At 36.3% G+C, this 72,089-nt stretch overlaps 3 protein-coding genes and 1 non-coding gene across 6 annotated transcripts; 1 reads left to right on the top strand and 3 right to left on the bottom strand.

Moving 5' to 3' along the window:
- The first annotated feature begins 13,335 nt into the window (after positions 1-13,335).
- Positions 13,336-22,655, top strand: LOC104107691 (uncharacterized). Its single transcript, XM_009616560.4, has 6 exons — positions 13,336-13,699; positions 14,793-15,092; positions 18,294-18,434; positions 19,770-20,098; positions 20,730-21,240; positions 21,828-22,655. The coding sequence occupies exons 1-6, from the start codon at positions 13,546-13,548 to the stop codon at positions 22,286-22,288; spliced, it is 1,896 nt and encodes a 631-aa protein (XP_009614855.1). The 5' UTR covers positions 13,336-13,545; the 3' UTR covers positions 22,289-22,655.
- Positions 22,656-23,175: 520 nt separating this feature from the next.
- TRNAG-UCC (transfer RNA glycine (anticodon UCC)) lies at positions 23,176-23,247 on the bottom strand. The gene has a single exon. It is a non-coding gene; the product is annotated as a tRNA-Gly (tRNA).
- A 2,304-nt stretch (positions 23,248-25,551) lies between these two features.
- Positions 25,552-30,204, bottom strand: LOC104107692 (cation/H(+) antiporter 18-like). Of its 3 annotated transcripts, none has more exons than XM_009616561.4 (4): positions 29,908-30,204; positions 28,612-28,824; positions 27,061-28,062; positions 25,552-26,977 (listed from the first exon to the last, which is right to left on the bottom strand). In XM_009616561.4, exons 2-4 carry the CDS (start codon positions 28,804-28,806, stop codon positions 25,811-25,813), a joined length of 2,364 nt encoding a protein of 787 aa, XP_009614856.1. In that variant the 5' UTR covers positions 28,807-28,824; positions 29,908-30,204; the 3' UTR covers positions 25,552-25,810. The 3 variants fall into 3 exon arrangements, with proteins under 3 accessions (XP_009614856.1, XP_009614857.1, XP_009614858.1); XM_009616562.4 differs by having other exon boundaries at positions 28,612-28,838; XM_009616563.3 differs by having other exon boundaries at positions 30,153-30,191.
- A 13,846-nt stretch (positions 30,205-44,050) lies between these two features.
- Positions 44,051-45,700, bottom strand: LOC104108116 (uncharacterized). Its single transcript, XM_009617100.2, has one exon. The coding sequence runs from the start codon at positions 45,698-45,700 to the stop codon at positions 44,051-44,053; it is 1,650 nt and encodes a 549-aa protein (XP_009615395.2).
- Between the last annotated feature and the right edge of the window lie 26,389 nt (positions 45,701-72,089).

Raw genomic sequence — 72,089 nt, forward strand, 5'->3', positions numbered from 1 at the left:
CGTCTCTTTATAAGGAGAAGATGAAGTACCTTAATGACAAGTACATCCACAACAAGGAATTTAAAGAGGGTGATCTTGTACTATTGTTCAATTCCTGGTTACGGATGTTTCTGGGAAGTTGAAGTCAAAATGGAGTTGTTTTTCTTCTTTGTTAGATAGCTTTATTTTGTGCTAACTAGTTTTGAAGTGTATGCAGGAATGGGTGTGCATTGCAGGGTCTGTGCAAGAAAAATTGGCTAAGTGTCACAGGAGTGCGGACCGCACAATCACTCTACGGCCGCACAATTCTGTGTGCGGTCGCACAACTGAAAGATCAAAAATGCATGGTCTCTGAAGTTTGGCCTGTCAAATTTCCTTAATAAATTATGGTCCGCACAAATTTTGCGGCTGCACTCATTCTTGTGCGGACCGCAAAAAGTCTTCCTAGTTACAGGTAAGGAGTGCGGACCGTACTCAAAATTGTGCGGCCGCACTCAGGTAAGTCCTGGGCCCGACGGGTCAACCTATAAATAGGACTTTTCAATACTTTTCACACTTTACACTCTTTGAAAGCTCAAGCCCTAAGCAAGCACAGCGCATACCCCATTAGCTCTAAATCTTCCCTCATTTCATCAAGTTAGATTCTCACCTGCATCATTCACTACTAGTATGTTCAATCCATGTTAAATTTTTGTTCTTTCTTCTTAATTTGTGTTCTTATTTTCTTTGATAAGTTTAGTTATTTTTAGGCCTATAAATGTCAAATGTGCTTAATATATGCTTCAAAATCGTATGGGTAGCCTTGTATGTGTTAATTAGGGACTGGGTAGACCACTAAGCTTGCCAATTTTTTCAAACCATGTCTAAATTGTGAAAATATTGCATCACCCTAGTTTACTACCCGTGAAAATTTAAATTGTGCGGCTGCACACATTTTTGTGCGGTCTGCAGTCCTTTAACTAGGGGATTCTGTGTGCTTGAATTGTGTGGACCGCACTCAAAAATATGCGGTCCGCAGCAAAATTATGAGGTCCGCAGTAAAATTGTGCGGTCCGCACTGATGAATGATCAGAGAGCCCAGTATTCCAAACCTGGGGCTGTGTGGCCGCACTCAAAATTGTGCGGTATGCACTTTTGGCTGTGCGGCCGCACTCAAAATTGTGCGGTCCGCACTTTTGGTTGTGCGGCCGCACTCACTTTTGTGCGGTTCACACTACCTCTTCTGTTTTTCCACAACTGGCCTGCAACTGTCATGCATATATCTGTGTCCTATGAACCTGAAATCTAACTGATTCTTATTGTTATGAATTGCAGACGATGGTTAGATCACGTGGTGGAGGAGATACATCAAAAGGGAGGGCAGAACCCTCCTGAGGCCGAGGCCGCGGCAAGAGTAACCTACCACTTGCCATTCAGAGGACCATAGGCAAGAAACAAACCACCAACAGAGTTCCTGAACCCTTCGAGACCAGTAAAGATCTCCCATCTGGGGAAGATTCTGAGGGTAACTCCGTGCAAGCACAACCGTAAGCCCAATCACAACAAGTCCCGGGTAGATTCCACTTGGTAGATGAGTCATCTTCCACTGCTAGTTCTTCTGAAGGTTCAGAAGAGGGTAGCCCAGATTCGGATCCCTCTTCCTCACATTCCCCGACTATACCAATCAATGTTGATAATGATGATGATGTTCCGGATGATGGTAGAGGGGGTGATGCTACAGTGGGTGGTTTAGAGAGGTCGAGGAAAAGGGAGATGTGGGAAGACAGATTTGTCAGCTTGACTGCCTTTAACAGATTTAGAGAGTGGTGGCCCTAGAGATTGCTCACTCTTGAGCAACAATTCTTGATGAAGGATTTGGACAAGCACAACTAAATGTCCTCAGACCATTCCAGGAGAGAAAAGGATGGAAATGGTTCACCCAAAGCGCCCTCGATGCAAATGATCAGTTAAAGAATTTTATGCCAATGTGGCTCACATTAAGAAGGGTACCAATGTGACAAAAGTGCGAAATCTGAAAATCTGATTCGACTCCTGTGCTTTGAACTCTTATATGAGATTTGAAGAAGTGGAGGCAGCCCAATACTTGGAAAAGCTGGCTATGAGTGATGCAGCTCGCCCGTGGCTAGCTGAGATTTTGGCTATTCGAGGATCAACACCTTTGTGGCTTACAGCAAGGGTTCCCATAGTTCGTGCCACCCTAAATTTCGAAGCAAAATAGTGGAAAACATTTGTGTGCAGCCGCATTGATCCGTGCCTAAATGAGAACAACCTCTCACTTACCCGTGCAGTCCTGGTGGCTTTGATTATGGCTGGGTATCCAATTAATGTTGGTGCCATCATGTCTACCAACATCACATTAGCTGTCTAGAAAGATGAGAGATCATACTCGTACCCGAACTTCCTCACAGAATACTTCAAAGATTAAAAGGTGGAGCCGAGGCAATATGATACAGAAGTAAAGGCCAAGAAGCCTTTCTCATGGTACCACCTACAGGGTTCTGACAACCCGAAGTTCAAGGGTAAGGCAACTACCTCTACTACACAGTCTGAGGAGCCAGCAGTAGTAGTTACTGATTCAGCTGCTGAGCCTTCCACAGCAGTCGGTCCTTCTACCGGGACAGCAACCATGCCACCACTGTCGTCTTCTAGACCACCAGCTTCATTATCAGTGCCAGCTTCATCTACTAATCCACAGACTGTGCTGCGAGTCTCCCAGACATTGGCGAGTCTCAACAACTGGATGCAGGCAGCTACTTCAAAGCTGTCTGACATATCCAGTGCTGTTGCAGCACAGTCAGCAGCCCCAGCAGCACCACAGGTACCTTCGTCAGTGGAGGAAACATTGAAAAAGATTCTGGACAAGCAGAAGACCATTATAGACGCTCTAGTGATGCATGAGGAGGTCATTGAGGAGTTGGGAAAGCAAACAAAGAAGATACGGAAGTCTCAGGCATCGAAAAGGTCAGTGGACAAGTTGAGGAAAGTGGTTGCCAAAATTGCGTATGCCGGAGATTTACCACTGGACTTACTTATGGAGGGAGAACCTTCAGCACCAGCAGTACCAGAGGCATCACATATAGCAGTCGGCTAGTCTGAGGAGCCGGTTGCGACTGCCCACACCGCTGATGAGATGATCCAGATGCTCAGCAACCATGTTGTCCCTCAGCCAGGTGATGATGAGATACAGCCATAGGAGACAGAGGGTGTTGCGGATCCCATGCAGACTGAGATCACATAGGGAGTTATCTTAACTCTCTACCCTTCCATGTTCTTATTTTTGTTAAGCATTGGGGACAATGCTTATTTTTATTCCGGGGGTGGTCTATTTTGATTGATTGACATTGACATATGGCCTGTAATAACTCTCATACTATTTTTCCTTTATCTTTATTTTCTCTTTGGTATGTATATATTCTCTCATTCGTTTGATGTATATATTCAGTCTCCCTTATGTACATATTCATTTTACTTCGGTTTGTATATTCATTTATCTTGCTTTTCGTAGTTTATTTCGTAGCTTCTTTACTTTGTCTTTCTTAGTAGTATAACTTCTTATTTACTTTAGTAGTTTCTTTTTGATTTGTTAGCTTCTTTTTATGTTTGAGTGATCAATAAGCCTTTGGTTTTCTTAATGCCATGGTTCTTTCCAAAGGTGGATTTTGTGTGAACCGGGTGGCTCTTCCCAATGATGGATGGCGTGACAACCTTCTTAAGGGATAGAGTCTGTTTTCTTTTATGTTTAGGCAAATATAGTAGGAATGAATAAAAGGGTCTCAAGCATGTTTCACTTGGTACCAACACATTTACCTCCAACCTTAGGGTTAAAAACAAAGTTGTTGGCATAAAATAGCTCTAGTTGTGACCTTTTGACTCTTGTGTTGACTTAAACAGTCATCGAGTGGTTCAGTCGAGCCATTTGTTATTCTCAATCTAAACTAGGGTTGTTGTGGGCCCTCGACTCCGGTCTCTTTTGCAATTCAGCAGCGTGAAAGGGGAGGTATTGAATTGCAAGTCGAAATTCTCATGCTAATAGTCTAGAACTTGCCCCGAATATTTTTTTAGACGAAATTCTAAGTTTTGCTTGACTTGAGAAATGATTGTAGGATCTCCTTGATCCGATTTGAAGTTTGAAATCTTCCATAGACTACCAATGTGATATCCCTAGTCAACCCATTTGAGTCTAAGCCTTCTTTCTTTCAATAACCACGTTACAAGCCTTTATCCGTTTTGTAATGGCCCTCTCTTGGCACCCAATCTTTCCTTAGTATTCTTGAGAAACAATTGGCAAAAACATAAGTTTGGGGGAGAGACGAGGAGTTTGAAAGTGAAAAAAGGTACAAAGAAGAGAAAGAAAGGAAGAAAAGGGAAGGCAAAGAAAAGAAAGAAAGAAAGAAAAAATAAAAAGAAAAATGCCAAAAAGAAAGTGAATAAGGTAGAAAGTTGAAGGGATTCAAAGAAAACAATGATGAAGGGCATGGAGTAAATAGAAAGGAGAAAAATGAATGCCATGACCAAGAAAGAGTGACGTTGCGTCTCTCTAGTTCCCCCGAGGAAAAAGGAATTGACTCAAAGAGTCGAAAAAGTATGAGCCAAAGAGAAAATGGAGTGCTTAAGGAAAGATGAAACCATTCTATTCCAACAAGTCCTACCTTAGTCCAAAATCCTTCATTACATCCCGCAAAATCCCTACATGATTTCAAGTAGAATGAGCTTACATTAGTGGTGATTTACATAAGGGGCAAGCTTATGGTACTTAGAGGCGGACTTGTGGCATTCTTTTGAGAGAGATGAACGAGCTTTTCACAATCCTTACATCGAGTGTTACATTCTAAAGTGAGATATGCTAATGAAGAGTAGAGGGGGAGGAGTTTGGGGTCCACAATGACCTACATGAAAGAGCGAGCTTCCTTGATGGATAAAGTCAACTCTTGATGCTTTAGTGTCACATTAGAACTATTGTACTCAAAAAGTCAAATCATTGCATTGTTGATAATTCATATGTGTTGTGGGTAATTATTGGTCCCAATTGAAGTGTGATTGATTCACCTTAGGCCAGCTGAAATATCCCTTTTTCTAGTGGAGGTGAGAATTGCCTTAATTGCTTGAGGACAAGCAAAAACTTAAGTTGGGGGAGTTGATAAGTAGGGATTTTGACCGCTAATTTGCTATCTTTTACTTGTGTTTTAGTTCAAAAATGCATAAAGATATTCCCGAGAACTAATAAAATATGCTTTCATGCAGTAATATTGGGAGACGAGCCAAAGAAGTGAAAATAAATTCAAAAGGAGTCAAAATTGGACAAAGACCAAAACAAGGCAAAAATGCTTACAGTGTGGACCGCACAATACTGTGTGCGGCCGCAAACAATGAAGAAGCCCTGTCAGATTAGCTTCAGAGTATGCGAACCGCATAATTTTGTTGCGGCCGCAAAAGAGAGATTTAGAGAGTTGAAATTTTGGGCAAACTGAAGAAATGCGGGCTGCACCATTATTGTGCGGGCGCATGATGCCAAGTGCGGTTGCACTTACTATTATACAGCCTGCAAACGACCAAAATAAGAGAGCCTTGATTGAAGCTGTGCGGACCGCACTATTATTGTGCGGCCGCGGGATTCAAAGGTGCGGCCGCATTCATAATTATGCGATCCGCAGAAGAATGTCCAAGTCCCAGCCCAAGTCAAGTGTGCGGCCGCACTCAGAAATATGCGGACCGCACAATTAGATGTAGTGCGGCCGCATCCCACTTTTATGCGACCGTAGAAGGACCAGATGACCAGTCAAGCTTAGAGTGCGGAGCGCACTCAGAATTATGCGGCCGCACAACCTCCGCAAGGGTATTTTTGTCAGATATTTTTAGCTTAGTATAAATAGAACTTTTTTGTCATTTTTAGGGTAAGTTTTATTTTGGGAGAGCACCTGAGCCATTTTTCTTTACTGTTTTGAGTAATATTGGACGAGATTAGCTTCTAAACATTAGATTTTCTTTCCCTAATCAATTATTATGCATTCTATCTTAATTTCTTCTTGTATTTCTTTATTTTTCATGAGTAGCTAGGGTTGTGGCCCAACCCTAGTGTGGGTACTTAATCGGTGTTTGATTTAGGATTTGTTTGTGATTGAGTTAGTGATATTTAGCCTAGTTCTTGCTTGATTTCAAGAATTAATGGTTGCAAACATTGATTCACGCCTAATTGACTTAGTCTCTACTTGAGAAAGAGAGACTAAGTCTAGGAAAACTTGGCTAACAAGAAATTGGGGCGAACTCAAGAAATTGATAGCCCCAATTAAAAGGCTGAATCTAGAGATAGTAAGACCCGACTTGAGCATTTATCACTTGTTTTGTGCAATACCCATTTGGACTTGAGAAAGCTAAATTGGGCAAAATCACTCAAACTACCGAGAGGTATAAAGTGGGTAATTGCGTGTGATTGCTATATTACAACCCCGATCAATCAAACTTGCCCTAGAGTTTACAACCCATTAGGTAACCACCTAGGTGAAAGTTACGACCCTAGATCTTTTATCATTTGGAAAACAACCAAAAATAAAATTATTGTTTTCTAGTTTTATAATTGCAATCAATAGTATAAAGTATAAGTAGAAAGAACAAACAAGAATGTGGAAGTGTAATCTAAGGCATATCGTACAATTACACTAAGCATATACCTAATCCCAATTCTAACTCCCTGAGGATTCGACCCCGACTTGCGTTGGGTATTATTATTGCTTCGACCGCCTCATTACCTATATTTGTGGTGTGAGTTTAGGTGACATCACTCCCCAGAAGCACAAGCAGAAGCAGTTTTGACTTTTCTTCCTACCAAAAATACCCTTTGCAAAATATTATATACACCAAAATAACCTTATTTAGTTTAAACTATTAAATAACATAAAATGACTTTTGGGATGAACTTTCATATTTATTGGATGATTTTTGATATATTTAAATTATCTTGAAAGAGCAAAGTACTTTTCAATTTTATTTTTATATTTTACTTAAATAAAATAAAAAAAACTTAATTATTATATTCAATAATAAAAATTTATAATTATTTATCTACTTATATAATATTAACTATTAAGCAAATCTCTTCATGTCTTTATTTGTAATTTGACACATAAAAGCACCTTTTGAAAAGCTTGTCCAAATACAAATTATTGTTCAAAAGTGCTTTTCAAATTGATTAGCCAAACACAAACTGCTTTTCTCCAAAAGTACTTTTTTGAAAAATACTTTTGAAAAAAATACTTCTCAAAATAAGTTAGATTTTTTCGGCTTGACCAAACATGCTATTAGTCTATCCAAAGTTTACTTTGAGCTTGATCAAGATGGACTAAACAAAAAATGCCTCCAATTTGAGTACTCAATTTTTTCTTTCATTTTATGGAGATCGATAGACATTTTCAGCCAACTCTTAAGACTCTTAACCAAAATATCAATATTATACACAAATCATAGAGATCTCTTAGATATAGGGGTGTACAAACCGAACCGAAACATCGCACCAAACCGAAAAGTCAAACCAAACCGATTTAAAAACCTGACTAGGTTTGGTTTGATTTGGTTTGGTATTGAGTAAAAAACCCTGAACTAAACCGACATATAAATATATAATTTTTATATATACTTTTAAGATTTTATATAAAATTTTCTTTAAAAAATGTCTAGAAATATTTGGGATTATCTTGCGGGATATAATATTTAATAGTATATGAAGTGCTCCATATTTATTAACCTTAAATAATGGGTTGTATGATCACTTTCTCATCAAGTGTTAATGAAATCCGTCAATCTCTTTGTTCTTCCATATTCATATCATATATGTTAAGATCTATTAAATTCTTATATCTTTTTCGAATGTGAAGTGATTGTTATTATTTAGGTATCATATTGATTTTTACGTTTAATTACTAAATTCGGTTCACCTTGAAAGTATACATCAACGAAAAATTATTGTCAGACGACTAAAAAAAATAACTATTTTGTGTTACTAAGAAAATTCTCCCATAAGAATATTTTAATAGATCATATATTTGTCAATTTTTTATATTTTTATTAAACATATATTTACTTATCAAAAATTTGACAAAGTAAGATTGAAATAATATTTAAGTAACAAAAAACCCGAAAAATCCGACAAAATCGAACCAATCCAAACCGATATAATTGGTTTGGTTTGGTTTGGTTTTGATAAAAATCGAACTAACCCGGTCCACGTACACCCATACTTAGATATAACGGTAAAGGGCCAAATATACCCCTCTACTTTCGAAAATGGTCTAAGAATACCCCTCGTTATACTATTGGGTTATTTATACCCCTGCCGTCATATTTTGGAACAAAAATACCCTTATTTTGGATGGAGTGCCACATGGTAACACCAGATGAAAATGACCCATTTCTTTTTTTTACCCGATCCATTTTAAAAAATCTACCACCCGACCCAATTTTCACCCAAGGCTAAACTTAGCATCTTTTGTTCTAAAGCAATTTCTTTTGTAAAAAATGGAAAAAAAAAGATTCAACAAAATATTTTATTTTTTTAAAACTAATGCACCTGTAGTTCACTGCTTTAGGAAAGTCTTTTTTTTTCACTTTTTACAAAAAACTATTTTTTTTCAGTTTTTACAAAAATAAATGCTTTAAAAAAACTAAAAAATATTTTTTTGTAAAAACTGAAAAAAAAAGACTTTCCTAAAGTAGTGGACTACGGGTGCATTAGTTTTAAAAAAAATAAAAATATTTTACAAAATCTTTTTTCTTCAGTTTTTACAAAAAAAATGCTTTAAAAAAATTGAAAAAACTGAAAAATATTTTTTTAAAGCATCTTTTTAAAATGAAAAATATTAATTAAAAAGATCAATACCCATAACCATACCCATTATCTATACCCGAAACGTAATTTTCTAAAGCAATATTTTTGTAAAAACTGAAAAAAAAGATTCAACAAAATATTTTCGTTTTGTAAAAACTGAAAAAAAATATTTTTTGTAAAAACTGGAAAAAAAAAAAAGAATTTCCTAAAGCAGTGGACTACAGGTGCATTAGTTTTAAAAAAAATAAAAATATTTTGCAAAATCTTTTTTTTAAGTTTTTACAAAAAAATGCTTTAAAAAATCTAAAAAAAATATTTTTTTGTAAAAACTGGAAAAAAAAACTTTCCTAAAGCAGTGAACTATAGGTGCATTAGTTTTAAAAAAAACGAAAATATTTTGTTGAATCTTTTTTTTTCAGTTTTTACAAAAAAATTATTTTAGAACAAAAGATGCTAAGTTTAGCTTTGGGTGAAAATTGGGTCGGGTGGTAGGTTTTTTAAAACGGATCGGGTAAAAAAAAATGGATCGTTTTCATCTGGTGCTGCCACATGGCACTCCATCCAAAATAAGGGTATTTTTGTTCCAAAGTATGACGATAGGGGTATAAATAACCCAATAGTATAACGAGGGGTATTTTTAGACCATTTTCGAAAGTACAGGGGTATATTTGGCCATTTGCCCTGGATATAATACTGAATCTTACGTGATAGATCAGTTCCCTTGTGAGAATTTCCTTTCAATTTCTGGTAACTTAAAGTGAGAAATGATGTTTAAATAAAATAATTACCATACATGCATGAAATATAGAATCATAAAAGAAAAATCCTTTTCGAAATACATAATAAAGATACAGAAGCATATTAACTAAAGATATATTGCGAATTATTGGTAATTTATACCAAAAACCGAAAGAGGGAAGTGACTAATTTCATCATCTTAGGATTGTTCAAAGATTGCTTGGAGATGAAATTGAGTTAGTAAATTTAGCAAACTTTAAACTATGTTAACGTTTTTCTTCTCTTCCCTAATTAATTATTACTATAGTAACTATGATGTGCAAACATCATAATATGAACATATATGGAGTTTGAGATATAAACTTAAACGTTAAACGTACATGCTAAAACATCTAATAACTAGTTTAATTTACCAAAGACAAATGCCATAAAACTTTTGAAAAAACATTCTACCAGCAAAAAATTCACGAAAATATGACAGATAAAACGTCAAAAGTAGTTTGAACAACTAGCAATAATACGAGTCAATATAATGTGCTTAAAAGAGTCGTGAATATTTGGAACACTGGAACTAGATTTGAGAAAGAAATCACAAAAAGAAATGGGCTAATCAAAATTTTGCGGTACTCTCCCTCAAAAGAAATTCAAAGATTGTGGAAATATGAAGCTGAAAAGAAGAACGCCAAACAAAATAAAAATGAAGGTCTAATACTGTCACAATTTTTAGAAGGTTTAAGATCACGTGTCACAAAGGGTTAGTTCGGATTTTTTAATTACCAAACCAAATTAATTGTATCGGGTTATTAAATCTAAATATTAAACCAAACCAATTAAAGTCGAATTTTTTAATCTCGGATTTTTCGAGTTTTTGGGTTTTTTCGTTTTTTTTTCATAAAGTCTCCATAGTACAAAACGTAAAATTTGTGCTCCAAATATTTCTTTAATCCTAATAAGACAGAACTATATAACGTGTTTTTCAATAAAATAACATAAATATGAGATGAGTCATGTCATTATACTAAAATATTCAACAATAAAGATAATAAAATCGCATAAAAGAAATATTATTAATAAGCCATAATGAAAACAAACATAATTTAAAATTATGACTAACGAGTACTATTATTTACAGGACTAACCACTAAAAGAAAAATAAGTTATACATTTTATCTAAACCATGGAAAAACTAAAAAATAGATATCCAACACTATTTTCATGCATAGTACAATTGAATTGAATGTCTTTTATTAGCATTAGTATTGATTTGATTTTTGCTTAGGATTTATTTGAGTTACTAATATTTATGAACTATAAAACTTATTGGAACATCCAAAAATTATAAGCCCAAGCTTGAAATAATACGTTAAAAGATAAAATTATGAAAAAGTTTATGAAATATTTATAAACTATACTACCATAAATATTTTTATGTATTAAATATATTTAAAACTTCTATAGATATAATGTCGGGTTGGTTTGGTTTCGGTTTGACTTTTTTCAGTTAAAACCAAACCAAACCAAATACGGCCGGGTTTTTTTTTCCAACACCAAACCAAATCAAACCAAACCATAGTCAATTTTTTTTTCTCGATTTGACTCGAATTATCGGATTGTTACGATTTATCGGTTTCATTTGTACACCCCTACTCTTTGTCATAAAGTGAGCTCTGAATTAGGAACATAACAGTAGAGAAAAATTGCAACAGTTTCGACATCTTCATACATCATTTTCTGGGCATCTTCAAGGTCAGTATTGGGTATTAAACAAGTTTATTTGAGCTGTTTTTTCTTGGGAAATGATATTGTATAGTCGCTCTCAAAATAATTAACGATATATATATATATATATATATATATATATATATATTCTATATGTTATATATAAAATTATACAAATTTTATATATTTTTTCGATTACCGAATGTAAATAGTTTCTAGCATGGGTTAAACGTGAAAGAAAAAACGTTTTTCCAATGGATTACTTTGAGCCTAGGCAAAATTAGCCTGTCAAGAAAAAACATACTGTCCAACCCGTTAATTTTGAACGGGTTATATACTTATGGATCAATTTTGGGTGAAATTAAAAAATAGTCAGATTTATAAAAAAAATAGCCACAATTTCAAAAGTAATCGAAATTTAGCCACTTTTCGTGTAAAGATAAATCTCAACGAAAACATTGTTCAAAATCTGAAAATTATTTCAGCATAATATACCGGAGTTCGAATTTTTTACATGTGAACTTCCAGCATAATATACTGGAGTTCCATCATAATATACTGGTCCAGCATAATATGATGAAAGTTCATACACAAGTGCTCCAATCTCAAGCATATTATGCTGGAACTCCAGTATATTATGCTGGAACTTTCCATGTTGCAGCAAAATAATAACTATTTTCAATAATTTTGCAAACGCTGACTATTTTTCAATTACCAGTTCAAAAACTGACTAGCCCGTACTATTTGCCACACCTGGAGGTGTATTAATTATATTCAAGATTGGTACGCTTGCAAAATTCAGACATACACTACTCTCAAAGATTTTTGTACAATTCAACTTACCTTCCCGCACTTGTCATATTATCATCATAAGTCGATGTTAATTATCTCAACATTTATAACATGCAAGTCATAATCAATTTCCATCGTAGATCATTCATAGAATCTTTACAAAGTCATACTTTCCCAAAGTCAACTTTAAATTATGTGATTTGAGTAATTAACTAAGGTCAATGTCCAAGAGCATTCTTCATTTTATTAGTATAACATTTCAAGGTACTATTTAACATTGTCAAAATCGGGAAAACAATTCATAAATAATGTCGCATCGTCCCACATTTGTTCTTATGTGCCAAAATCTCATAAAAACCTTTGGAAAATCACTTATTACAATCTCAGATAATATAAGCTTTAGCACACATGCATTTTGAAGAAAACCTCTTATAAAAATAGGATTTTACCTCAACTAGTTTAGCGAAATAGCACTACAAGGTCAATGTCGTACTCACACTGTCCAATCTACAACATTAATTACTATCCAACACAACCACAAAGTGCATGACTTGGGGTTTGGACCTAAGCCAACCTAACTCCATCATATGGCTATAAGATTGAGTCATGGCTCCAGCCTCCTCCAAATCATCCAAACCAACCACATTTAGTTTATCCATATCCTACTCAGGCCACAAACTCAAGCTAAAGTACTGACAGAACTATCTCTAGTGATCAAAATGTCAACTTCTCGCTTTTTGGAAGAATTTGAATGAAGTTTGAAAATTTAGACAAAATTATGAAACTTGGGAGGGTGCGTATGATTCATGATATATAAACATAAATTTTATTTTTAATGATAGTTTGATTTTATATTTACAAAAAGCTTATGTTATGTTTAAGATCAGAAGTTTTCAAAAAATTTTATATTTTAAAATTTCGTGTTTTGTCGAACTATGTCTCATAAATTAAAGGGATTTTTTTTTTTAATTACTAAAAATTATGTGGTCTGAAATGCCGTTGACTTTCAATCTCAGCTTATTGTGATCTGGGTAAATTCGTAAACTCACAAAATATCCAGTTCGAGAAAACCCGCTAACAGACAACACCACAAGCGGGTCGAAGCACCAGCTAATTTCCAACAACGGATAAAGCCACGTGGATACATTTAGTACGACGTGTCAAGTGGATTACGCTGATGCCAACCGCACCCGAATATCCCCACCGACGGAAATGAAACTCAATTCCTCCTTTCCTCATTTTCCCGAAAAGTATAAATACCTCTCATTTCTCAACCCTCAATTTTTTTCCTTGCCCTAGACTCTTTTCCTTCAGCCGCAACATGTTACTCTCAGCTAGAATCCATAAATTCTCTCTTGTTTTTCCTTCAAATCTTCTATTTATCCTTAAAATCAGCTCAAGTTAGCTTTTTTTTCAGCTTAAATTTGTTCAATTCTCAGTCCTTTTGATATGATTGTGTTGAATTTATGTGAGGGTTTTGTTTGGTGGGGTTTGGTGAGGTAATGGAAACTTTGCAGGGTTCTGTTCTGGTGGAGGTGGACGTGTCTAAGCTTATGGGATCGGAAAGCTTCAGCGGCCGTGCTCGTAAATTGGAGAGGTCTTCTGTTGTGACTGCGCCTTCTGTTGATAGGACCAATGATTTAGTCAGTCGAAAAGGTATAATTTCCCTTTTTACATTTTCCGGTCGGATTAACTTATACCTGACACTTTTAAAAGATTTTTAGACTATTTGTAGGTTTCTATTCATGTTTGATATAGAAAGTTATCTGTAATTGATTATTAAGTGATCTGGTCATGTAAAAATTAACTGTTACTAATTGGATTTAAGTTATATAGACTGACAACGTAGTAATACTCAATTTTTTTACACCATCAGTGTAATTTAACTATCACAGTAGGTTACTTACCATTTATTTTAGGTTACCGTTATTAAATAGAGTTACCTCCTATCACCTTAGGATGGACTTAAATATTTTCTATACCGTCAATTCATAGAATTTAAACTCTAAAAAGTTAAACACTTTGGGGTTTAATATGGCTATTTTTTTTCCTTACTAGTAGAACTTGAGCTTGTGATGACTAAAAGCAGAGTTTTCTCATTGTCTCCGTTTTGGGGTAAAAGTTAGCTTTGGTCGTTATGTACAGTCTAGGAAGGTTTAGTGTTAGTTTGTTGCAAGATTTTCTGGATGGGTAGATATTATATTTGCATATTGTGTTGAACTAACTAAGACGGCTAAAACTGTTAGCCTCAAGTTAAGATATTGACGAATTTTTATAAAAAGAATTACGGTTCAGACAGACTGAGGAGGATACCCGGTCTTCATGGGGAATAATTTAGTGTCAGCTTAGTACATTGACCTTTCAGGATTTTGAATGATATTACTATTTGTTAAATTGTTATTAGCTGGGTATGGTCAAGAAAAAAAATTATGAAGTAATCTAATGTATACTATGGTGGAAGTTACTAACTGGTCAATTATGTAGTTCATCACACGGCAGTTGAAATAATTAGTGGAAAGGGTGATTTGCTAGTAATAAGATGTCATATGCGCCTTAGAACATTTTATGTTAATTTCTAATTCTCGGAACCCATTGAGGCAGAGAGCACAGATGCATGTATCTGTTTTATTTTAAGGTAATGTCCAAACCTGGAAACCTGTAAGTTATACTGCTAATGTTGCATTCAGTTTAACATGCTATTTTCCCAATATTATTATCTGAGATGTGATCTGTGCCATTAAAACCTCAGAATTAGCTTTTTGGAGTAAGATGTCCGAGAGTGAATTCTCTGGTCATCAATCCATACATAATGCCGAGGATGCTTCAGAAGACCACAGTTTCAGGAGCATAAATACTAAGCTTCCACTGACACTTGGGTTAGAGGCTACTCAATCACATCGGAATTTTGGGAAGGTGGGCAGAAATAGTAATTCTAATTCTAAGAGATCAAGGATAGTGCAGATGGACGTTTCTGCAAATAAAATTGGTGAAGATGGAAAAGGCTTTAGTACTGAGCTTTCAGCAAATCCTACAAATTGCAAAATTGGAGGTAATGCCCAATATACATGTATATTCTTCATCACGGTTATCCATGTGTTCGTATGAATTGGCTGGACCAGTCTTAATTTTATTTATGGCATCCACTCGCAGATGACACTGGAAATGCCTATGGTCATGTATTTAGTTTTGATTTTTCAAGTCTGTGTAATGGTTTTAATTGTTGTTTCTGAACATCACTACATTCCAATGATGCCTTGTGTAAGTAATGCTTGAAACCTTAAAGAAAGTAACATGTGGTATTAGTTTGAGAAAAATAAGATTCTAGAAGTTCCCCTTTCAAGAAGTGCAAGCAGTCTACTTAGTAAACTAAATATTTTCCCTTTGGTACCTCCGAGGAACCTATTTAAATTACAAGGACATTGGACGCCTTTCCCTCATTTCCTTTATAGGCTCCGCAAAACATTGTTCATTATGAAAGTGATATGCTTCTTTGTCACCTACATCTTTGAAAGCATTGGTGGCTACCCGCTCCTACATAATTCAGAGTATAGAGAGTATAGAACAAACGAACTTCAACTTCACTGTTGGACCAAACTACAACTAGCTATTTATTTTAGTTGTCCCAAAAAAAAAATGAATTGCGAAGTTGCAACCTTATTGTAATATATATGACAGTGTTGCACTCAAGGGTATGGCTTAGCGGTCAATGAAGTTGGAACAAATCTCGAAAGACCAGGATCCAAATCCCAATAGAGGGGAAATGTTAGGCGATTTCTTTCCATCTCTCTAAACCCCGGTGGGTAGAGTTACCCGATACCTATGTTGGTGGGAGGTAGCAGCTACCTGGTAGATTGTCCAAGGCAAAGAAAAATGTAGGGAAACGCCAAGGTCAGTTGGGGTCTTAAGCGCAAATCATAATTAACATGTATATTGTTCAGTGAAGAGAAGCACAAAAAATATAAAATATTTATTAATAGAATCCAAAGTAATAATAAGCACCAAGAAATTTTTTATGAGCATTGAACAATGGAATTGAAAAAACTTCAATTAGGTGAAGTATAGTAAAATCATGGATATCAAATTTAAAACCTTTTTAAATTTTTTATTAAATGCAAAGATATAGTTTTAAGTTTCATTTTTATGTTAACATACTCACCCGTAACATTTTCTTACAATTAATATTGCTTTACGCCTTAGCGTTTTCGTGCATGAGCTGATGCATCCCTAAGCAAAGATACATACATACCTGCTTTGCATCTAGTTTTAGTGCTTAAGCGCGCAAAGGTGCACCTTTAAACCCCCCCCCCCCCCCCCCCCCAAAAAAAAAAAAAAAAAACTGATGTATAAGAAATATAAGAATGGTACATGTAGCTTACTCTAGCCTTCCTTTGCCTTGGATCATGTTTTTAATATTATTTTTTTTATAACCATGGTGTCCGGGCCAGCTTGCGCATCTCGACTAATTCCATGGGATACCTGCCACCTCCCACCAGCAACAGGTACCAGGTAACTCTATCCACCAAGGATTGGATAGATGGGAAGAAATCACCTAGTATTTGCCTCCACTGGGATTTGAACCTGAGACCTCATGGTTTTCACCCACTTCATTGACCACTAGGCCACACCCTTGGGTGCAATCATGTTTTTAATATGGAAAGCTAGATTTCATTGTTCTCCTTTTTCCCCTTTTTTCATATAGAAGATTCAAAAGAGATTTATATCATTTGTATTTAAAATATTTATATTTTAAACAAAGCTCATAATTAATTGTCAGGAGCTTGCCGCAGTTCAGTTGTTTAATTTTTGCTCAAAAGCTACATGCCCCTTACTATCCTAAGCCTGGAAGACCTGTATGGATAAGATTGCTTTTAAAGTAAATGCAGCTTTGATCATCTCAACTGAATGTAACACTTAATTAAAATTACTGTGTGGATAGAATCTAGGATCTTGATGCATCAGGAAAGGCTTGCCAAATGTATTATCACATGGGTAATATCATACATGGAATCCTGTAAAGATTGAATGAGAAGTCCAATCAGCAATCTTTTTTTTTTTTTTTTTTTTTTTGCATTTTCTTTCTTCGGAAGCAACTTCAATTGCGGTTAGCAAATGTGCAAAATGTGCTGAGTTGTATATATGCTGCCATATATTTGACTAATGTTGAAGCTAAATTTATATCTTCTATGACATTAAAGCTAAATCGCTTTTATTTCTAACTAGGTCTATGGTTCTTGTGTTGCCTACTGACTCACTGCTTACCTTTCTACGAAGTACGTTGCTGATCAATCAGCTAAAATATATTGCTGGTTGTATATTTTTGGCTCTTATGGAGTACAGTTAAACCACCAGAACAGAAGCTGCATTACTTGTTTAATAGAAGCTTAAAATGTGATTGTAGTTTAGCTTGTCTAAATGCTTCATGTGCTAAGAAATATTATTTAGATCATTTTGAGTTTTGCTAAACCTTTTAAAGAGTCATAACCAAGCCCAAGGAGTTCAGGCGTATAGTACTAATTAAGCAATTCTCCGTCTTACTTCTATTTTATAAGATATTAAAAGATATTCTGAAAGAGATAAGGTATTAAATGATTAACGAAGTGCCTGCAGGGCCAAGTGGTAAGAGCATAGTGCTTGATGTGTGGGTTAGACGCACGTTACGAGTTCGAACCCTGCCACAAAGAAAAGCTTGGTATTTAGTATTTACACAGAGGAGGGTAGAAGGACGGCGTCCGCGTAGTTTTGAATTCAAGAATTTCTAGAGAGAGAGATTAACAAAGTATTTTGAAGGATGTAACCCATTTTCTCTAATCTCATTGGACCTCCTGTCTGTACTCTATTGAAATTGCCCACTTGTTTGCAAATTGAAAGAATATACTCTCAAAATGTAGATACCCTTTAGCACTTACAATGACAAATATGCAGCAGGGAGTTGGAATCTTCTGCTGATAAGATTAAGCTGATGAAGGGACTGTTTTAATATCTACTTAGATTTTCATGCCATTAACTCTTGAAGGGTGGCGTAATGATTTCCTCTTCAGCTTTCATTCATTCTTTTCAATTTGTTTTTGCGGTAGAAATATCTTTGAACTTATTTAATTTTGGAATGCTTTCTCGAGTTATCTCTTTTGAAGTATGTAAATGTATTAATATATACAGCATTGTGTTTAAGTTTTTGTTTGAATACTTCTAAAATATATAAAATGGTTCTAGTAAAATGATTTATTTGTGGAATCTATTCTAACTTTGTCAGAGAGGACTCAAGTGGTTAAGCAAAGGCAGAATTCTAGTGGCAAGCGAAGCGATAAAAGAAATGGCAAAGTTACTAAAAGTAATTTCTCTTTAAAGAGCTTGGTTGGCTTCGGTTCAGCTACTGGAGGAAGAAACTTTCTTGGTATGTATTATTCTGTTTCTTCCAAATACTTTAGAAGAATTACCATTCCGTGTGTATTCTAGTACTAGGTTTATGACCAAAGAACTTTGTTCCCTTTTGTTTTTTAAATTTAAACCTGCATTCCCAGTTTTTAACTATGAAAAATATAAATCAAACTTTATTTTTTAACCTTCTGTTTTTGCCACTTACTCCTGGCTTCCGCACTTTCCTTTTCCAAGGTCTTACGCTGGTTTCCCTTGATGGTGCACTTGTTTCCCTTTAAGATGTTTACAAACTGAAAACTGTTAACTACAGTTTAATTTCTTCCTCTGTCATTTCTTTTCTTTCGGAATCTTCATATTCTTTAAACATGGTAAATTATCTAGTAACCATGCGCTTTTGTTGCTGAGAGCTGTATATGAGCTGTAAAATTATGGGCTTTGCCATGTAACACCATTTATCCCAAACCAATGCACCGAATTCTTTTCCATCATCTGCAAATTCTTCAATTCAGATGCTAAAGAGTTTCCTTTTGCCTCGCAGCGGTATCACTTCCCTACCATGAATATTCTTTTTTTCGTTGGTGGACTGATTTTTCATGATAACTGTACTATTGACTGAGTAAGGATATAGATGGTTCACTTGGTCATTCTTCATTAAGTCCCAAAAGATGTAAAACATATATTTGATACAGATGTTACTTGATAATCTTTGTCAAATATATCTTTTTAAATACTTTTTGCACATGCATGTTTGTAACACGTTCTTCCAAAGGAAAGATATTTTGCTAAGCATCATTGGTTGGGGCATGTGAATCACCACGTCAATGAAGGCCAAAAATACTTACTACTATAACTTTAATTCGAATCAAATGTTCATTTTGCATAGTCATTTCTGTGAGGAGATATATAAGCCAAAACCTACAAGAAGTCTCAAGTCACGGCAATCTGTTTATACTAGATGTAATTTTATATAAGATATCCTCTAACTACCTAGCCAAGTGAAAGGTTGCACTTTTGCACTAGCACACAGTGTGATATACTTGTTTTATGCAGCTTTTGGACTCAGAATTGTCTAGGTAATAAGTCAGTGCAATGCATCTAATCATGTCAATACAATAGACCTGCATTTCGCAAAATAGCTCGTGTAAAGCATGTCCGCTTTGTGGTACCCTGACATTTAATCCTTGATTTGTACATATTGTTTGATAAAATAGCTAGCTTAAAGTATGTTCTCTCTAGCATTTGCTGTACCCTGGAACTTATTTACATTCTTTGGTCGTTCTTGGTGTTAGCATTCACCAACTGGTTATATACGTAGATGTTCTGAGGAACTGACAAGGGATATCTGATTCAGGAATGTATGGCTTGAAATCTGATGTCATGGATGTCACAAAAGATGTAGATGATCGGCCTTTGAGGGAACTACTCGATGGCAGTTATAAATGTGCACCTTCTCCCAAAGATAAGGGAAACAAAGCTTTAAGTTCAAATGACAGTCTCATGCAGTTGGTTAGAGATGCTAACTCCATGCTTCGACTTCAGAAGTCTGTACAGACGCAGAATTATTCTTGTGTTGATAGCAAAGTTTCTTGTGTCCATGTTTATACCGGCTCTTCTTCAGAAAGTCGAGACAATGGAGACAAGGAAGAGACCAGGATTAATAATCCGTCTTCTTTTAATCAGGTGAGTTTTTGAGGTTTTTTTTTACTGAAACTGAATATTGACAGTCCACTTGGTCAAGCAAGTCTGCTTCATGTCCTAGTATTCTTGATTCTTTTCTTGGTCAAAGTCTGCTTCATGTCCAAGTCTGCTTCTTGATTCTTTTAAACCCCTATTGTGCACTGGATCTGGATGTATGAAAATTGAAAACCATTCTCATCCACGGAACTGAGGCTTGTCAAAACCATAGAAACCAAGATCCTATTATTCTGGTTTGGTAGCATCTATGTAAGTCGTATACTTAAGAATGGAGGAATTACTCCATTTGTTCTAAAAGGAATGGCGGAGCTTGAAGTACGAGGTCAAACCATCTATTTTTGGTATGCATTTGGACATCAATCACTGTATTTTGTTAGATAAAATCTACATATTAGAAGCCTTACAAAAGTACTACAAATCACAATCAATTACAACTATAATTACGAAAAGAATAGTTGAGAAAATTGTAGCCAAACGAGAAACTTTGACGCTTCGAATACCAATGTCATATAAAATGGAACATAGATAGTGTTTCTAGGTTCTATAGGAAAAACAAGAAAATGCCGGTATCTTTAAATGTTCATCGCCCATGTATTTTTCCCTTTTCTTCTCATAGGCACAGGAACATTGTGGCAAGGTCCAAACAGTTGCGACAATGCTTCATGCTCCATCATATACGCCAACGGATGTGTTGGAGCGCCTTGCCCTTGCTCCATCCAAGGATTTAGATTCTTTCCTCATGGACACAGTCAAGCCTGCATCTTCAAGAAATTGTGGTGATCTTCGTCTAAGCAAGCCATCATTTCAGCGAAATGGTTTGCCTCCCTTTCCTTGGTCACATACATACTCTGGGCATCCTAAAACTGTTCCTGATTCAACTAAATTATCTACAAGTAAGACGGTTTGCCAAGGCAGATGGGTGAGAGTGGAAAACACTTTGACTCCTATGAAAGGTTCTACTGGTTTCCTTGTGGAATTGCAATCACTCACTGACAATCACAAACTAGTTCCAACAGGAGCTCAAGTCTCAGAAAATGTAAATGCTTCAACAAACTCTGATAGCCTTACTATGTGTGAAAGGATTTCATCGTCAATTGGAGCCATCAGCACTTCTGAAGTTCCCCCAGGTAATTTTCTCTGTGGCTTGAGTATGGCGGAGTTGCTACATTTTTTGAATGAATATGCAGTTTCTGCTTTCAGCACTCTGCTGGATGGATAAAAGTGTACATTTGTTGTGTGGTCCACGTTTCTCTTGCTTTCTGGTTGTTTGAAGTATCCCAATTTCAATATGATTGTTGCTTAGATGTGCGACTTGTAGGCGCTAACGGAAGAGTTATCCTAATTTGAAATCTATCCATCACAAGTTTCTGGAATGATTTATAATTTATCTGCTATTAGTATGGATAGAGACTTCATATGGGTCAACCTGTATTCTTTGCATTCTTTGAGTTTCTATGGAATATCCATCACATTGCATAAGTTGCTTTATTGATTGCTAGTTTCTATAATAGGTCACCAAGCATCATGTCGAAAGAGTATTAGATCTTGACAAAATCATATTGCATGATATGAAGAAATGATTCAGTATATGCATTGGTGCACATTCTCCATTTGGTTCTCAAGAATGTGTTAAATCTTGTCAAAACTCTATCTCATGTAAGTTGTGCAAGACGTTTTATCCTTGCAAAGCTCATTATATATCTAATGGTAGCAGCTGAATCTCCAAGAATACTGGTTGCTGCTGAGACACTTTGCGAGATTGCGACGCATTCATTGAGGCAGAACACTGAAGAAACAGTCAAGTTGCTGAAAAGACCTTGTCAGAAGGTCATGAAAGCTTGTAAGTTGACTGAGAAATCTGAAAAACAATTCATAGCACCAAAACCAGTGGTGGGATCGAATAATCTGGTTGAAATTGCTGATGGGATACTTCCTTCGAAGAAACTTCGTCTTTCAGTCAACTTTAGAAAACCTGATCGGAAAGGACCAGTACCTTGTTCAGCTCAATCAATAAGATCATCTCCTGTCAAATCTTTTAGGGACTCGGAAGGTTTCAGTACCAGCTTTGTAAATAAACCATGTATGATTCCCCCGTACACAAGGGTGATGGATAAGGCTTGTAGTAGTGAGCAGAAGCTGAGGAAGGTAGCCAATGGAGTGGAACCTAGGAGATGACAGAATGCTGGACTGAGCTCATTATGGTGTTGGGAGCAGACAAGGACCCTCACTGTTTGCATTTGTCTATTCCTTCTAACTGTTATTAGACCTGCAAAATATGTAGGATTTGTATAGCCTGTCTCACTGGAAGAAATGAATGTTGTAGTTTTATGCTGGGTTTTTTTTTTGGGGGGGACCATTGGGCTTGTACCATTACTTGTAAGATGGATGCCAGATACATAGTTTCGGCATTGCCTCAGTGTTGTACATCATTGATGAGGCAATAGTAGAAAAGTTCCCTCTTTAGGCTCTGGTTTTCCGGCCGTTTTTTATGTATGTGTAAATGTATTCATCATATAATATCACTGCGCAGGACATTTTCATACTCTTGTGTTTGTTATAGTTTTTTTATAGGTCAGTCTTATTTTATCTCCTCCGTCTGCTTTTCCTTCTTGGAATAGTTGGTACAGGCAGTGGTTTGCTCAAAGGATGTAACACATTGCTTATGGAAAATATAAATGCTCAATGATTATTTACGTATTAACGTTTTGCTTAAAACCCTTCTCGGTGTTCTCTAACGAATGATCCTTGCAATTTGAAAAGATTGAAAGAAGACTGATAACCCAAACTCAGATAGTCCTCCACACTAAATTTTCAGCAGAAACAAGAAATTTTAGGCCTTTTGAGTCCTCTATGCATGGCTCGGAATGGAATGACAATAACGAACCACCGTCGCTTATGCTTTGCCAGTGTATAGAGCTCTGAGATTATGCTTTGCCAGAGTGTATAGAGCTCTGAGATTATGCTTTGCCTGAGTGTACTATCCCTCGACTCCAAACATTACAAAACAAAAGGAAAAATGACTTCAAATCGCCCAAAAGAAGTTACAAAAAAAAAGAAGCCTGTGCGTCTGCCGGGAGTCGAACCCGGGTCTATTGCTTGGAAGGCAATTATCCTAACCGTTGGACTACAAACGCTTATTGTTTAATGAACTCTAACAAAACTATATAAATATTTTTACAGTTCATTTTCATTTGGTGTGTTTGGAAAGAGTTAGAGGTAGGGGAAAGGAAAGTATTGATACGAATGAGAGATTTGAAAGCAAACGCATGTTGAGTCAAAAGACAAAAACTCAAAACGTCCTTTGTTTATTTTTCCTTTCATGAAAAACCCATTTTTACTGTTGAACTATTCCCAGCAGAAGAATGTGATTATCCTGCTAATTTACATTGTGGATGCACCACTCGATTGTGCTTTCTCTTTTCACAGCCAGTAAAAGCTTAGGAGATTAAGGATCAATCTTATCTAATCTTTTGAACTGATTGTTGTCTAAGCAAACAGAGTACTACAACAACGATGACGACGACCCAGTGAAATTTTACTAGTGGGGTCTAGGAAGGGTAGTGTGTACGCAGACTTTAGAGAGGTTGTTTCCGAAAGACTTTCGACTCAAGAAAACAAAAATAGACAATATCAGTATCATCAATAAAAACCATAGAAAAAATAACATTATGGAAATGAGAAAGTAGATGCAAAGCAAACGCGATAGACATTACATAGACCCGGCACTATCGTAAACGAAGGAGTAGTAAGACACAACATTGCCACTAGGTGACATCGACAAAAACCCTACCAAAGGTATGAAGGTACCGGCGGTTTAACAGATCTCAGATTCCATTCAGTCCCGACGGTTTAACAGATCTCGCAGGAAATCCCAAGTTGGCTATGTCACGTCCATGCTTACTGTTTTTTCAGATTGGGAACTCTAGAAGGAAGGTAATAGCAGTAAATTAGAAAACCCAATATCTCAACCGCCTGCTATTATTCAACAAATTACGGACTGGCTGAAAGACTGTTCATAACTTCTTGACATCAGATCATCTTGGACGTTTACTGATTCTATTCTTCTGGATGCGCTCTACATTCATCAAGCTCGTAAACTCGCAATTGACTCCAAAATCATGTTGATTGCTTCAATGAAAATAAAGAAGCCCTAAAATTACCCATACCTAGACTCATGGTGGAGCTTCATTTCATCCAAATTCTCGACGGACCATTTCAAAATCATCTATACATTTAGAGAAAATAACAAAGTGACAGACTCTTTAGCAAATTTCGGCTGCGATTCTCAGTTTGACTATAGGTTTTCCTCTGCAACTGATCTTCCTCAACAAATTTAGGTTTTTTCTCTAAAAAAAGTGGGCTTATTGAATATCATATTGGTTTGGTTTGGTTTTGTTCACTTTCATTTTATTAGCAGTAATATTTTTGGCTGTCTTGTAGCTCTTTGTGAGCAGGTCTATATACTTTTTTTTATGGGTAAGGTTTTGACATCCTCCCCCTTAACTCCCCGGCGGGGGGCAAATGGAGTATTGACGAAGATGCTTGGGACTGAACACATCCCCCTTTACTTAGTAGGGCTTAGAAACGATGTTGGCAAATGATTGTTGAATATAATTACTCACCTCACAACCCAATTTCTTTTGTGGGGTGTATACCGGCCGAGTTGCTGCCCGGAGGACCTCACAAAGGTACGGAGTAAGGAAGACTCAACTACCTCCTAACCTACAACCCTAATACTCGACCTCCACAACTTGCTATCAAGAGCCATGCCCTCGAAAATCTGAAGCCTTGTCATGTCCTACCTGATCACCTCTCCCCAATACTTCTTAGGCCGTCCTCTGCCTCTTCTCGTGCCCTCCAAAGCCTACCGCTCACACCTCCTTACCGGAGCATCTGGATTTCTCCTTTGTAAACAAAGTACAATGGAAGAATAGTTGGTGGAAGCATCTTCTTTGTTGGTAAGTTAACGGAAGTCCACTTACAGAAATATGAATATTCTGTTCTAACTAAGAAAATGTAACAAGATAACTCCTTTGTCCTTGTACAGTTACCACACCTTATTCATTTTTAATTGTTGGCCGAGTGTAATATGAATAGAGTTCCAAAATATACTTTTCACTTTCTGTTTGAGTAATGTTATGTCCTGTCTTGTCTCATTTGATGTTCGTAACTTATAAAAAAACAGGATAAGTAGTTAATATGAAGGCTTAACTAAGATTTAAGAGGGCTGGCTGCAGAACAGATCAGACACTTCCAATCTTAGACGTAACAACAGGAAAGGATAGATCACCTAAGACAGTTATATCCTAAACTAAATAGCTTAAAGTTTGATTCATAAAAGTGGAAGATAGATGACCCTACTAGATAAAACAACAACTACGGCCTCAGTCCCAAACAAGTAATCTTCACTTCTTCATTTAAGTATTGACACTATTGGATGAAAATACAAAAAAGAGCTCCATTTATGATAAGCAAAATAGCAACCAGAAAAATGTCCTAGTTTTCATACATTGAATTCTTGTAATTTGAAAGTGATAATTACAGCTTGGAGAGATGAAATAGGGCAAAATGTCAAGAATGAAAAACAGTCATTAAAATTCAAAGATCTGGTAGTTGTAGAACCAGATTTGCCAAGGGAGGATCTATCTTAGAGAGAAAATAATGAATCAAGGGCCCCTAGTTCTCTGGCAATGAATCTTAAACCATCTGCTGTGAACTAATTGAATATGACTGATCATAATACTGTTGCACCACCAGGACTGACGCTGTTGTGGAGAACTTTGGTGAAGTCAGAAAACTCCCAATTGGCCCGAGTTCAGGGCAATCAATCCGTTGGCTCAACACAACAGCTACTACCCCATTAGGCATTCGACCGACCACAAACAAACTGCATCGACTGTAATCATGTATGATAGTAATTGTTTCTGACACATTTCTAACATTCTTCTCTTCATATTTAATGGAACTGTCTTTTGATATACTCGTTCTGAAATCAGCAAGAAACTCCTCATCAGCAGAGACTAATGTTGGGCTTACTGTATCTATTCTTACTATCTCTTCTGAGGAATCTGACTCCAATAAGAAGCGAATGACTGTTAACTCGACTCCCGGATGCTCAGCCATACGAGCTCCATAAGCAAGTGCTTCACGATCATCACGGCCCCCAAAAAAGAGAACAGTAATTGAAAAGGAAACATTACTTGCAGATATCTGTGCACTACCACCGAGTCCACGGTCAACAAATATCCCCACTGAACATGAAGCATGTTCAAGAACCCTTTTGTTAACCAAGTGAAAATCAGGTCGAGTTGACTCAAATGAGCCGTCAAGCCTCAGATTCTTGTGATATGGTAAAATTATGATTGCTATATCTTTCCTCTCAGCGGTAATGCAAATATCTTCATGCATATCAGTGAATGATGAGATTGATGTCATTGGCCGCACAGAGACCTGACTTAATTGTTGGAAAGCCTCGAACGCCACAACAACGTGGTTAGCTGACCGCTGACCCTTATTCCAAAAAGGCAAGCCATTATGTCGAGCCTTGTGTACCATTAGGATAGCCGACGGTCTCTCCGAGAACTCCATAAGATGCATTGCATATACGCTAAGCCTTTCTCCCCTCTCAGTCCCACGTGAGGCCTCAAGGAGATTAATGATCGATGGGATATTCCAGGAACTATGGAAGCAGGCAAGTATTCGAAGTTGAGTATTTGGATTTTTCCTTTCCACTCTTCTATGTTTATAGTCACTTTTTCTTGCCTTTTCTGCTGGCTTGTAAACAGCCAAAACCAAAGGTGTGGTGATAAAGGTTGTGAAGAGAGCCATCAAAACCATGATAGCAAAAATCTGATCATTCAACACCTGCATGAGATATAAGAGTAAAATAACTTAAAGCTGAAACAGATTACATTTCACAAAGCAATAAGACACTAGACGAGCATTACCTTTCGATCTTTGCCAATATTAAGGACAATCAGTTCCACTAGTCCCTTACTGTTCATAAGAAATCCAAGAGCAAGAGCCTCTCTTTTGGGAATCCTCCAGAGAAGGGAAACTATAAATGTGCCAACAATCTTTCCCAAGCAAGCTGTAAATATGACAAGAGCTAGCAAACCCCATGATTGTATACCTTGGATTGTAGCGACATTCGTTTTTAGACCACTTGACACAAAGTATAATGGGAGGAAAAGACCAGATACAAGGTCCTCAACTTTTTCAACCAGTACACCTGCAAATGGCCCCTCTTTCGGAACAAGAACTCCAATGACGAAAGCCCCAAACATTGCATGAATCCCAATAATATCAGTGACAAATCCAGCTGCAAGTACAGCAGCTAAAGTACCACATATATACATCTCATCCACAGGTTCACCTTCGTGGCAACGTCGCGACATCCACTTAAAAATTGGTGGCACAATAAGACTGGCACCAATGACGAAACCGCATCCACTGAGGAAAACCCAAAGTGGCACAGCAGGGGATAGATTATCACCAGATAAGGCGATGGCAAGAGCAAGTAAGATCCAAGCTGCCACATCATTAACTGCTGCCGCAGACATGGCCATTCTTCCAACATTAGTAGTTAAAAGTTTCAGCTCGGCCAAAATTCGTGCCAGAACAGGAAATGCAGTTATTGAAAGTGCTACACCCATGAATACAAGAAATGAAGGAGCATTTACACCTTTAGCTATTGTTTCTCGAAGAATGAATGAAGAACCAATTCCCAAAGCAAAAGGAAGACTAATTCCTGCAACAGCAATGCCAAGGACTTTTTTCCCACTCTGACGCAATGACTTTAAATCTAGTTCTAGGCCAACTAGGAACAAAAAGAACAAGAGACCAATGTTTGCCAGTGTGTCTAAGACAGTGATGCTCTTTGGCGGGAATACTGCATTCAAATAGGCTTTGTTACGACCAAGAGCTGATGGTCCCAGCAATATTCCTCCCTGTATATCAGGAAGAGACCGTTAGTTGCTTAAACAGAAAGAACTTCAAGATAGCCTTTAATTTTTCTTGGGGCGGGATAGGATTCAGCTGCAGCAGCTTGCCATTCACAAATCTTTGTCTACAACACTACAACATCCATGACTTTGTAGCATTTGTGTAAATTAATAGAAAAAGTGAAATTGTTCTTTCCTCTTCCAGGAAACGTGCCATGAAAAATAATGAAAGGAAGACTAAAGGATGACATCGCACAAGTTAGTCAGTGAATTCTAATACATTGGAACTAGGAGGGGGGGGGGGGGGGATTTTTCACCAGCAAAGAAAAGCAAGGGAGGAGGAGGAAGACATAGTTTACTTCAGTTCGGATACAGAAAATTAAAAAGAACAAAATAGTTATGGACACATAATTTACTTCAGCTAGGAGAGAAATAAAATGGAAAAGAATAAACCAGTAATGAAATGAACACAATCGGACACTATACTAAGAATTCAGATACCCAATTACAGACAATGAACCAAAGTTTTTCGGATGGCAGGGAAAATCAACTTACAATAATCTCAGCAATTACACGTGGTTGTCGTAGAGGCCGCAGCAAAAAGGCAAGACCTCTTGTGACGACAAGAACTAAACATATCTGTAAAATGGCCAGCGGAAGTGCAAAATCCAGGGGATTGTCGCCTTGAAAAATGCCATTAGACGTGGCCTTCATCGGAGCTGGACAGAGATGTTCCATACCGGATGCCATTCTAGCAAGAAGTTAGTCCTGCAAAAACAATACTGTAAAACAGGTGGGCAATTACACTTGAAATTCCAACTCAAAAGAAGCATATCTTAAGGAAATGAACTGTAAGGACAGGGTAATCTTAAGTAGAATCACGAGACAAAACAAGATTCAGTGTTCCCAAGAGGATGGTTGAGTGGTTAAGCCATTGGAAAAAAAAAATGGAGATACCAAGTTCGACTGCTATAACTAGTGTAAGCCTATCTACCCTAACCTCGGCGGACAGATTTACCTAACACGTGTACTTGTGGGCAGTACTAGGTTGTCAAAAAATGAGTCGAGATGTGCACAAATTGGCATGGATACATATATATACCTATATGTTAGAATTAGAAAAAGGCTCCATAAATTCAATCACCACTAGTCCCTCCAAAACTGGAGCAAGTAATTCTAGCAAGGATGTCATGGAATATCAATTTACTGACACCATTTTAAAGATGATTATTTTTGCAGAAAAATTAATAGTGTGGTGTCTTAAACTTTTTGATATGATGTTTTCTCTATCAAACTAACTTTCCAACCTTTACTCATCTCTTGACAACTTACTACTGACCATAAGGACTCGTGCATAGAAAATGGACCTCTCTTCTAAGTGAAGAAAAAATAATTGTCATAGGGTCCAGTTGCTCATAATCCAACAGAGAAAGAAAAAAAATTGCTCCGACAGTTGTAGTAATTCTTGCAAATTACAAATAATCAAGTAAAGGAATTTCTGAAATCATTTACCATTCTGTTAGTTAATAGTTATCAATGTCCCTAAGCAATTCCACTAGTATGAATAAATTTTTTTTTCTTTACTTAGAAGAGAAGTCCATTTACTATGCACGACCAGTGCAATTTCCTGCTCAGAATTATCAAGAAAATGCACATCAGGAAAATTCCAGTGACCAAGAATCAATAGACAAATTCGATAATGTTAAGGGGAAAAAAGGGACATGATCGATGAGTAATACTGGAATATATATATATATATATATATATATATATATATATATATATATATATATATATATATATATACATGTACACAGAGAGAGAGAGAGAAAAAGAGTGTTTGATGGTTACGAGTCCAGAGCTGTGAAACGGGTCGGGTAAAAAGATCACCCGATTACTCCCTTGTGAAACTCCGTTTTAATTGGTTGCTTCAGAGAATTCCACGAATGGGATGAAGAATCAAAACCAAAATCTGCAACTGAGTCAGAGATAGAAGAGGAGAGTGTTTTTTTCTGTTTTGTTTTCACCTTTCAAGTTTCAAGGAGAGAAGAATTGAAGATATATGTCATAAATAGAAAGGGAAGTAGCTTCAGTACCCTAACAGGTGACGCAACTCCGACACTGAAACTTGAACCTATGCAAGTGCTAAACAATACTCTCCCGTCCCAATTTTTAATGTGGTATATATAATTATTTCGACTTATAATGTGGTAATTTTTAGATATATAAATTTTATTTCAAAAAAATTAAAAATTTATGTTCTAATTCACGATCAAAATTAAAAACTTTAATACTCTCAAATTAAAATGGGACAGAGGGAATATTAATTTATCTTAGAGGATAAATCTATATCTATATTCTATATTATTATAAAAGCATAAATACAATATTGATAGATCAAAATAGCCTTAAATATCTATCACATTAATGTACAAAAACGTAAAAGTATTTTCTCTTGAAAACGTATATCCAATAGGAATCTTAAAAAAAAAAAAAAAAAAAAAAATAGGAATCTTATTGTTCAATCACTTGAAAACATACATCCAATAGGAATCTTATTGGGGTATTATCATTTTTAGCCCGCGCCAAAAATTATTTACATATGGTAGAAGAAAAAGTGTATAAAACTTGTATAATTTTTGTATATAACATACATAATGTATATATATACAAAAAATATATAAATTTTATACATTTTTCGGCTCTTATTTTTACAGCGGCTATACAATGTCATTTTTCCAATCTTATTGTTCAATCACTTGGTATTTGTACAACAGCCTGAGTTTGAGAATGTTTAGGAAATAAATATTAAGTTAGAAGTTTAACCAGGGGCGGATGTAGCATATACTCCGCGGGTTCAACTGAACCCATAACTTTTGACGCGGAGTAAAAGTTTATATGTAAAAAATTATTAAAATTATAAAAATAGTAGAGATGTACCCATAACTTTAAAAATATAATGGGTTCAATGCTAAAAATTTTAAAAGTTGAACCCATAGAGTTTAAATCCTGGATCCGCCTCTGAGTTTATCAGGATAATAGTTCCAAATCTATGTAATTTCTGATTAGAGAGAATGCGCCCACCTTACACGGTAAGAAGGGAGTGAAGAAATTAACGTTTTTGGCTCCAGAAAATTGAATAGCACAAGAGTTATTAATTTCTTCAACCTTCACACTCTGCAACTTCATATGTACACAACTTTTTCTCCTTATGCCTTACAATTGATGCATGTGATCTTCTGCGTCAAATCTTCTCTAAATGTATTTTTTCTTTTAATAAACTAAGTTGATGATTTTGCAAAAGTTCTGATGGTTTATTTGGCTGCTGAAGAGTAGTAGTTAAGATATTTGTTGAAATTAGTTTTAAGCTTAAAAAATTGTTTTCTTAAATTCTTTTATGAAAGTCGACGTACTTACTTTTATGCTTGCTTTATTGTACTGAAGAAAACTGTAAGAACATATAAAGAGTAGTCAATAATTCTTTGGATGAGTCAAGCTATATAGAAGTTTGGGGTACTGCTCTGTAGTCTGTACAATCAATGCTCTAAAGTATGGGTGACAAGTGGGCCGGTCCAGAACTGCGGCCCGGTTTTAGTGGGCCTGAGACGGTTTCGTGGGCCGCTCCTATGATTTGGGTCCGTCAAACCAGGGATCGTTTAGCCTGCCAGGAACCGGGACCCGATCGGTTCCTTAACGGGCCAAACGGTCCCAACGGCTTTTTTTAAAAAAAATATAGTCGTTGGGCTGTCAAAAATAGCCGTTGGCTTTTTATAAAATAGCTATTTAACCCCCCAAACTTTGTTTTAATCCCAAACTTTTTATAATTACACTTTTTTCCTATTTTCAACTATAAATACCTCATCATTCTTTCATTTTTTCTTACAAAATCATCAATCTATCACAATCTCTCTCTAATTTTCTTCTATAATTGCTACTATTGTTTACTTTATTGTTACTAAGTGTATAGTATATAAGCTATATAAGCTATATATACATCAATATATATATATATATATATATATATATATATATACTTTTTAGTAGTAACATGAAATGACCAAAGTATGGTACTTTTTAGCTAGTATAAATATGGAATGATAGAAGATCAAGTTTTAGCTCAACTCAGTTTTAGTTGAAACTGTAATTTGAGTTGAGCTAAAACTTGATCTTCTATCATTGATGTATATATAGCTTATCGAATATAGCTATATATATATATATATATATATATATTATACATTTAATATATATACTATACTATATATACATCTTATATATAGTATATAATATGTATATATAGCTTATCGAATATAGCTTATTACACACACACACACACACACACACACACACACACACACACACACACACATATATATATATATATATATATATATATATATATATATATATATATATAAGCCATTAAGGAGAGTACGGACAGTCTCATTCTGGTTGGTAAATCTACCGTTGAAGTGTTCTAATATAGTAAGAATAAGAGTATACACATCATCTTCTCTATTTGCCACTAGGGCCATTCCTAAGTTATCAACTCATTTTGGAAAATACCAAAATGTTATCGATATAAACAATGATGAAGTCTAGATAGGGGTTGAAAATATCATTCATAATTTTTTGGAATTCTGAAGGGGCATTCTTCAAACCAAAAGGTATAACATTCCATTCATATTGCCCAAATGGAACATTAAAAGCAGTTCTATAAGTATGCTCTTTAAATATTTGAATTTGCCAATATCCAGATTTTAAATCGAATTTTGAAAATATATTGGCATCATATAAACTAGACAATAAATCTCTTTTATTAGGAATAGGATACCTAACCCACTTCAAATATTTATTCAAGAGTTTATAATTAATGACTAATCTAGGAACACCACGTTCCTTTTCAGCTGCGTTATTAACATAAAAAGCTGTACAAGACCAAGGAGATTTTGAGGGTTTTATCAAACCCTTTTGTAGCAAGTTATCAATCTCTTTTTTGCAAAATTCTACTAATTCTGCGTTCATCTGACAAGGTCGAGATTTAGTAGGAATATCATCCTCAGAGAAATTGTCTTCATATGGAAGAGTGACAATATGCTTTTTTCGATTCCAAAAAGCACTTGGATGCTCAACACAAATATCAATAGCAATTTGCTCGGAAATCAATTTGATTTTTTCTGTACTTTAGTAGAATTCAAAGTATCAAATATATTCATACTAAACAATTCTAATTGTAAAGAATCAACATGTTTTTGCTTCATATCAATTAAAGCATTAATATTTCTAGTTACTGGATCTGTAACAAAAGTATAACTTATTTCTTTATCCTTATAAGTAGCAGTAAAACCTTTCGAGTCTATGCTAGTAAAAGGATAAATGGCGTTAATAAACGGTGTTCCAAGTATAATAGGAGGGTACAATTGGTTTTTAACCAAGAAAAAGAAGTGAGGAATACAGACTTTATTCTGACAGATACCCGTATTAGGAAGCTTATACTTTATATCTAAAGCATGTCCGGATGCAGATCTAACCATATGAGTAGTTTTTTAAAAATATTTTATAGGTATTAAACCTTCTTGAATGCAGCTAACATCTGCTCCACTATCAATCATGGCAATGTTTGTAATAGAAAAACTATTATCAATGAGAATAGTACATTTGATATACCATTTATGAGCAGTAATAATTTGCATTATTCCTAAAAACATATCATGTTTAGGATTAAAACTAATAGGTTTTTCTTCAATATCAATTTCAGAAATACCTTTGTTTTTATCATTAGATTTCTCAGCTGGAGAATTGATTTTCTCAATTTGAGTAATCCTATGATCACAAATCATTTGATTTTGTTTAAGAGATTTAATCTCTCGCTTCAAGTTTTCAACTTCAATTTTTAAATCATCGAAAGAAGAATCTCTTGCTGGAGTTGCATTTTTGTTCAACAAACGGTTATTAACCTCAAGTAAAGAATAAGGTGGAGAATATTCAAATTCTTTTTCAAAAGGTTTTGCAACACTAGAACTTGAATTAGAACTTGAACTAGTAGCTAAATTAATAATTTTTTCACGAAATTTTTCATCAGTAACTTCTTTTAAAAGTTCTATTACATTATCGGATGTAATAGTTTTCATATTCAAATTTTCAAATTGTGATTGTAATTTATAAAATTCATCATCACAAGCACACGTATCACCTTTGCAAGTTGTACAAGTATTATCAATATTTTTATCACTATCAGATAAATCAAGTAAATCTATTTCAGCTTCGGATTCTGACTTAGAATAATAATTTGATTCTGATCCAGAAGTGTATAACAAACTATAAACCTTATCACGTAACTCATCGTCTAATCCTAAGGTTTTCAGCTTTTGAAACTTACAATTCGGATCTATATGGCCAAATTTATCACACTTATAACACTTAATGTCAGCTAGGTCTCTCTTAGACCTATTTTTGGTAAATCTAGTAGCCTTACGATGGGCTTTCTTAGCTTCTCGTTCTTCTTTGGATCTATATCTAGATCTATTTCTCCTACCAGGACTGTCTTGGTTGGGGTATCTATGATACTTATGTTTCTTTTTCTTATGAGTAGAAGTCTCGGGTATACCGAACTGAGTACAAAAATCTTCTAACTGGGATTTTTCCTTAAGCTTACCCATTTTAAGCTGTCTGGGCAATCTTAATTTATTGCACAAGTTTAATCCTTCCTGTGTGCAGATTCCTATCAACTTACCATAGGTATAGTCTCTGTATGAAATTTCACCATAACTACCTCTTAGAATCTTTCTAACTCTTTCAGCAAATAAAGAGAGAAGGCCATCTATGAACTTCGCTTTCCAATGTTCAAGCTTATTTTCTAGTAGTTCCATCACTCTACTCATAAAAGTATTTTTATACCATCTAAACTCACTTAAGGTCTTACATCTAAGGCCATTAAGGAGAGTACGAACAGTCTCATTCTGGTTGGTAAATCTACCGTTGAAGTGTTCTAATATAGTAAGAATAAGAGTATACATAACATCTTTTCTATTTGCCACTAGGGCCATTCCTAAGTTATCAACTCCTTCATCAGTGGCTTGAGCATTAATAATCATTGCTCTATCTTCGATAGTCAGATAATTGTCCCACCAGCCACGAAGTTGGCCAGTAAAACCTGCAACAATCATTCTGCAAATATTTCTATCTGTATTTTTTACACTTTTACAGATAGTTGCATACATAAGCATTCTATGTACAAGAATAGTCAATTGTCTATCAGTTAATCCATCAAGATTCCATTCGTAAATTTCGGAACCACTGTAAGACGTATTAGTCTGATTCCAATCACATTCCTCTATTAAAATATCTTGAGGAGTTGGACGATTGTAATAATAAGTTTGCATTCTGGGTTTATCAGTGTATCTACTATCTGCAAACTTACTATTTTTTTTAGGGTAACTTCTGAGTTTATTAAACTCTGACAAAATATCCTTTTTATAGTCAAAAGTAGTATCTAATTTATCAGTAAAATCTTTTGATAAATCAATGGGTTTGATATTCAAACCGGATAACTTTTTATCAAGAAGTTCTTCTAAATCATTTAAAGATTTAAATTTAAAATCCTGAATCTCAGGAGGTCTTTGAATATGAGTAGAAACAATTTGAGGTTCTGATTTGCTTCCTGAAGTAGAGACAATATCAATTCTTTTCTTGCTAGTACTCATTTCTTTTATCAAAACTGTTAAATCATCAAGTTTTTTATCAAGAAAACTAATCTGTTCTCCCAGAACTTTAACATATAAGCCCAAATAATTATTTTGAGAAATTAATTTATTAATTTCTGCGATGCTGACTACAGCAACATCTTCATCAATAAATTTTTAAAATGCAGTGAAAGTAATTCCTGTATTTTTAGGTAACGCTTCAAGTTTTCAACTTCAATTTTTAAATCATCGAAAGAAGAATCTCTTAAACAAAATCAAATGATTTGTGATCATAGGATTACTCAGATTGAGAAAATCAATTCTCCAGCTGAGAAATCTAATGATAAAAATAAAGGTATTTCTGAAATTGATATTGAAGAAAAACCTATTAGTTTTAATCCTAAACATGATATGTTTTTAGGAATGATGCAAATTATTACTGCTCATAAATGGTATATCAAATGTACTATTCTCTGTGATAATAGTTTTTCTATTACAAACATTGCCATGATTGATAGTGGAGCAGATGTTAGCTGCATTCAAGAAGGTTTAATACCTACAAAATATTTTTAAAAAACTACTCATATGGTTAGATCTGCATCCGGACATGCTTTAGATATAAAGTATAAGCTTCCTAATACGGGTGTCTGTCAGAATAAAGTCTGTATTTCTCACTTCTTTTTCTTGGTTAAAAACCAGTTGTACCCTCCTATTATACTTGAAACATCGTTTATTAACGCCATTTATCCTTTTACTAGCATAGATTCGAAAGATTTTACTGCTACTTATAAGGATAAAGAAATAAATTATACTTTTATTACAGATCCAGTAACTAGAGATATTAATGCTTTAGTTGATATGAAGCAAAAACATGTTGATTCTTTACAATTAGAATTGTTTAGTATGAATATATTTGATACTTTGAATTCTACTAAAGTACAGGAAAAAATTAAATTAATTTCCGAGCAAATTGCTATTGATATTCGTGCTGAGCATCCAAGTGCTTTTTGGAATCGAAAAAATCATATTGTCACTCTTCCATATGAAGACAATTTCTCTGAGGATGATATTCCTACTAAATCTTGACCTTGTCAAATGAACGCAGAATTAGTAGAATTTTGCAAAAAAGAGATTGATAGCTTGCTACAAAAGGGTTTGATATAACCCTCAAAATCTCCTTGGTCTTGTAAAGCTTTTTATGTTAATAACGCAGCTGAAAAGGAACGTGGTGTTCCTAGATTAGTCATTAATTATAAACCCTTGAATAAATATTTGAAGTGGGTTAGGTATCCTATTCCTAATAAAAGAGATTTATTGTCTGGATTATATGATGCCAATATATTTTTATTTTAATATATAAGCCCAAATAATTATTTTGAGAAATTAATTTATTAATTTCTGCGATGCTGACTGCAACAACATCTTCATCAATAAATTTTTGAAATGCAGTAAAAGTAATACCTGTATTATTAGGTAAAACAAAAGGTGCTTGAAGAGGGTAAATGGCTTTAGTAATATTGCCACTCCCGTCTTTATAAGATTTTTCTAAAACTTTTATAAAAAGTAGTAAATATGTGGTTATAAACCAATGAACAAAGTACATAATTTGATTATGTAAAGCACAAGTTTCATTAAATTCTTGAGAAATATTGTTTAAATCCTCTTTACTATAAGTATCAAAAAATTAAGTTTTAAACCGGTTCCATTTTTTACTGATTTTTTTTTTGAATATAACCTCTAGCTTGTGACCCTGGACTAAAATCAATTTGGTGTGGGATCATTTAAACATTATCTGGGTCAAAATCCATCTCGGACGCAGTAGGAATATCCTTATCAGAAATATTATCATTATCCTGAATAATATTTGTCTTGGGGTTAATCTTAACCCTTTCAACAGGTTTATCACCTATTTTAATAGAAATTGTGTATAGAGATGCAGCACGATTTCTAGCTGGTCCATAGACTGGTTCAACAGGAGAAATGTGTTGAATATCAGGCAACAGTCTACGACTAGTAAAAGAATGAATATTATAATTAGAACTAATAGTAGGTAACAATCTATTATTAGAAAATGACTGTCTACTATAAGTGAAACTATTATCGTCAAACTGAATGCAAATCCTACTATCCGGATTTTGAGTAACATGAGAATACTCAGTATTACTAACAGCATCAGTTATCTGACTGGGGGATATAACCGAATTCAAAGTCCATGTAGTTGGAAAATTAATTTCCTCCCACTTAATAGGTCTCCTCGTGGTGACCTTAGACTTTGCAAAATTCGTTTCCACTAGAATAGTTTGATCAGATATATCATATAATTTACATCTAGGGTTTAACATAGATAGTAATTTAAAATAAATCCTATATGATAAACATATCAGTTCAGATCCAGGTGCATAATTATAACCATGCGTTTTCACATTTAATGTCAAAGCATCAAGTATATTAACATCAGATAGAGATAATTGGAGATTGGGTTGAGTATTAAAATATACTGGGCCGTAGGCAATAGTAGATTCAATAGAACCCATCAGAGACTGTCTAAAATTCAGATTTCTGGCGTCTCTGAGAGCAGCCAAAAACGTCTCTGGTAACCCTTTAAGGGTTAATGGTTTAAAAGCAATTTGAACCATACCAATATGCAGATAATTATATTGGTTTCTATAAACATCTACATCATGCTTGTTTAACAAACGAATAGTCTGTTCAGACGAATTTAAAGCTAAAGATTGCTCAGTTGTTTTAACAAGTTGTTAAGAAGAGAGTTTATCAAACCATCCATAATCATATATATATATATATATATATATATATATATATATATATATATATATATAATATATATATACATCTTATATACTATATATATTCGATATTAAATATTGAGTATTAAAATTTAGAATGTTAAATAAAATTTAGGTCACAATTCTATAATAAAATTTACAAAGAATTGCCTTAGATATTTTTTTTAATATCCCTTTGTCTCTAATATCTATTTAATTTTTTTAAAAAAAACATATATATGTTGGGCCCACTTAGTCCGTTTAGCCCGGGACCAAACGGTCCCGGTCCCGACCGGTCCTTATAAAAAGCTCGTTTAGACCGGGCCTGTTTAATTTGGGACCGGTCCGGGACCGGGCCAGGGACCGTTTGGACCGGCCCACTTGGCCCGTTTAGGCCCGAGATCGGCTCACTTGCCAGCCCTACTCTAAACTGTCTTTTTGGTGCATTAAGGAATAATGCTCGTATATTGATTTAAATCAAATGTATAAATATGGTATATATTTAACCTTGTTTATTACTCTCTCCGTTCACTTTTACTTGTCCACTATACTAAAAATATATTTTTATTTTTACTTGTTCACTATACTAAATCAAGAGAAAGACAATCTTTTTTTCCTGTTTTATCCTTATCGTTAATTACTCATTTTTAAACTTATTTCCTAGACTATCATTATTAGGGGTTGTATGGTAAAAATACATACTATATTTATTATTTCTTAAGGGGCGTGAAAAGTCCAAAGTTGACAAGTAAAAGTGAACGGAGGGAGTATTAGAGTGCGAAATACGCAAAATAGTAAGGAGAAACCCCAGAAACGTACAAATACCAAAACATTAAACAAAAAGATCAATTACGGTAACAAATATGTTGATTAGGATACACACATTGTGTTACATATTGTTTAACTTTTTCCATTTATTGAAAAAGACTAATGGCTGAACCTGAAAATAGATTAACACAAATAATAAGTATCAACTCACAAAAAATCATATAAATTCTTGATATTCCGGAATTTTATAATACACATAATTTGTTTCTGCAAGGAAATAAAGTTCTTTTGAGTTGATAAAATAGACAAATATTTTAGAAAATCGAAAGTGGCAAAATCGTAATAGACTTCAGAGTCCTAGATATTAATTTATCAAGGTTTATGTTAGTGGTGATTTTACTTTTTTATTTTTTATTTTTAAAGTAATCAATTTTTAAAATTGGGTCTATTAAAAATATCTTCTCTACCTTCACAACGTATAGTAAGGGTAAGATCTGCGTACATATTATTCTCCCTAGACCTCACTACGTGGGATCATATTGGATATATTATTGTTATTAACTTTTTAAATTGATTGGTAGTATCAAATATCTTATCTATCTATCTATATCTATCTATCTATACTATATTAAAAGCACGAAGGCCCTTAACGAAATATCGTTAGCCTTTTTTGCCCTTTGAAACTAAATTTCACATTGGATAAAACTGTAATTTAATTATTTTTCTAATATCTATTTAAATTAACTAAAGTAAATCTTTCCTTATTAAACTAGGTAATTACGTAAGAACTCCTAATATTTAGGAATTTAAATGGAGTAAAACTTTATTTATATAAAAAAAACCTTACCTAAATTAACTTCTCACGGTATCCTAATTTAAATAGGACAAGACCGTATACACATATATAAACTAAAACACTTACATCGGTAGAATTAATTAAAAGATCATTTTTAAAATTATTTTTTAATATGAATTTCATAATACTACTTCTAAGATTGTATTACTGTAGTGACTACAATTGTGAACGAATCTTAAAAATAAACACTAGCCTTAATTTTTAAAATCTGAGTAAGTCATGGACTCATTCCTGCTCATTAATCATTATGAAACAAAATAGGTTCCAGTTTGAATGAAATTTTCAAAACCTCTTTGCTCATCTATAAAAGAACTTCACGGCTATTTTGTGTAAATGTATAATAAAGTTTTGACTATTGGCATTATTTAGGATAAGGTTTGAGCTTTTTTTTTCCTCTCTGATCTTTTTAACCTTAACTTATTCTTTACGGGGTGTAAATTGATATATTGGTAGTTGGTTACTTATTTACTTTGAAGTATTGGATTGCTTGAATGTATTTCTTTAAGTATATACTTGTATTTGTGTAGATTAGTGGATTGTGTAGGGTGGGTTTTTACTCTGATGCTTTGATTTAATTTTAGCTAATAAATTTGGCAAATTTTATTATGCAATATTAAATGTATTGACTTCAGCTTAAAAGGACATTGTAAGCATCGTGTATTTCTTCAAGTTCTTATTCCTGGGGTGTCACGTGCGATTCACGATCACAAGTAGGAAATAATTGCATGTGATAGTATCCAATAAGTCAACTATAAACTCTTGATTTTGTTTATTACTTTCAGTGACTTTATCGAAGTAATTCTATTTCTTAGCAGATTGAACAAAACATGGGGATGGGGACGTTGGTGGATATTCTTGGGGGGGGGGGGGGTTAAAGGGTGCATCAATATTGGTGTTTTGGTTAGACATTCTGTTGTATAGCAGTTAGTCCAATATATTTCTTCATAATGGTAAAATATTAACCTATTAACACTATTAACTCTTAACAATTACCATATCTACTAACTCAATATCTTATTCTACACTAGATAAAATAGTCATTTAATGATTCCCTAATTCTTAGGACTTAAAAAATTAACTACATTTTGTTTATTAAACCTTTGTTATTTGAATTAGATAGGGTGTCCTATTATTTAAAACTTATAATTCCATTTAGATTCTACCATTTCTTTGCAATAAACATATAAAATTAAACATTAATGTAAATACTTTAATTGAAATAAACACATAATATTGAAACGACAAATAATCATTAAATAACACTTAATTCTTATACATGTAATATAGGAGTCCTAAAGTAAAACCGCACTCATAATACCACATATTTAAAGAAAAATACGTAGGGTAGTGTTCTTTTCTTTATTGATTAATTAGATAAATAGGATACAATTATCATTATTTTGAAAAACTTATACTTTTTTCGTTAACTTTATTTTATAATAACTCAAACATAATCTTCTATTTAAAAATTATGTAAGTTTTTTAAAAAAAAAATTGTACTCATTAACACGAGATACACGCGCAACGTGCGTACTCTAAAAACTAGTTATTATAAAAGCACGAATATTCCATGCATGTTGGATGATTAAAATATTCCAAAAATATTGATCGACTTTTATGCCCTTAAAAAACTAGAGTATTTCTTTAAAAAGTAATTTCATATTGGATAAAATCGTAACATTTAAAACTTTACTGGATTAGAAATTACATGGGTTTCTAATCTTAATTAAATTAAACTTCTCACGTGTTAATGTCCACCTATTTCGAAGTTCCAACCCATACCAATTCTATATGAATAAGAACACGTTCAATCACATCTTTCACCATTATATGTAAGGTAATTTACTTCTTCAAGAAAGGGATTCTTTAAAGTAGTTGTCTATATTTAATTATAAAATTATAAAAATCAAAACGTGAAATGTTGAGACTCTTTTGCACTTTGTAAACATATTCCATGTTGGAATAAAATGTAACTAGAATTAATTTTTAAAAATATTATTATTTATCGTATTGATTATGATTCAGTATATGTATCTAATTTGAAAACTTAATATCCAATTGAATAAAATCGTATTTTTTAGTACCAATGACGTTCTAGCCTTTCCATTATTACTTGATATATTGTATAAAGATATACTAATTTTACATGAACGGGAATACTTTGAACCACCTATTAGACTATTACCACTCCTTATAAAGGTGGTTACATAATTTATTTATTATATGAGTTTTATTCTGATACACACTCTTCCTACGGAAAAAAGGTACTTACAAAATTGTTAAGTTGTAGCAAAATATACTGCCCACAACCAGAGAATCACTATCACATAAAGTTAAATATGATCAAACTTTTGCTCTTGATGTTTAGCACCATTAGCGTCTTCATATGTCGAAGAAAGTATGAGAAAAATTAGAGTTTGGTTTTGAGTTCTTAATGAGATTGTGATAAATTGTATCGCATGGATTAGAAAATTAATCTTTCTTTAACTTCAAAAAATTTTAGCACTGTATTTTCATGTTATTTTAAATGTGCTAAATAAGATTGAATGCACTTCAGAATTGGATTTGTAATATAGTGGTAACACTTTTCGAAATCTCGGCCTAAATGTTGAAAATATAAAAGTTTTTAATCTTAGTCGGGAGGCCAATTTGATATCCTATTCCGATTGAAAAAGTATCATAACATTCCGTAACTTTTTAAGTTTGAGTAGAGATTTTTTATACTTACTATTAATAGTCTATTTCATTGGATAAATCCAACCATAGAAGTCTCTGTAATAATAAAAAGTACTAGAAAGTGTTAATAGCTAGAGCAAAATCTATTAGTTATGATTTATATTAATTTTATCAGATGTCTTTGAAGGGACTATGATTTATATGATTAATCTTTTATGAAAAAAAAAAATCACAACTACCTAATAGAAGATTAAAAAAAGAAATCACTACTACCTAATAGAAGATTAAAAAAAGTATAGTTTACAAATACGACGAATTGCTAAAACTTGATCAAAATAATGCATCCACATAGATTATTTTAAAAAGAAAAAACAAAAGAAAAGAGGAATCGAACACTAATCGTATGGCTTTTATATATGTATGAAGAATCTAAGGAACAAAAAATACTAATGAACAAAATTTATTTTTGCTTAAACGCGTTTTTAAATGTTTGACAAACGATAATGCTCAAGATATTCGTGCAAAACACGAACATAGGAACTAGTAGAAGTAAAAGTGGCAAAATTATGAATAATTTCTAAATCTTAAATAAAAGTTATCCAGAGATTATATATAAATGGTAGTTCAATTATAAAGAGTAGCTCAATTATAAATTGTGCATTAAAGAGACAAGTCCTAACCACGAATGTCAAGGGAGCGAATAACCCGCTGGGGATATGAATTAACTAAAAAGGCAATAAATTAATATAATTCTCTGATAAAGAAAAGTCTGTAGGGAAAAGACTTCCCAAGGATTAATGGATAACATGCAACGTCACTGAAATTCTTGATTTGTGATTTGAGAATCTGACTATGAATAGGAAGTAGGGCATGTCCGCGACATAAAGGAACCTTTGTGCTAAAATTATTATGTGTAACCTTGCATTCTAATATATATATATATATATATATATATATATATATATATATATATATATATATATTAGATTTATACGTGTATGTTCATGTTCATCCTCATGTTAAGCACTAAAACGTATGTTCAGAGGCGGATTCAGGATTTAGGGATTACGGGTGCCGACTTAATCGATGTGATCAACTCGAGCGTCGGTTCGGGACTTCGGGGTATATGGACAAATAGATCAAACGAAAGAAAATATAATAACTATAACTAATTGACGCAAAGCATAAAACTTCCAACAATATTTTTAATATCATATACAATCTATTTACAATTGTCCTCGACGAGCTTTCATATTTTGAAAGCGATCAATAATGACACCATTACTTACATTTGTAAATACATCACGCTCTATGTAACAAATTAAATAATTATTTAAATATTGATCACCCATGATGTTCCTTTCTTCATTCTTTATCTGGTTCATGGATGAGAATGCTCTCTCCACAGTTGCGGTAGCAACAGGTAAAATCAGAGTTAACTTCACAAGTAAATAAACATACGAATAAATCTCCACAAGATTTGTCTCAACCAATGCTTTTGCCAAATCACTAATTCCTTGCAAGTTGGAGAACTTGGGATTGCCAACTCGCATATGAATTATGAAAGTATCTAGTTGATAACTCAAGTCTCGAATGTGTACTTCATCAAACTCATTTGGGTAACATTTTGCTAAAGTCATTATTCTACCTTTATCAAAATTAGCAAAAAAATTGGCTGGATTCAAACTAGCCATCCCAAGAAGCAAATCACTACTCACTACATCAAAACGGTCATTAAGCTCTTGAAGTTGCACATCAATTACAGCATAAAAGATATCAATACGCAAGTGGTGTGAATAACAAATACCAGAAGACTTACGCTTAGACTTTCCAGGAAAATAGGATTCATCCATCTTGGGAATCATAATATCATGCATATGACAAAATGAGGAAACATCATCTAGCAAAGATTCCCATCCAGTTTCCCTCATATCTTGCAATCTTTTCTTTGTAATATTAAGAAATTTCACGGCATTAACAATATCTTGATCTCTCTTTTGTAGGATCTTGTTCAACTCATTTGACATTGCCAAAACTTTCAACATCAAGTGAAGCATAAAAATAAATTTGAATGTTATTATCTCACTCAAAAGATATTTTGCTTGATTTCTCTCATTTGAGGTAGAACCTTCATGTTCAATCACTTCAAGCACACGAATAATAGATGAGAAAATAACAATAAAGTTATCTACAAGTGTTAATTGCAATTGATGAGCAAAGCAATGAATGTAATATGCCGATGAGCTGTCTTTCATAATCAAAGTCTTAAGACCACTTATCTCTCCCCTTATGTTATTAGCTCCATCATAACCTTGTCCACGTATTTGAGACGGACTTAGTAAGTGGTCCGAAAGTAAAGAGTAGATTGCTTCCTTAAATGAGCATGTCGATGTATCACTAACATGGACAAGACCAACAAATCGCTCTACCACTTCACCATTTTTATCAACATAACGCAAAACAAGAGCCATTTGTTCTTTGTGTGAGATATCTTTGGACTCATCAACTAATATACCAAAATAATCTCCATTCAAGTCTCCAATTATATCCTTTAATGTTTCTTTTGCACAAGCATTGATAATATCCTTTTGGATCATAGGGCAAGTCAAAGTATTATTTTGTGGAGCATTTTCTAATTTTACTTTTCCCACATCCGGATGCTTGTCCCCATGCCATCGTAAGAATCCTAGAAAGAGGCCTTGATTTGTTGAAGATTCACTTTCGTCATGGCCCCTAAAAGGCAATCCATACAATAATAGAAGTCTTGCCACATCAATGGATGCTTCTAAACGCATTCGATACTCACTTTTCAACTTCTCGGAGTGCTTATCAAAAACAACTTGAATTGATTGATGATGATTTGATAAATCTAGCATCTTCTTGTGTGATGACCCAAAATATCATCTTTAAATTTAATAATTAATTATATGATCTAAGCACTATTTACCATTACTCGACTTGAGCGTACAGTCCGTAAAAATATTTCGGAAAGTTTCAGGTGAAAAATGAATTAAAATATGAATTAGAGCTTTAAAACTCAACTGAGTTGACTTTGATAAACAGTTTGAGCAAACAGACTCGGAATAATATTTTGACAATTTTGGTAGGTCTTTATCATGATTTGGGACTTAGGCGTATGCCCGGAATCAAATTTCGAGGTACCTAGCCAGAGATATGGAATTTTGATAAAAAATTAAAAGTTTAAGTTCAAATAGTGACCGGATATCAAATTATGTGAAAATGACCCCGGAATAGAATTTTGATGATTCCAACAGCTCCGTATGATAATTTTGGACTTAGAAGCATGATCAAAATTTTATTTGGAAGTCCGTAGTAGAATTAGGCTTGAAATGCCGAAAGTTGAATTTTTGGAAAGTTTGACCGAGGGGTTGACTTTTTGATATCGGGGTCAAAATCTAATTCTGAAAATTTTCATAGCTCAGTTATGTCATTTATGACTTGTGTGCAAAATTTGAAGTCATTCCGAATTGATTTGATGTGTTTAGACACAAGATATAGAACTTGAAAGTTCAAAGTTCATTGATTTTGATTTGAGGTGCGATTTGTCATTTTGATGTTGTTTGATGTTGTTTGAAGCCTCGACTAAGTTCGTATGGTATTTTGGAACATGTTGGAATAATTGGTTAAGGTCCCGAGGGTCTCGGGTGGATTTCGGAAGGTAAACGGAATGGATTTCGGACAAAGAGTGCTCGAAATTTCTGCAACAGAAATTTCGTGTGTGGAGCCAACTTTGGGAGCTTATATCTCGCAATTCATAAGGAATCAGAAAATATGCAAAATATGAAAGTTGTAGTCGTTTGATTATAGGTTCCAGAAAGTTAAACTATGTATTATTTGGACATTGGTACAGAAAGTTATGACGGATTGAATAAAGGTTGGTAGAGCAGTTTCGCTAGAAATTTCGCCAGAAATTCTGATGCATGCAGCCGACTCTAGGAGCTTATATCTCGCAATGCATAAGGAATCAGAAATATTGCAAAACATGAATGTTGTAGTCGGTGGATTCTAGTTTCCATAAAGTTAAATCATTTATTATTTGGATATTTGTACATAAAGTTATGATCAATTGAAGTAAGACTGGTAGAGCTATTTCTGGTGGACTTTTAGTGACGAAAAATGAACTTTTAGTGACGGATTGGCAGAAACTTAAGGACCAAAAATGGTCATTTCATTCATTTCGTTTTGGATTTTTGGAGCACGGTTCTTGGGCGATTTTTGGGCGATTTTCACGGGAAAATATTGGGGTAAGTGTTCCTTATCCTATATTGATTATATTTCATGATTTCATACTCATTTACATCATGAATCCGTGAATTTATGGAAGAAAAATCAAAATTTTTGCAAAATCTTCCAAAAATGAAAATTTAAGATTTGGAGGTCGAGTTATTATCGGATTTTGGTAAAATTAGTATGGGTGGACTCGTAATTGAATGGGTTGTCGGATTTTATAAGTTTCGCCGGATTTCGAGATATGGGCCCCTAATTGTAAGTGACTTGTCTAACCTTGTATGGGGGAAATTTCCCCTAGGATTGGTATTGATGTGATTATTAAAATGTGTTGAAAGTCGTGTGCACGAGGTGACGAGTGTGTACACGGGCTAAATTGCGAAAGGTTATATTTTAAAATTATGTAGATCACTGTTGCGCATTTATTAAATTATTTTATCTTGTTATATTCTTCATCATTGATCTGAGATATATACTTCAAATTTGTTTGATCTTTTCTTACTAATTGTTTTACCTGTTTAGTTGAAACTTGGTTTCTTTTATTCTGTGCATTATTTGAAGGTTGATTTTCTTTAAATTAAATATTATTAATATGAAGTATTTGACATTTTTAAACTTGATATTGAAGCAACGTAGTAAAGATTTTGAAATATTATTTTCCTAAATTATTTACTCCTGAATATTTTTATACTCATTGTGAGGGAGCCGTGAGCTCTTTATTGTGGAAAACTATTATTGATGATTTATTTTGGCATGAGCCGTGAGCTCTTTATTGTGGAAAAATATTGTTGTTGAATTATTTTGGCAAGTTAAATTATTTGAGCACTTGAGGTGCAAATTGTGATATATTGTGATATTGATACGCATGCGGTGGTATAAGGTCTGGGTGTTGAAACGCATGCGGTGAGATAAGGGTGGCTTGATACGCGTGGCTAGTAGGGGAACTACTAGAAGTCATGCGGTGTGATAAGGGTGGCTAAAACGCGGGATACTATTTCGGGAAAAAATGTTTTCTTTAAATAAATTGTGAAGGCTCCCGCGGTGATATAAGAAAATGAGATATTGTGAATTTATTTATGATTTGGGACTACGAGGCGGTACCTCGGGAGTGTCCTTGTTGATATTGATTTATGGACATAGTTGCTTTCGATTAATTGTTGTGATTTTCACAAAGTTGAAGGAAATTCTGTTTTGATTCCATGAGATATTATTTTTAATTATTTGATGTCATTAAATGTGACATACTATTTGATTCATTTCCATTTTCATTTTATTTTACTACATTGATAAACATTTTACCATGCCATTATTATATTCCAGTAGGGCCTCACCTGACCTTGTCACTACTCTACCGAGGTTAGGCTTGGCACTTACTGGGTACCGCTGTGGTGTACTCATACTACGCTTTTGTATATATTTTTGTGCAGATCCAGGTACATTTTACCAGCCTAGACGTCAGTGAATTACTTGCGCACGGAGACTTCGAGGTATATCTGCCAGCGTCCGCAGATTCCGGAGTCCCCTTCTATCATTTTATGTTGCTTCCTTATATTTTATTTAGACCTTGACATATAGAGACATTGAGAATAAATTCTTAGAAGCTTGTGACTTATTTCTACCGGATTTTAGGAGTTGAAATTGTTTGAATTATAGTTTATTTATTTCAGATATTTATTATTATTCCGCATTGATAGGCTTACCTAGTCTTAGAGACTAGGTGCCATCACGGCATCTTACGGAGGGAATTTGGGGTCGTGACAAGTTGGTATCAGAGCACTAGGTTCATAGGTGTTTTGAGTCACAAGCAGGTATAGTAGAGTCTTGTGGATCGGTACGGAGACGTCTGTACTTATCTTCGGGAGGCTATGGAACTGTTAGGAAAATATTCACTTCTTTGATTCCTTATCGTGCGGCATTGATTTAGCTTGAAACATATATCTCATATTCCTTTGTATCCACTCATGTATGACATTGTGCACTCAATATCAGTTGTGCGTCGACGGTTCGTGATGCCGTAGATGGACTACGAGGGAGCCAGAGATGCTCAAACATTGCCTTAACGTGTGGTTCCGACTGAAGATGTGGGCGTATTGAGAGATCACCTAGTGAATCATGTGCGGGGTGCAACAGACATTGGCGTCTGGTTGATTTATACGAGCTGTGAAGGTTATTATTGTGGATCATCGGACGTTGTGACCTATGACTTCACGCCGTCCACTACCAATGGGTGGATTGCGGGGTCATGTATTATATCAGTTTTGGCCTGAAATGTATATATGTGGTACTGAAAGGTTCCCTAAAATTTACACATGTTTAAAATATGAGATTTTATAGAGGATAAGGTTGGGACTTGCGGTATGTCCGCCTCCTTAATAATCATGTACTTCAGTACCAAAGGAGTTATAGAAACAACTCTTAATTTCCAGAAGGTCTACTCAGCGTGGACGTCACGGTTGCGGATTTTGGGGTGCTTCGGAGGAAGTACACTTGTTGACGAGAGTCTGGACTATGTGGTTCATGACAAGATTTGTCTGTATGGAGCTCTACTTTTGTGATCGTTGTTTATAAATAGGGGTAAGGGTTACCCCAAAGAAGAATCTAAGAGTATGTAAGGAAATTGGCCGCTCAACAGTGTTGAGTCAGCATAACAAAAGAAGAAATTTGCCTTGGGAGATATAATTCTCCACCGGTGTTCGTGGAAAGCCTATAAAGAGGGCAGACCAGCCAATGCAACACCGCCCACTTGGCTCAGTTCTCAGAAATGCTTTTGAAAGAGTTTGTTTCCTGGACTCTCCGTAATGCGTGGCTCATAAGGTATGAATGGTTGCGTCAGGTCATCATTGACGGTGTCAGAATATGCCATCAAGTTCAACAAGTTAGCCCGTCATACTCTTAATTCGCTTCCTACAGCCAGAGGGCGAGTCCACAGACTCATTAAAGAACTCAATTATGATCGTAAAATTTTGTACGACTCGGGAGCTATATGTTAATACTTCATTTCTGCTAGTTGTACAAATTGCCAAGATATTAGAATGCGTTCGGGGTAAGGAAAAAGGAAACTGAGGAGACCAAGACATCTCGAGGCTCTAGGGGATTCAGTGGATTCTACTCTACAAGTATAAATCATTATGGCGGGGGCTCAGGCAGTCGTCCAGCCCAGTCTGCACATCGGATTATTCGGGGTGCTCCAGTAAGTTCTTTTAATGCACCACTGACATGAGTTCCTACAATGGTTATTTTAATTATCTGGCACAGACTCAATATGAGCAGCCTAACCCGCAAAGGAGTTGTTATGAATACGGTGATACTAGGCACATCATGAGAAAAATTGTCAAAAACTTGGGAGAGACTTATATCATCAAAGCACTCAGGCTATGTGCCCCATTGCAGTTACTACACCACCCACACGACCAGTTAGGGGTGAAGGACAGATGGGTAAAAAGCGTCCTAGAGGTGGAGACCCAGCCGTTGTTATATTTATTTTACGGTATGGCGAAGGTCGCTACATCAGATGGTGTTGTTACAGGTACGACCTCGATTTAATATAAAGGAATAATTTTTTTAAGTTGATTCGGTTCTCAATATCGAAACGAGTCTTCCTATTGTGCTCTACTTATGAGTGAGCTTTATAATTCTATAATCTACTTATGTGTTTACCCCTGTTGGGAGATTTTATGGAGATAACTACGCCTATCATTTCGTGTTGGTCACTAATAAGAGCTGCGAGGCTAAATGTGGCTTTCTATTACTCATTTCGGTAAATTTTGATGTAAATTCTGAATAATTAATTGCAAATTATGAATTATATGCCCTACCGGTGTGAGGTTCATTATGTGTTGTGATTTGGTGTAACCAAAATTATTTAAAAGGAGAAAATAGAAATTTGCATTTGGCACGATGTGCATATTACTTGTGATTCAAAACCGAGGACGAGATCCTCATATTTTTATATAAATTGATATGTTTAAACCGGGCTACGAGCTTCGGTGGAAGTTATATAAGGACAAGATCCTTGTGAGGAAAATTCTTGTGTTTAAGTTCTCCCTTGTGAAATTAAATTTGTACTTTAGTACTAATAGGGAAGCATGCCTGTTAGGCTTATTTAAAAATTCTTATATGAAATTCTCTGTGCATAGTTGCCAATTTTGTGTTGTAATTATTGAGTTTTAACCTACGAGGCAGGTTCCCGCCTAGGTGACATTAAATGTGACTCGTTAATTCGGATAACTAATTATGAGGTCTTCATGCCTCGCATCTAGTTATCAGTATTGTGAAGGTTTGCAATGAGATTTTTGTTAACATAAAGTTAATTGACGATTTTGTAATTGATTATGAATAACTATTAAGACCAGATTGACCCAGAAGGGTGCTCCGTTCAGATGGACCAAGGAATGTGAGGAGAGCTTCCAAAAGCTCAAGACAGCTTTGACTACAGCCCCAATGTTGGTATTACCTATAGGTTCAGGGTCTTATACTGTGTATTGTGATGTGTCGCGTATTGGTCTCGGCACAATGTTGATGTAAGAAAGTAGGGTGATTGCCTACGCGTCCCGACAGTTAAAGGTACATGAGAAGAATTATCCGGTCCATGACCTTGAGTTAGCAGCTATTGTTCATGCCTTGAAGATTTGGCGGCATTATTAGTACGGTGTCCATTGTGAGGTCTACACCGATCACCGAAGTCTATAGCATCTATTTAAACATAATGATCTTAATTTGCGGCAGTAGAGGTGGTTGGAGTTGCTTAAGGATTATGATATCACCATTCTCTATCATCCTGGGAAGGCCAATGTGGTGGCCGATGCCTTGAGTCGTAAGGCGGAGAGTTTAGGCAGCTTAGCATATTTACCGGTAGCAGAGAGGCCTTTGGCCTTGGATGTTCAAGCCTTAGCCAACCAGTTTGTCAGTTTGGATGTTTCCGAGCCGAGTCGAGTTTTGGCTTATGTGGTTTCTCAGTCTTTTCTTTATGATCGTATCAGGGAATGTCAGTATGATGACCCCCATCTACTTGTCCTTAAGGACACAGTTCAGCACGACGATACCAAGGAAGTCACTATTGGAGATGAAGATGTATTACGGATGTAGGGCAGGCTATGTGTGCCAAATATAAATGGTTTTCGTGAATTGATTCTCCAGGAGGCCCACAGTTTGCGGTACTCCATACATTCGGGTGCTGCGAAGATGTAGCAATACTTGAGGCAGCACTATTGGTGGAGGCAGATGAAGAAAGACATAATGAAATATGTAGCTCGGTGCCTATATTGTCAGCAGGTGAAATATGAGCATCAACGACCGGGTGGATTACTTCAGAAGTTGGAAATTCCAGAATGGAAATGGGAGCAAATCACTATGGATTTCGTTGTTGTGCTCCCACAGACTCGGAGGAAGTTCGATGTAGTTGGGTGATTATGGATAGATTGACCAAGTCAGCTCATTTCATTCCTGTGATTACTACTTACTCTTCAGAGCAACTGGCTCAGGTATATATTCACGAGATTGTCAAACTTCACGGTCAACCGGTATCTATCATCTCTGACTGGGGTACACAGTTTACCTCACGATTTTGGAGGGCTGTACATCAAGAGTTGGGTACTCGTGTGGATAAGAGTACAACATTTCACCCTCAGACGGATGGGCAATTCGAAAACACTATTCAGATATTAGAGGATATGTTTCGTGTGTGTGTGATAGATTTTGGGGGTGCTTGGGATCAGTTCTTACTACTTGCGGAGTTTGCTTACAACAATAGTTGCCAGTCAAGCATTTAGATGGCTCCGTATGAGGACTTGTATGGTAGGCGGTGCCGGTCCCCAGTGGGTTGGTTCGAACCGGGCGAGGCTAGGCTATTGGGTACAGACTTGGTTCAGGATGCCTTGGAAAAGGTTAAGTTGATTCAGGATTGACTTCGTACAGCCCAATCTAGACAGAAGAGTTATGCGAATCGGAAGGTTCGTGATGTTGCATTCATGGTTGGTGAGCGGGTATTGCTCTGGGTTTTGCCTATGAAGGGTATGATGAGGTTCGGGAAGAAGGGCAATTTGAGCCCTAGGTATATTAGGCCTTTTGAGATTCTTGAGAGAGTTGGAGAGGTGGCTTACAAACTTGCACTACCACCTAGTCTCTTTGCCGATCATCCGGTATTCCATATTTCCATGCTTCGGAAATATCACGGCGATCCGTCTCATGTGCTAGACTTCAGTTCGGTTCAGTTGGACAAGAATCTATCTTATGTTGAGGAACCAATGGCTATTTTGGATAGGCATGTTCGAAAGCTGAGGTCAAAGAACATTACTTCCGTGAAGGTTCAGTGGAGGGGTCATCCGGTCGAGGAGGCGACTTGGGAGACCGAGCATGATATGCGCAGCTGTTATCCACACTTATTCACCAGCTTAGGTACTTTTTCTAACTCCGTTCGAGGACGAACGTTTGTTTTAGAGGTGGAGTATGTGATGACCCAAAATGTCATCTTTAAATTTAATGATTAATTATGTGATCTAAGAACTATTTACCATTACTCGACTTGAGCGTGCAGTCCGTAAAAATATTTCGGAAAGTTTTCAGGTGAAAAATGAATTAAAATGTGAATTAGAGCTTTAAAACTCAACTGAGTTGACTTTGGTCAAGAGTTTGAGCAAACAGACTCGGAACAATATTTTGACAATTTTGGTAGGTCTGTATCATGATTTGGGACTTAGGCGTATGCCCGGAATCAAATTCCGAGGTTCCTAACCAGAGATATGAAATTTTGATAAAAAATTAAAAGTTTAAGTTCAAATAGTGACTGGATGTCAAATTATATAAAAACGACCCCGGAATAGAATTTTGATGATTCCAACAGCTCCGTATGGTAATTTTGGACTTAGGAGCGTGATCGGATTTTTATTTGGAAGTCCGTAGTAGAATTAGGCTTGAAATGCCGAAAGTTGAATTTTTGAAAAGTTTGACCGAGGGGTTGACTTTTTGATATCGGGGTCGAAATCCGATTTTGAAAATTTTCATAGCTCAATTATGTCATTTATGACTTGTGTGCAAAATTTGAAGTCATTCCGAATTGATTTGATGTGTTTAGACACAAGATATAGAATTTGAAAGTTCAAAGTTCATTGATTTTGATTTGAGGTGCGATTTGTCATTTTGATGTTGTTTGATGTAGTTTGAAGCCTCGACTAAGTTCGTATGGTATTTTGGAACATGTTGGAATAATTGGTTAAGGTCCCGAGGGTCTCGGGTGGATTTCGGAAGGTAAACGGAATGGATTTCGGACAAAGAGTGCTAGAAATTTCTGCAACAGAAATTTCGTGCGTGGAGCCAAATTTGGGAGCTTATATCTCGCAATTCATAAGGAATCAGAAAATATGCAAAACATAAAAGTTGTAGTCATTTGATTATAGGTTCCAGAAAGTTAAACTATGCATTATTTGGATATTGGTACAGAAAGTTATGATGGATTGAATGAAGGTTGGTAGAGCAGTTTCGCCAGAAATTTCGCCAGAAATTCTGATGCATGCAGCCGACTTTGGGAGCTTATATCTCGCAATGCATAAGGAATCAGAAACATTGCAAAACATGAATGTTATAGTCGGTGGATTCTAGTTTCCATAAAGTTAAACCATTTATCATTTGGACATTTGTACATAAAGTTATGATCAATTAAAGTAAGACTGGTAGAGCTATTTCTGGTGGACTTTTAGTGACGAAAAATGGACTTTTAGTGATGGATTGTCAGAAACTTAAGGACCAAAAATGGTCATTTCATTCATTTCGTTTTGGATTTTTGGAGCACGGTTCTTGGGCGATTTTTGGGCGATTTTCACGGGAAAATATTGGGGTAAGTGTTCCTTATCCTATATTGATTATATTTCATGATTCCATACTCATTTACATCATGAATCCGTGAATTTATGGAAGAAAAATCAAGATTTTTGCAAAATTTTCCAAAAACGAAAATTTAAGATTTGAAGGTCGAGTTGTTATCGGATTTTGGTAAAATTGGTATGGGTGGACTCGTAATTGAATGGGTTATCGGATTTTATAAGTTTCGCCGGATTCCGAGATGTGGGCCCCACGGATAAATTTTGAGCTAATTTCGGATTTTAATAAAAATGTAATATTTTCTTATGAAATTTATTACTATAATTTTTGTTGACTGTATCGAATTAATTATGACTAGATACGAGTCGATCGGAGTCAGAAAATCGAGAAAAAAGCATAATACTTGATTAAATTGGAGCAAGTCGAGGTAAGTGACTTGTATAACCTTGTGTGGGGGAAATTTCTCTTAGGATTGGTATTGATGTGATTATTGAAATATGTTGAAAGTCGTGTGCACGAGGTGACGAGTGTGTACACGGGCTAAATTGCGAAAGGTTATATTTTAAAATTGTGTAGATCACTATTGCGCATTTATTAAATTATTTTATCTTGTTATATTCTTCATCATTGATCTGAGATATATACTTCAAATTTGTTTGACTTTTCTTACTAATTGTTTTACCTGTTTAGTTGAAACTTGGTTTCTTTTATTCTGTGCATTATTTTAAGGTTGATTTTCTTTAAATTAAATATTATTAATATGAAGTATTTGACATTTTTAAACTTGATATTGAAGCAACGTAATAAAGATTTTGAAATATTATTTTCCTAAATTATTTACTCCTGAATATTTTTATACTCATTGTGAGGGAGCCGTGCGCTCTTTATTGTGGAAAATTATTATTGATGATTTATTTTGGCATGAGCCGTGAGCTCTTTATTGTGGAAAAATATTGTTGTTGAATTATTTTGGCAAGTTAAATTATTTGAGCACTTGAGGTGCAAATTGTGATATATTGTGATATTGATACGCATGCGGTGGTATAAGGTCTGGTTGTTGAAACGCATGCGGTGAGATAAGGGTGGCTCGATATGCGTGGCTAGTAGGGAAACTACTAGAAGTCATACTGTGTGATAAGGGTGGCTAAAATGCGGGATGCTATTTCGGAAAAAAATATTTTCTTTAAATAAATTGTGAAGGCTCCCGCGGTGATATAAGAAAATGAGATATTGTGAATTTATTTATGATTTGGGACTACGAGGCGGTACCTCGGGAGTGCCCTTGTTGATATTGATTTATGGCCATAGTTGCTTTTGATTAATTGTTGTGATTTTCATAAAGTTGAAGGAAATTCTGTTTTGATTCCATGAGATATTATTTGTAATTATTTGATGTCATTAAATGTGACATACTATTTGATTCATTTCCAATGTCATTTTATTTTACTATATTGATAAACATTTTACCATGCCATTATAATATTCCAGTAGGGCCTCACCTGACCTCGTCACTACTTTACTGAGGTTAGGCTTGGCACTTACTGGGTACCGCTGTGGTGTACTCATACTATACTTCTGTACATCTTTTTGTGCAGATCCAGGTATATTTTACCAGCCTAGACATCAGTGAGTTACTTGCGCACGGAGACTTCGAGGTATATCTGCCAGTGTCCGCAGACTCCGGAGTCCCCTTCTATCATTTTATGTTGCTTCCTTATATTTTATTTAGACCTTGACATATAGAGACATTGAGAATAAATTCTTAGAAGCTTGTGACTTATTTCTACCAGGTTTTGGGAGTTAAAATTGTTTGAATTGTAGTTTATTTATTTCAGATATTTATTATTATTCCGCATTGATAGGCTTACCTAGTCTTAGAGACTCGGTGCCATCACGACATCCTACGGAGGGAATTTGGGGTCGTGACAAGTTGGTATCAGTAATCATGGACACTATTAACATCACTAACATGTAAACGCAATCTTTCAAGACCCTTATTCCAAGCCCTAAAACTGCTTTTTGTCTAAAATTCACCCGCACTTCCATGAATAAATTTATTTTTGAACAAATAACAACATAAGCAAAATGCCGCATCTTTTTTCACACTATACTCCAACCATTTAGAAAATTGACCATTGAACCAACTTGGAACAAATTGACGCATTCTTCCTCCTATTTGAGTTTTGGGAAATTGATGCTTGGAAGGTTGACAAGGACCTTGTTGAATGTAACGTTTCCTTACTTCATCTCGTATTCTAGGGTTATAGTCAGCAATAGGTATTCTTTCTCCTGGATCGCCTTTAAGTGACCCCAAATCGAGTTCATTTATAAGATAGGAATGATTGGCATTCGCTTGGATCAAGGATTGACAACTAGGACTTGGTTGAGAATGGTCCAACCTCGTGACAGATTTATCCATCCCAATCAATTCCTATAAAATAGAAGTTCATTCCAGTGAGAAATATAGAACAATTTCTACCAGGTCATACCATCAATAAGTTTAGTTATTTAAAATTCTACAGTGAAACCATTTAAGAGGCATTTGATTTTCAAACACAACCAAAGAAATACATAACAAAAAAAAAATTAAAATAGTGACAATAAAGTTTAGCAAGAACACTAATATCCAACTAAATACAAAACAAAAATATAGCAAGAACATATATTTGATGGGAAAAAAATAGCCACATAGGGTTAAGAAATAAACATGAGGAGGTGAGGATTGAGGAAACTTTACAATGGTGGGCGTAGTGCAATGACTAGTGAGCAATGAATGTGTGAAGCATCAAGCATCCGCAAAGGTAAAGCAAAATAAATGCTTACAGTAATAGTCTAACAGAGAAGCAAGAAGCAGTGGCGTGAATGAAGGCTGAAGCAGCGAGAATTGGAGAATGGGAAAGGGGAAAGTGGACTTGGGGAATTGGGGCATTGTTTTACCTTGAATTATAAGAGAATATTCTATAAAGAGTACTTTTATTATTATTTTATCTTATTTGTTTATACTTAAACAAATAAACAAACAGAAAAGTAAAACATTTACTATAAAATATAGAAGAGTGTGCTGTGTAGTGTACTTAATTTCCTTAAATTGCAACTGAATGTAAGCCAAAAATTTATTTGTTCCCGCCTGGATTCGAACTCTTGCCCTGCTGAAAGAAAAGGCAGACCTTTGCCACTGGCACCTTTGCCACTTTTGTTGTACGGGTGGCACTTTAAATATATATCCTATTTCTTATACATATTTACATATATACATAAGGTTTTTGCCGAATCTTGCAGGTGGCGTACCGCCCCGAACCGTGTAAATAGATCCGCCCCTACGTATATTAGTTGGGACAAATTCCGTGTATACAACTGGTGGCAATAAATATAGGATACACTTAAAGCAAGAATATTAAAGAAGATAACTAATAATAAATGTCAATAAATGACATATAAGTAAATAATGAGAATGATTCACCCAATAATGGATGGGTTGAACGAATAATTTGCATGACAGTGATGAATGAATAAATCTAAGATTCGCATGAACGGTCCTCGAATCTGATAAAAAAGTGGGGAACAATATCAACAAGAATCTTTGTAAAAAGACAATCTTTGTGTTTTTGTAAGAGGGAAAGTCTCCTTCTCAAAAGTGTTCTTATCAGAAAATGAATATTACATGACCCCATCATTGTCTTTTCTTTCTATATATATGAGGCCTTTTTCTTAGAAAATCCTAATAGTACAAATGCATGAAATATTCACTAGAATATTCTTTTTTAGTACCCTATCTTGACAAATTAGGCGTTACAAGTCCTGTCATCAACAGTCGATCTCGACCCCGACCCTTGCTGACATCTTGATTGCGATAACCGTCAATATCTTGATCATGACTCATGTCGGCACCTCGTCCATTGACTTCGCTGCCTCTTGGGAGAGCTCGATCGATAACTTTCGTTAATGTCATATTACGCTAAATATTCTGAAGACAGAATTTGGTTTATACAGTTAGTCCCTCCGCTTATTAAGGCCGAGCTCAGACGACCTTGGTGTGCGACTCCGTATGTCGTAATTGACGAAATGAGGAGAGTGAGCTAGGTAGCGGCGCTTTAGGCGATGTGGCAACATGACTCTTCGTGAGATGCAAACTTTGGGGATGCATTGTTTCAGAATAATGTCACGATATCATGCGTCATTATGACGTATTTTCCCGACGCCTTGTGTCGTTTCCTGCGCCTATGACGTTTCGATACCTTCGCTGGGTAATGATGGCCTCATTTTTCGATTTCGATGCCTGTATCCTTATAAATAGGGTTGTGTGGGCAATGTTTTAATAGTTACGAATCCTTTGATACTCAACATACTTTGTATCTTTTTCTTCCTCTATTGTTCGAAGCTCCTTAGCAGTTTTAGTGATTCTTACTATTTTCAACCCTTCTGTGTTTAAAACCTTCTTTCTCAAGAACATGATTAATGCACCTTCTAGTTCTCGCATGGCGGATGGTCCTACCCCTTTAGCGGTGCGTATGCCTCCTCACGGCGACGATGTCTCTGTTGACCTTGAAGATGAGAGGTTTCCTACAGTAGAGGAAATAATTCCTCGCAATGAGAATATATCTAATTTTTTGAAATTACCTGAAGATGATTTCGAGGCCTCAGAGTCGATGATGAACGAGGTCGACCTTTCCGAGATCAGGGCAAAGTTCAAAATCCCGGCTCGCATAGATCTGATTCCGGCGGGGCGCGATGTGATACAGATACATCGCCCGGGTTATTGCGCGTTCTACGCATACCCATTCTATGTAGGTTATTCCTTTCCTCTTCTCCCATTGGCAAAGGAGTTTTGCCGTTACTACGGCGTCTGCCCATCTTAACTTTCCCCATACGTCTATAAGCTTATCCGCATATTGAAAAAATATGCGGAGTTGGCTGGCAGTGGGGTCTCTCTTCGCCCCCAGTTTCTATAGGGGGAAGGTGCTACATCTTCACCACCGAGGAAGTAAGAGTTTGGTGGTGAAGATGGATGATAAGGCGAATCGTCAGTTCTGGCTCTACTATTTCTTTATCAAGACCGAGGACGTGGTAGCCAACGCGAGCGGATTTCCTGAGATTTGGAATTATGCCATTAAGTATTTTCTTTCAAACGTGTTTTATCCGTTTTAGTCGTGATATGACATTTCATCATTTCTTTGTGCAGCCGAGACTTCGCTCGCTCCTTTGGTTGGGGACATCCACGACTGGGTCAGCCAAGTCTTGCCTCACACAGTGGAGATTCATGAATGGCCGGCCTTTATCAAGAAATTCGGGCCTGCACCTTCTGTGATCGGTGAGTTCGTCTATATGTGTTTATTTATACAGGGGCACTTGCTATCCTTTCTCTGTTGTTTTGACAGCGTTGTCATCTGTTCGTCACGATTTTTCACAAGAGGTGATAGTCTTCTAAAAAAGTTTTTGGCTTTTCTTTTTCAGCTCGAGGGTCTTCGAGAAGGTAGAAGGCTCCAGCTCCGGTGTTCTGTAAAAGTAAGGCAACTTCTTCCTTCTGCTGCGGTGAGGTCTGCTCGATCGTCGAATACACCTGCGGCAAAGATCTCGAACTCCCCTCTATGCCATCTAGTAGACAAGGACGATGAGGAGGAGTTGTCGCCTAATAATGATAACTTGCTTCCCCATAAGAGGTGATCTGTAGATGTCGGCGATGATGCCGTCCAAGTGGCGAGTTCGATGATGAGTGATTTTGTCATTCGAGAAACGGCGACCATAAATATCGGAGTTGACGTTGAGTTGCCGCCCATGATTCCACCGTCGTTGGGGGCCGATGAGCGGTCAATCCTACGGCTTCGGCCATATCGGGGTCTCTGATGACGTCCGCGATGTCGTCGCCTATCGACCTCGACCCTATTGATTGCTATGCTTCCTTCTCTTTGTTTCTCATTTGTTGGGTAGTCGTACAGTCTAAGGCGATGCGGTATCACTCTTGAGATGTGTGTTGTTCCCCGCTTATGCTGAATATGCCCCATGGAGTTGGGAATTTGATGACTTGGTACAAGCTGGAGGGTATGGCCCTCATGGTCTGTATCCACAGTCACCCTATTATGGCATTGTATGTCGTGTCCTGGTCCATGATATGGAATATAGTCTCTAGAGCGACGCTACCTGCCAGGACGGGGAGTGTGATCTCGCAAGATATTCGTTCAACTGCATTGCTAAATCCTGTTAGTGTGATGCAACATGGTACTATCTTGTCCTCGAGTTTTATTTGTGTGAGTACTCGGGGATGGATAATACACTCGCCGCTACCGTCATCTACCATAATCCATCTTACGTCGATATCTAAAATTTGTAAAGTAATAACAAGAGCGTCATAGTGAGGGAATGTCAAACCGTTGGTATCTAACTTATCGAAAATGATACTTTCTTCGAGTTCATCATACCGTTTGTGGGTGATCGACCTTTTGAGCTTGTGGGTCATGGTGAACTTCATGCTGTTGATGGAGGCGTCATCTCCTCCGCCAATGATCATGTGGATGGTACGGGCTGGCGAGGGTGGCTTCGGCGGCCCTTGATGTTGTTCTCGTCCCCTGGCAAAGTTGGTTCTTCCCCGATCGCTTGGCAATTCTTTTAGGTGTACCTGTCGCAGCATGCTTATGACATCTTGTCTTAGGGCGATGCAATCTTCGGTTTTGTGTCCTCGCTCCTAATGGAACTCGCAAAGGGCGTCTGATTTTTTGGTGTTCAGGTTTGGCCTTATTTTTTGCGGCCAGTTTACCTTTGGTCCGAGCTTCTCCAAGGCGTAGACGATCTCTGTAGGTAACACGCAAAAATTGTGAGCGGATAATAAAGGGGGCATGCCTCTTTCGTTCCGGTGAGTCCCTGTTCTTGATTGGGGTGGGCCCTCTTCATGGCGAGGTGAGGATACAACGATAGTTCTGACATATGGGAGATGTCATTCCCGATTCGGCCGTGAGGTCGTCGGATCTCTTCTGATATCACTTCTCCGATCTTTTTTGGATTCTTCTTATACTGAGGTCAGTCGATGAGTCAGCCCATTGAGGTCATCTTTGTGTGCTCGTACTTCGGCACAGTATGCATTATGTATTTCGTCCAAAGTTGTTGGGGGTATTTCATGAGCCAACTTAATAATTTTCTTGTCGCTCTCGAACCATTTCTGTTCAGCCCGTTTTGAAAAGTAGCTACCGCCATTCCTTCTGATACATTGGGCAAGGTCATTCTCACTCGGTTGAAATGGGCGAGGAAGTCCCTCAGTTCTTCTACTGGATACTCTTTGATAGCAAAGATATCATTGACTCTTGCCTCGGCCTTCTTGGCCCGGCATGGGCTGTCACGAACTTATTGGCTATTTCCTCAAAAGTTTCGATAGAACAAACTGGTAGTTGCGAGTACCAGGTTAATGCCCCTCCCGTGAGGGTTTTGCCAAATTTCTTTAGCAGAATGGTGGATACTTGTTCTTTGGCAAGGTCGTTGCCTTTCACAGCGGCGACGTAGCGAGTCACATAATCATCGGGGTCGATCGTGCCGTCGTATATTTTCAGGTAAGGTGGCATTTTGAAAGTCTTCGGTATAGCATGTGGGGCAGCACTATCACTGTACGGCTGCTTGACGAACCGACCGACATCTCTCTTCAGCAATAACTTAGGAGCGCCCGGTATTTTATCGACCATTTCTTGGTGCTCTCTCATTTGGTCCCGAAGTGCCTTGTTCTCATTTTCCATTTCCTCCATCCTTTTCAGAATGGTTCTGAGAGTGTCATTGCCTGCATTGTTAACAACATTGTGAGTGATACCTGTAGTTGTGGGTGGGGGGAAGTTGATCATGTTGCTCGTTCATTGGTGGTGTAGCACAGATCCTCGCGTTTGCTGCGGCCGCATCCTGAACGGGCTTATGGAGGACGCTAGTCAATGTATCAGTCAGCCAGGATTCAAGGAGTTTCTTTATCGCTGGCGGTGTCTCCTCTACCACGGGCGTGGAGACTGTATTGCCAAGGAATTTTGTGATGCTATAGTGGGGGGAGGCGATCCACCTCGCCTAGGGAAGGCATTGGGCATCGTGCCCTCATCCACTGCTTCGGAGCTTTCGTGGATGACGTCTATGAGGTTGGTTGGGAGGTCACTCATTATTCTCATTCTTTCTTCTCTATTACCTGCCATGTTAGATCTATATATGCAAAGAGAAGGAGATTTTTTTTTTTGCGTCAGTAATCAGTGTTGGTTGTAGATCTAGAAGAAACTAAAAAACTTAGCTAGAAGATCCTCACAGATGGCACCAAATTGTTTGACCGAAGAATACAATTTCTGGTTTAAACTATTAAATTTATACAGTGAATGGTTAAATCTAGCCAAGGATAATAACTCTAAATATTTAAGCACTAAGGCATATGTTAGTTGGGACAGATTCCGTATACGACTGGTGGCAATAAATATAGGATACATTTAAAGCAAGAACATTAAGGAAGATATAACTAATAATAAATGTCAATAAATAGCATTTAAGTAAATAAGGAGAATGATTCACCCAATAATAGATGGGTTGAACGAATAATTTGCTTGACAGTGATGAATGACAGATAAATCTAAGATTCGCATGAATGGTCCTCGAATATGATGGAAAAGTGGGGAACAATATCAACAATAATCTTTGTAAAAAGGTAATCTTTGTGTTTATGTAAGAGGGAAAGTCTCCTTCACAAAAGTGTTCTTATCAGAAAATAAATATTACATGCCCCAACCATTGTCTTTTCTTTCTATATATATGGAGCATTTTTCCTAGGAAACCCTAATAGTACAAATGCAAGGAGTATTCACTAAAATATTCCCTTTTAGTACCATATCTTGACAAATTAGTCGTTACAAGTCCTGTTATCAACAGTCGATCTTGACCCCGACCCTTGCTGATATCTTGATTGCGATAACCGTCGATATCTTGACCACGACTCATGTCGGCACCTCGATCATTGACCTCGCTGCGTCTTGGGCTAGCTCGACCGATAACTTTCTTTAATGTCATATTACGCTAAATATTCTGAAGATGGTTCGAGCCGTAGAAACAGCCTCTTGCAGAAATACAGGGTAAAATTACGTACAATAGATCCTTGTGGTCCGGCCCTTCCCCGGATCGCATCGCGGGAGCTTTGTGTATTGGGCTGCCTTTTTATTCTGAGGACGTATTTTGGCCTTTACAAGGATCCTGACTAATTGTGCCTAGGACGAGATTTGAGAGATACACCTTCATTTTGATCATGCTAACATCCTAATTTGAATATTTTGGTAGCTTACACATAGGATTTATTAAATTCAAAAAGGTTTTACTTAAAATTAATAAATGGTTTTCAATTAAAAAAATATTATTAACGTGCAAGATATCAATAAGTGACATGGTATTAACGTGCGACGCACGTTTGTAGAAACTAGTACTATTTTAAAAGTAGAAAGCTCAAAACTAAAAAGTTAAAAGACCAAAATACCCTTTTAGTAATATATAAAAAATATAATTAAATATTAAAATTACAATTCAAAGAACAAATTTATGAAAAGTGACGATATAAAGTCATGATGCAATCAGAAAAGATGCAAGAGAAAGATGTGTCTGGTTGCAAAAGGCAAGAGCCGTTTGGAGATGACATTTACAAGGGCTACCCATTGAGAACTTCCAATGAATTTGTGAACAGGAAAAAAAAATATTTGAAGTCAAATGGCTTGCTCCCTTCACATCAATTCTTGGCCCCCCTCCAAAATAAATAGAGGCAGTGATGATTCTAACGGAATTTGAAGCAAATTTTGCAAGAGTGTGTTTCCTTTGACTGAATACAATTTATGAACTTTCATGATTCATCATCAAATTGCCGATAAAAAATTTCCATCAACCACTGTTTGAGATTTTTAAATACTACGTATGATTTTAAAGATCAGATTGTAACAAAAGCGGTGAATGAAAAGAAGGGATTAACCGATTAAAGCAATCCCCTCATTAATTCTTCCACACTGTTTGGCAAGAAACCTATTTTCACACAATCACTTAAAGAAATTGGAAGAATTTGATGGAAAGGTTCTCTTTTCTTACTCAAGTTTTTGTTACTTATTGATTTTTAATTTGAGAGGTATGCCATATTTACCTTCTCTTCAATTTAATTATAGTTATAATGGATGCCTATTTTTATTATACATAGTGATTGTTATTTATATCTAAGTATCTTTGTTAAGTAAAAAATGTCTAATTGATTTTTTACTCGGAATGTCTCCTGAAAAAGTTTTACCGGAATGTTGTGAAAAAGGAAACACAAACAGACACAAATGAAATACATTAGTATTGTTGTACACTTCAATTCAATAATTTTTGTTTTACTCAATTGTCAGTCAAAATTAAAATCGCTTATAGGGGTAGTTCCTACTTTTAAATTTGGAGATCCGAGATTATCTCTTCTCTTGAAGAAAATTTTTAATCCTGCTGATGTTTACTTACTAATTAGGCTTTCTTAATTTCCTGTAATGATGAATGCTTTTTCCTCCAAATACTTGGTTTGTGTGATGACCCAAAATGTTATCTTTAAATTTAATAAGTAATTTTGTGTTCTAAGACCTCGAAAAGCACTAATTATCATTTATCGACTTGCGTGCGCAGTCCGTAAAATTTTCCGGAAAGTTTTCATGTAAAAAATGGATTAAATGTAAAATACAGCTTTAAAACTCAACTGAGTTGACTTTGGTCAATATTTTAAGCAAACGGACCCGGATCAGTATTTTGACAGTTCCGGTAGCTCCGTATCGTGATTTGGGACTTGGGCGTATGCCCGAAATTTAATTTGGAGGTCCCTAGCTCAAGTTATGACCATTTAACGGAAACTAGTAATTTAAAGGCTAAATACTTTCAAGTTTGACCACGGGGTTGACTTTTTGATATCGGAGCCGGAATCCGATTCTGGAAATTTGAATAGCTCCGTTATGTCATTTATGACTTGTGTACCAAAATTGAAGTCATTCCGGATTCATTTAATATGTTTTGACACGAGATTTGCAAATTGAAAAGTTTAAAACTTAAAAGTTCGAATCGAGGTGTGAATTGTAATTTTGATGTTGTTTGACATGAATTGAAACCCCGAGTAAGTCTGTATTATGATTCTGGACTTGTTGGTATATTCGGACGGGGTCCCGAGTACCCCGAGTGTGATTCGAATCGAAATCAGAACAAGAATTGGACTTAAGCAAAATCTAAGATTTGGCCTTCTGGTGTAATCGCACCTGCGGATTTTTGACCGCAGGTGCGAGCTCGCAGAAGCGAGCCTTCCATCGCAGATGCGCCCGAGCGTGGCTGGGCAAAAGTCCGTAGGTGCGGAAATCTTCCCGCACCCGCGCGTCTGTAGAAGCGGATACAACAATCGCAGAAGCAGAGGTCAGCGCAGGTGCGCAGTTTTCCTCCGCAGATGCGAGGCCTCGCCTCGTAGCCCCTTTTTGCAGATGCGAGATTTTCTCGCAAATGCGAGGTCGCAAATGCGACCCCAGGCACTGAAGGTGCGGAAATGCCTAGGCAGTGTATAAATTGAAGAGTCCGATATTATTTTCTCATTTTGGTCGTTTTGAGCTCGGTTAAGGCGAATATTTGGACGATTTCTTCGGGAAACATTGGGGTAAGTGTTCCTTATCCTATATTGATTATATTTTATGATTCCATACTCGTTTATATCATGAATCCGTGAATTTATGGAAGAAAAATTAGATTTTTCTAAAACCTTCCAAAAACAAAAAATTTAGATTTGAAGGTCCATTTGACATCAGAATTGGATAATTTTTGTATGGTTGAACTCGTAGCAGAACGAGTGTTCGGATTTTGTGAGGTTTTTCGAAATTTGAGATGTGGGTCCCACTGTCGAATATTTTAATGAATTTCGGATTTTTATCCGGAAAATTAGTAAATTAATATGGAATTAATTCCTATGATTCGTATTGAGTATATCAAATTGTTTGTAAATAGATTTGAAACATTTGGAGATAAATTTAAAAGGAAAAGCTATGGTGGAGTAACTGATTTGAATTTGCAAAGCGAGGTAAGTGTCGTGGTTAACCTTGACTTGAGGGAATAGAACCATTAAATTATTTGTTATGTGAATTGCATGTGAACGACGTATAGGCGAGGTGACGAGTGTCTATATGTCGTCGAATTAATTATTTGCATAATTATTTAAAAATCATAAATTATTTTAAATCATGAATGAATTATTATATTAATTGTTTCACTCATAATTCCTTGTCAAATATTAATTCTTGAATTCCTGTAATAATTGCTACATGCTTATTTGAATTATGTGTATTAATTGCTACTTGACATTTTAGTATATTAAATATTAAACTGCCTATTTTCTCCCTGAATTCCATAATAATTTGCTATTTGTCATTGTTTGTTTCATAATTATTGTATACTTGTTGTCTTAAAATTTTATATTAATTGTTGCATTTATTTGGGAAATTTCTTCTATAAGAATTGATAAATGAATATATTGGAGGATCGGGTTGCACGCCGCAACAGAATTGATTGAAATGATTATATTGGAGGATCGGGTTGCACGCCGCAACAGACTTATTAAAAATTCCATATTGGGGGATCGGGTTGTACGCCGCAACAGACTTATTAAAAAGTCCATATTGGAGGATCGGGTTGCACGCCGCAACAGACTTATTAAAAATCAATATTTGGAGGATCGGATTGCACGCCGCAATAGACTTATTTAAAAGTCTATGTATATATTTGATTAAAAATAATTATATGAGAAGATTGAAAATGAATATATTGTGAGAGCGGGTTGCACGCTGCAACAGAATTGAGTATGAATATATTGTGAGAGCGGGTTGCACGCTGCAACAGAATTGATGGAAATGATAATTGGTTATGAATGCTGAATTGGCTTCAATTATTATAAATGAGTTACCTGATTTATTTCTATTATTGTTGTTGTTACTAATATTGCGTACAGGTAATGTAAGTGACCCGCCTTAGCCTCGTCACTACTTTGTCGAGGTTAGGCTCAGCACTTACCAGTACATGGAGTTGGTTGTACTGATACTACACTCTGCACTTCTTGTGCAGATTACAAAGTTGGTCCCAGCGGCGCACCATAAACTTGCTCGGATTTCAGCTACCATAGGAGACTTGAGGTATAACTGCATGGCGTCCGCAGTTCTGAAGTCCCCGTCTATTTTACATTAGCTGTGTGTTTATTTTCAGACAGCTTTATTTTATTCAGACCTTTATTTGTATTATTCTAGAAGCTCGTGCACTTGTGACACCAATTCTGGGATGGTATTTAGACACCGTTATTTTTATAGATTATTCACTATATTTCAGACTTTACTTCCGCACTTGTTCTTTGTTATTAATAAATTTAAAAATTATTTTAAAAATAGATAATATTATTCTAATGTTGGTTTGCCTAGCAAGTGAAATGTTAGGCGCCATCACGGTTCGAAGGTGGGAATTTCGGGTTGTGACCGTTGGTATCAGAGCACTAGGTTACATAGGTCTCACGAGTCACGAGCAAACTTAGTAGAGTCTCAAGGATCGGTACAGAGATGTCTGTACTTATCTCTCAGAGGCTATAAAATTTAGGAACAATATCACTTCTTTCTTATTCTGTCGTGCGATTTTATTCTATCATCGATGGTTGAACCATTTTACTCTTATTCACTCGCAGATGGTGAGAACACGTAATACCTCTACCGATGGACAAGGACCAGAGCCCCCGGTGGCAACTATAGCCAGGGGTAGAGGTCGAGGTCATGCTAGAGGCCGAGGCAGAGGTAGAGCTCAGTCCAGAGCTCGAGTAGCTGCACCTGTTGTAGGACCTCAGGTAGACCTTCAGGAGCAGGTTCCAGTTCAGAATGTACCAGCTAGACCAGTTCAGGTCCCAGAAGGATTCATAGCTACTCCAGTGCTTCAGGATGCTCTAGTCCGTTTGGTGAGTCTTATTGAGGGCATGGCCCAGAATGGTACATTTCCAATGGCACCAGCCATTTCACAGGCTAGGGGAGGAGCACAAACTCCCACTACTCCCGCTCCGGAGCAGATGGCTCCCCAGAATCAGGCTCCAACAACCCTGCCAGTTGGGTAGTTCAGCCAGTTATTGCGGCACAGACCGGTGATAGTCCCGCCATGTCTTTTGAGGCCTTATTGAGACTGGACAAGTTTACTAAGCTCTTTCCAGTTCACTTCAGTGGTACACCTTCTGAGGACCCACAGGATTATCTTGAACACTGCCATGAGGTGCTGCAGAACATGGGTATAGTTGAGACCAATGGGGTTGATTTTGCTGTATTTCAGATGACGGGTTCCGCCAGGAGGTGGTGGAGGGATTATATATTGACCCGACCAGTTGGATCGCTTGCACTTACCTGAGAACAGTTCTCTCAGCTATTCCTAGAGAAGTTCCTTCCTATCACACTGAGAGAGGAATTCCGCAAGCAATTTGAGCGTTTATAGCAGGGCAATATGATTGTTACTTAGTATGAGTCCCGTTTTGTGGATTTGGCCGGTCATGCTCTCCTTTTACTACCTATTGAGGGAGAGAGAGTGAGGAGGTTTATTGAGGGACTCACTCACCATATCAGGCTTCAGATGGCCAAGGAGACCGGAAGTGAAATTTCTTTTCAGGCGGCTGCTAATGTCGCGAGGAGGATCGAGATGGTTCTTGCACAAGAGAGAGGGCAGAGGTCTGATAAGAGGCCTCGTCAGTTCGGTGGTTTCGGTGGTGCCTCGTCTAGAGGCAGGGGTAATTTTGGTAGGGGTCATCCTCCCAGACCATTTTATTCAGCACTTCATGTATCTCCCGGTGCTTTAGGGAGTCACGGTCCTATTATGCATTACTCTGGGCAGCCAGCATTTAGTGCACATTCAGCTCCTATCAGTGCACCACCACTCCAGAGTTACTACATCGGTTATCCAACCCATCAGGGTCAGCTTCAGCTTTAGCAGCCACGACATCAGGATGGGTGTTATGAGTGTGGGAACATTGGTCACATCAGGAGGTATTGCCCTAGATTGGTGAGTAATAGATCTCAGCAGGATTCACGTGCCATCATACCGGCACCGATTGCTTCACCGCCTGCTCAGCCAGTTAGAGGTAGGGGTCAGGCAGCTAGAGGTGGAGGTCAGGTCATTAGAGGTGGAGGTCAGGCCATTAGAGGTGGAGGTCAGACTGTTAGAGGTGGAGGCCAGCCAGTTAGAGGCCGTCCCAGGGACGCAGTTCAGAGTGGTGGGGCCCAGCAGCAATTTTATGCTTTTCCAGCTAGGCCTAAGGCCGAGTCATCCGATGCTGTGATCACAAGTATTATTCCAGCTTTCCATAGAGATGCTTCAGTTCTATTTGATCCAGGATATACTTATTTCTACGTGTCCTCCTATTTTGCTTCATATTTGGTTGTGCCTTGTGATTCTCTGAGTGCTACTGTGTGTGTATCTACATCGGTGGGAGATTCTGTTGTAGTAGATCATGTCTATCATTCATGTGTGGTTACTATTTGTAATTTTGAGACTAGTGTGGATCTTCTACTTCTTGATATAGTAGATTTTGATGTCATCTTGGGTATGGATTGGCTGTCCCCTTATCATGCTCTATTGGATTGTCATGCCAAGATAGTGACCCTAGCTATGCCGGGGTTACCTCAGTTAGAGTTGAAAGGAACTCCTGGTCATTCTGCCAGCAGGGTTATTTCTTATATGAAAGCTCGACATATGGTAGAGAAAGGGTGTCTAGCCTATTTGGCTTATATTCGCGATCCCAGTGCGGATGTTCCTTCTATGGACTTAGTGCCAGTTGTTCGTGAATTTCCAGAAGTATTTCCTGCAGATTTGTTGGGGATGCCACCCGACAGAGATATTGACTTGTATTGATTTAGCTCCGGGCACTCAGCCCATTTCTATTCTGCCATACCGTATGGCCCCGCCAGAGTTGAAAGAATTGAAAGAGCAGTTACAAGACTTGCTTGATCAGGGATTCATTAGACCCAGTGTCTCGCCCTGGGGTGCACTAGTATTACTTGTAAAGAAGAAAGATGGCTCTATGCGGATGTGTATAGATTATCGGCGTTGAACAATGCCACTATCAAAAACAAATATCCGCTGCCAAGAATTGATGACTTATTTGATCAGCTTCAGGGTGCCAAGGTATTTTCAAAGATTGATTTGAGGTCTGGTTACCATCAGTTGAATATTAGGGCATATGATATCTCTAAAACAGCTTTTTGAACTCGGTATGGGCATTACGAATTCTTAGTGATGTCATTTGGGTTGACAAATGCCCCAGCATCATTTATGGATTTGATGAATCAAGTGTTCAAGCCCTATTTGGATTCTTTTGTGGTTGTATTCATTGATGATATCTTGATTTACTCCAGCAGTCGAGAGGAGCATGAGCAGCATCTTCGGAGTGTGCTTCATACTTTGAAGAATAATCAGTTATATGCCAAGTTTTCAAAATGTGAGTTTTGGTTAGACTCAGTTACCTTTTTGGGGCATGTTGTATCGGCAGAAGACATAAAGGTGGATCCTAAGAAGATTGAGGCTGTTCAAAATTGGCCTAGACCTACTTCAGTTATAGAGATCCGGAGTTTCCTGGGTTTAGCAGGTTATTATCATCGGTTCGTGGAAGGGTTTTCATCTATAGCAAGCCCATTGACCAGACTGACCCAGAAAGGTGTCCCATTCAGATGGTCAGACGAGTGTGAGTTGAGCTTTCAGAAGCTCAAGACTGCTTTGACTACTGCGCCAGTATTAGTGTTATCCACAGGTTCAGGATTGTATACAGTATAATTTGACGCATCTCACATTGGGCTTGGTGCAATATTAATGCAATATGGAAAGGTAATTGCATATGCGTCGCGGTAGTTGAAAGTTCACGAGAAGAATTATCCTGTTCATGACTTAGAATTAGCAGCCATTGTTCATGCGCTGAAGATTTGGAGGCATTATCTCTACGGTGTCTCGTGTGAGGTATTTACTGATCATTGTAGCCTTCAGTATCTGTTCAAACAAAAGGATCTTAATTTGAGGCAGAGAAAATGGTTGGAGTTGTTGAAAGACTATGATATCACCATTTTGTATCACCCCAGAAAGGCCAATGTAGTGGTCGATGCTTTGAGTAGAAATATTGTGAGTATGGGCAGTCTTGCATATATTTCGGTTTATGAGAGGCCATTAGCTGCAGATGTTCAGACTTTGGCTAATCAG

The sequence above is a fragment of the Nicotiana tomentosiformis genome, chromosome 12 (assembly GCF_000390325.3).
Source record: "Nicotiana tomentosiformis chromosome 12, ASM39032v3, whole genome shotgun sequence".
In the NCBI taxonomy this organism is placed as follows: domain Eukaryota; kingdom Viridiplantae; phylum Streptophyta; class Magnoliopsida; order Solanales; family Solanaceae; genus Nicotiana; species Nicotiana tomentosiformis.

What these genes read in the sequence shown, in the direction of transcription:
- LOC104107692 (XM_009616561.4), bottom strand. Translation starts at nt 28,806, where the DNA reads ATGGCATCCGGTATGGAACATCTCTGTCCAGCTCCGATGAAGGCCACG. An exon ending in GTGTAATTGCTGAGATTATT is followed by an intron (nt 28,063 to 28,611) that starts GTAAGTTGATTT and finishes CCTGATATACAG; the next exon opens with GGAGGAATATTGCTGGGACC. An exon ending in ATATTGGCAAAGATCGAAAG is followed by an intron (nt 26,978 to 27,060) that starts GTAATGCTCGTC and finishes TATCTCATGCAG; the next exon opens with GTGTTGAATGATCAGATTTT.
- LOC104108116 (XM_009617100.2), bottom strand. Translation starts at nt 45,700, where the DNA reads ATGCTAGATTTATCAAATCATCATCAATCAATTCAAGTTGTTTTTGAT.
- LOC104107691 (XM_009616560.4), top strand. Translation starts at nt 13,546, where the DNA reads ATGGAAACTTTGCAGGGTTCTGTTCTGGTGGAGGTGGACGTGTCTAAG. An exon ending in ATCCGTCTTCTTTTAATCAG is followed by an intron (nt 20,099 to 20,729) that starts GTGAGTTTTTGA and finishes TTCTTCTCATAG; the next exon opens with GCACAGGAACATTGTGGCAA. An exon ending in CACTTCTGAAGTTCCCCCAG is followed by an intron (nt 21,241 to 21,827) that starts GTAATTTTCTCT and finishes TAATGGTAGCAG; the next exon opens with CTGAATCTCCAAGAATACTG.